The 72,089-nt window shown below is 35.4% G+C and overlaps 1 protein-coding gene across 1 annotated transcript; it reads left to right on the top strand.

Moving 5' to 3' along the window:
- Positions 1–63,371: 63,371 nt before the first annotated feature.
- Positions 63,372–68,713, top strand: LOC110639155 (protease Do-like 9). Its single transcript, XM_021789981.2, has 9 exons — positions 63,372–64,023; positions 65,018–65,217; positions 65,321–65,501; positions 65,735–65,926; positions 66,747–66,979; positions 67,876–67,977; positions 68,224–68,274; positions 68,354–68,458; positions 68,532–68,713. The coding sequence occupies exons 1-9, from the start codon at positions 63,417–63,419 to the stop codon at positions 68,628–68,630; spliced, it is 1,770 nt and encodes a 589-aa protein (XP_021645673.2). The 5' UTR covers positions 63,372–63,416; the 3' UTR covers positions 68,631–68,713.
- The last annotated feature ends 3,376 nt before the right edge of the window (positions 68,714–72,089 follow it).

Here is a 72,089-nt window from a genome sequence, read left to right as displayed (position 1 = left end):
TTTTATGACTTATGATTTTGTTGTGTTGAGAATTTTAACTTATTGAATGAAATTGTATAATTTAAATATAAATTTTCTTATGCATGTAAAGATTTATTGCATGGTTTTGAGGATTGTAAATTCTAAGTTTGATGTGTTGCCAACCTTGAGCATGAATTTATGATGATTCAATATGTTAATGGTCTGTAAACACTTTGTAAATAGAAATTATTTTGCATATGATTTGAAACCATAGTTGACATGGCAAAATATGTTATGAATTCTCATTAGCTTGTCTAGTGAAATATCTCCTCCACTAGATGGGGCGAGTTCCTTCCTCTCTGGCTTGCCAGTTGGGGAAGAGTTTGAATGAGTACTCATATATACTAGCTAGTCTTTGTTCCTCCCTTTTAGCCTCGGTTATTGGGAGAGTGTGAAATGTCGTGGTGTACAACACGACATCTATTTGAATTTTGGGTCATGGGTTCAACTGTGTGAATTGTTGGCAATGCCCTTTAAATTATGCATAGTTTGATAAATTGTGATTGAAATAAATAATTTGTCAGTGATTCAAAATATTTTTGTACTGTTTCGAGATTTAAAAGAAATGTAGACAAATAGTTACTATTTGATCAAAACGTTATTCAAATGAATAATTTGTATGAATGAAAATATTGATTTATGAATGTCATAGATTTTGAAGAATTTAGAAATTTTAAATTTTTATTTGTTATGAATTGTCAAGCATAACTTGTATTAAGTTTTAAATTATTAGTTTGTGCACCACTGAGTTCACCACTCAGCGATAGCTTTGTATGCTGTCGTAGGTGAAAGGAAATATAAAGCAGCTGAGCAAGATTACTGAAAAGACATAGTGAGACTATCTTCGGGTATATCATAGGTATACTGTAACACCCCTATATTCGGTAGTGCGTTCTACTATTCCGGTGACCAGTGTCGGTCCGGACAGCTAGGATGCCTAAAACTACACTTAGATAGGGTGAGGAGACATAAAATAATGAAATACAAGAAAAGAAAATACAAGAAAAACAAAGGAAAAATAATAGCAATGAAATGTAACCAAGTTAAACGAGCCGAGAACCATAGTGATGGGTGACCGCACTGAAAAGTTGCGACGTGGACTGTTGACTAGCTTTGGACCACGGGGAACCCTGGAAAATATTTTTAAGACATAATTAAAGACTTATTGAAGTATAAATATTATTAGAAATATCAAAGAAAAATTAATTAGTTAGTACAAAGAAAAATAAGAAATCGAGAAAATGACAAAACTCGGTGTTACTGAAAAATCAGGAATATAACCTGAATAGGGGCATTTTGGTCATTTGACACCTAGATTTGACTTTTGACCTCAATGTCCATTAAAAATAAGTGGTATTAAATTTTGAAAATGCCATGAAAAATGAAATTCCATGTGTAGAATAATTGAGACAATTAAGGGTAAAACTTAAGATAATTAAAGGTTTAATTATATAAATATTTAAATGACATTAGTGGAGCATTATGGAATATAAAAAAATCACTAAGTGGAAAAAGTGGGTAGCACTTAAAAATTTCATCTTCAACCTCATATCTTAACCATTGCCGAAGTGAAGATTTTCTCCCAAAGAAACTCCATGGCCGCACCATGCATGGAGCTCAAGTTCTCTATGATCAAGCCATGATTTCTTGCAAGAGTCTTCATGAAAAATGATCCTCACACCATGGGCAGTAGATAGGCAGCAAGAAAGGAAAGTTTTGGTGGAGTTTTGAAGAACTTCAAAAGTGGTAAGTGAGTGTTTTCAATTCTTGTTTCATTAAAAGTGTAACCAAGGTTGTGGGTAATTGATTTATGGAAGAATTTTTTAAGTTTGATGAATTAATGGAGATGTACAATTTGGCAACCATGGAACTTCAATATGAACAGCTTATTCTTGCATGTAAATAGTGGTTTGAATGATGATTTAAATGTTTGATTGTATTGTAGTTGAATTCCATGTGTAAGGTTTGATTTGGAAGCTTAAAAAGTGAAAATAAAAATTGATGGGTATGTGTAAATTTGTGGCAGCCTCATGAAGAAGATTGAAGTGTTTGAGTTCATGAAATATTGTTGAATTATGTTGTCATTGATGGCAGCATGTGTGTGTGTTTAATTGTTAGAATTTGGACATGGAAATGAGGTATGTTCATGTGGTTGAATTGTGGTAAATGGGACTTTAATTGTTATAATTGGACTTGGAAAAATTCTGAGTTATAAGGTGTATGTTGAGAGTGGTTACAAGCTACCAAAATGACCAAAAATGTGTTGCTAAATGTGTTAATGTTATGGTACAAACCAGAATTGGCATGGAAGAGTGAACTTGGTAAGCATAGGATGTGTAATTGGTTAAGGATGAACAATGTGTAGTAGGGCAGAGTATGTTTTGGCTTAGAACCTTAAGTGTGTGACTCCAATTGGTATGAGACCAATTGGAGGTGAAACTAGGCACAAAAAGTGCCAACTTTCATGAAGGAAGCTTATCTAAATTCTGCCTAGAAGGTAACTTGAAAGATGACCAAATCTGGATTAGTGAATTGAAAGCCTGAAAATTGACCATTTGGGCAGCAGTTGGTATTTTGACCATAACTTACTCAAAATAGGTTCAATTGACCTAAAAGTTTTACCATGAATAGTTTAGACATATATCTACAATTCTTATGAAGACACCAAAGCCCAGAAATGGCCAGAACCAAGCCAAATAGCTTGCACAATGTCAGGTACCAAAACTGGCCGAACCAAAAGTGACCTAAAAATGACCTAAAGTTACCATTTTGATGCATTCTATCCAGCATTGGTAAATTGACCATAACTTGGTCTACACAACTCAGAATGACCTAAAATTTTGTCCCGCGTGCAATAAGACATAGACCTACAAGTTTGTCGTTTGGACCGAAACCCGAAAACAGAGGAAACTAGGTCATTCGGTTAGGTCAAATTAGTATACCGAAATTCGGCAAATTGCAATAAAATGCAATATACATGAAAATGAATTTGGTAACATGTACCAATACTAAAAGGGCTTTAAAATGTGACATATTGGTAACATTGGAATTGACTCACTTAGAGTGCATTAAGGATCAACATTATAAGTTGACTAATGAAATGAATTGAAGGGAATAGTACCAAGAAAATTTAAATATTGGATTTTATTATTAGAAATAAATTCATTGAGTACTGAAACACTTTAAATTGTGTATTTCAGTTGATAAGGATATTGAGAAGCATAAAGAACATTGAGTCAAGGCCTAGGAGCAACTCAAATCAGGTTTGTGCACAACTAGTTTTTAACTGATTTTGTTCTGAATATTTCATATGATTAAATGACATATTTTTCTTATGTATTATGTTTAACAAGCATTGGATTTAATTCAATAATTATTGAAATTGTTATAGTATGTATGAATTTAGCTTTGTGAAATGGTATTTCCACAAGTATTAAGCATTGTTGTGAATTGAATAAATTATGTTTTGGAAAATTATGATAGAACATGTTTTGAATTGTGATGGGCAATTTGCATGGAAAAATACAAATTTATGATTTGAATTGTGATGAGCATAAAAATTATTGGATATTGGAATTGACTTTCAATTGAATTGTATTGTGATTTATGCTCACTAAAAGGATTGTGATATTGTTTTATATCTCACTATAGATGCTTGACTAGGTTATTACACTTCTCTCTCATTTGTTGAGAAGACAATGGAGTTAGTTGTGTTTTGATTACCATGGTACGTGCACAGGCTTAGATTCTCCTCTTATTAGAGATTAGATCTAAGTTTTATGTTATGGCCCTTTCGGAAGATTCATTATTGTGATGTGTACTGTGCACGATGATTCGACCTCCCCAACCATAGGGAGTTAGAATCCTATTCGACCTCTTCGACCATAGGGAGTTAGAATCACCCCGAAGATGGCCCTTTCGGATTAGTCTTGTATAGTTAGTGAGATAAAGAATGGTTTTTGAGATAAAGAATGGTTTTTGAGATAAAGAATGGCTTTCGAGATAAAGAATGGTCTTTGAATAGTAAAGAATTGTGATTTCAATTATGATTTACGTATAATTGATTTTGTTGGAATTACCTTAAATGGTTAGTTATGAATTGATAAATTGAATTTCGTTATCAAAGTCATTTTATACAAATGATTTATATTATTGGCAATGAATATTTTGAGTTTTGGAATTTGATGAGTATTCAGATTTCCAAATTATTTGCTGTAAATTTTGTCAATGTATATTGTACTATGTTTTAAATTATAGTTATGCACCACTGAGTTCACCACTCAGCGATAGCTTTGTATGCTGTCGCAGGTGAAAAGAGCATAGAGCAATTGAGTAAGCTTCTTTGAAGAGACATTCAGATCAGCTCTAGGTATATCATAGGTATACTCATGTACATAGGTTTTGATGTATGCATGTAATAATATGTATGTAAATTATTTGAGCAGTTGTATAAGAACTCTTGTAAAATATTTTGATATGTAATTAAATGTAAATTATTGTAAATGTAAATTTGAGATTTCATTTACTTGAATAGTTTTGTAATATAAATTTTGAGTCTTATAATCAATGAAATGTTTCTTTATGATGAGATTGGTTTGAAAATGAATTGATTGTTTATTGAGATTTGAATTGCGAGTTGAAATGAAGTTATTAGAGTTGTATTTGAGAAAACATATTGGGAGTATTTTCTTTTACAGGATTGAAGAACTGTTTTCTCAAAACACAGCCGGCACTTTGCCAAAATTTTGAAAAAATTTTTATAACACCAGATTTTAATCGATGATTTAAATTTCATGAAAATTGTTTTAAAATCCCTTGTAGTATATCTAATGGGTTATCAGTAGGCGAAATACGGTAATTCATTAGGTGTACTACGGGATCATGTTACATCTTACGGAGGAGTAGGGTGTGACATATACCCTTGTACATTAGATTTTGATGTAATTCTGTAATTATATGTATGAAATTTCCTTTGAGCAGTTATACCAACTCCTTTGTAATATATACTTGGATTGTAATCAAATACAAATTATTATAAGGTTATCCTGAAATTTTATATATTTATAAAGTTTTGCACTACTAAATTTTTAATAATCCCATGAATGTAAATATTAATTTTGTTACCTTAATGAGAGGTTTCAATGTTTGATTTAATTTAAACTGTGTATTGAGTTGCTTGTGCTGATTTGTGAAATGAAATTGATTAATGGATTTGTGATTGAGAAATATATTGGGAGTGTCTTTATTTTCAGGTTTTGAAGAACTGTTTTCTCAAAATACAGACGGCACTCTGCTGAAATTTTTGTAAAAATTACGGAGATTTTAAATATCTAAAAATTTGATTTATGTTTGGACTTTAAATAAAGGTTTTTAATATCTGAAAAAATTTTACCCATCAATTTAAAAATGAACGAAAATTATTTTAAAATCCCTTGTAGTATATTTAATGGGTTACCAGTAGGCGAAGTACGATAATTCATTAAGTATACTACAGGAGCATGTTACATTTACGAGGAGTAGGGTGTGACAAGTATCTAAAACCCAAGCTGTAGATGAACTATGAGCATCATCAGAATCTAAATAACAAGATATAAACATACCTTCTGAAGGTGTATCTTTCTTGTCCTTCAGAGAAGTAAGATACTCTGGGCAGTTCCTTTTTCAGTACCTATCCTTCTGGCAATGAAAACACTTTCCTTTTCCTCCATCAGCTTTGGTCTTCCCTTTTTGTTTAGTTATCTTCTTAGAAGGACCAGAAATTTGAGGTTTCTTTTTCTTATTGCCCTTCTTCTTGTTGGACTTTCCAGCAGAAGAAGATGCAATCAAAGCTACCTCTTTTCCTTTATTGCCCAGCATATTCTTTTGGGCAATAACTATTATGTTAAGTAAACCAGCCAAGGTGTATTCCTACTTAATCATATGGAAATTTGTCACAAAATTCCCAAATGACTCAGAAAGGGACTGAAGGATCAAATCCGTCTGTAGTTGGAAATCCATGTGAAGGTCAAGATGTTCCAGCTGCTCAATAAGCTGAATCATCTTGTGGACATGATCCCCAATATTCTGTCCCTCAAACATCTTCATGCGGAATAGCTGTGACACCCCTTACCCGTCTACAGTGTAGCCGAGCAAGCTATGCCACACGGTGTATCGGCACACTCTATTTTACCTTGATTAATTTTTGTCAAAGTTTTGAATATAGTTTGTGAAATATAGTTCATTTATTGAAATTATAATTTATTTGAGGTTCCAAAAATTTTATAGAAAATTCGGCAGAGTACCGGCTAAAAATGAAGAAGACAGTTCTTCGGAACCTGTTAAAAACACTTCCAATATTTGTATTCAATCATCTCAAACTCCAATATCCAAAATCTCAACAATATTTCTCAATTTCAGTTCTCAATAACCTTTTCATTTCTCAAACATCCCTTTCTCAGGATTCTCATATATAAACAACAATTAAATACTCAAATTACTTCCATACACAACCATAAATCTTTATTATTTACATGAACCTCAAAATACATTACATAAATCCCAAATACATATGAGAAAATAAAATTTAATTACAAAATGACAAAATGACATCTAGGGTCCTACCAATGCACTGCAGGTGACGAGGTGACACGGACACTGTGCAGAACTGCAGGATGGACTCACCCAGTCTGTGGTCTACTGGGCTCACGATCGGGATCTCCAGTACCTACGTGTGGCAAAAGCAACGCGCTAAGCAATAATGCTTAGTGGTGCAATAATAAAATAACAAGAAATAACAGAAAATAAATATGTATTGCATGTGCATGTTTTGTTTGTCATGTATTTGTATATCCATTCATTTATTTCTTTTACTTTACCCATTTTCATTCATTTGGTTGCCCAAGTAACCTACACTAGACGACTAGACTGGATAACGGGTAAACTGGCACTAGGTATCTAGTACCTCGGGCCGTCATACCATCGGTCACATATGCATCTCCGGCAGGCAAATGTAACAGCTACCAAGTCAGAATAATCTCAGGCACAAGGCCAAGTCTCAATGCGAAGTCAGAATGGCTAAAAGCCATGAAATCACAGAATGGCATATTGCCATGTGCAGTACTGCTAACTGAACCCTATTGGCATGCCAAACTATCCAAACCAATCTTGTTAGGTATACTAGGGCATTTAAAACTTTTAAATTCTTCAATTTGTAAATTTCAAGTTTTTAGTGTCACTATTCATCTTATTGGTCAACAAAGATGTTGACTTTTAGAATAAAAATATGTACATTGACTTTGGCACTCCCAACATACCACATTTGGCATTCCAAACTTGTTAGCATTAAGCATTTATACCATTTCAAAGTTTAAACCAACACAAGCAGAATTTTCAGTTTTTGTGAGTCAAATTCACTGTTCCATTGGACACTGTTACTGTGGGAATTTGAAGAAATGTAAAACATGGAAGTTGTTCCTTATTTTGTCTAGTTGAATTTTTTTTTTTGAATCACTCCATTTGGAGTTTTGTAGCTCCAGATATGGCCCAAAAACCCAAGCTGGCCGGATTGCCAAAACTGCAGAATTACCATATCTACAGTAACATAAACAGTAACTGCCACTACCATTTGGGTTAGGTTCTGGCCATAATTTGGGGTAGGTTCCTTCATGAAAGTTTTTTGTCTATGTCTTAACTTGTTGCTGTAAAAATTTCAGGTCAATTGACCAAATCTACAGTGAGTTATGGCCAAATGAACAGTTACTGTTCATTTGGTCAATTCTGCAGGGGCTGTTGCAGGGTGTCCGGATTGGGGCCAAGTTTTGGTCCTCTTGCTTTGGTCTTTTGGGCATGGTTTCTTCAGCAAAAATGTGCCATTATAAGCCTAGTTTCATGTCCAATTGGCCAAACACCAATTGAACCAACACAGCCCAAGTTATGGCAGTGCAAGTGGACTGAATTTTCAGTCCCTCTGCTGCTGTCCTAGGGCAGCCTGCAACTTCACTTTGCAATCCTATTTTTCAGTCCATTTTATGGTCAACTTACCTAAAATGGTCACTAATTGACCATTAAAATGTTCTCTAATAATTTCCTAAACCATGTTTACATTTTGCTCACAAAACCCTAATTCAAATTCATGTTTTATACAATTTACTTTAGTTAGCTTTTAATTCATTATGCTTGTGTTTATAAACTTCCAACATGATTCTAGCTCACTTCAAGCTCATTAAAAACACTCCCTCCTATTCCATAGCTAGGGCAGCCGAAATTCATGTTTCATACACATGAGTTTTTTGCTCATTTAAATTACAATTTCTCATCCATTACAAGCCTAAATCATGGAATTAAGGAATTTTAACTACATATATGCACTAACCTTGATTAGGGTAGATTTTCCCCACCTCTAAACTTCACTTTCCTTCACTTTCTAGGCTGCCAAAAGGTTGTTTAAGGTGTGGGGACAAGTTTTAGTGAAGAGTGTTTAAGGTTTAGTTGTGAAACAAAGAGAGAAAGGGAGCTTTGGTGGAGCTTTCATGGTGGAATGGTTATGGAAAATGGAGAGCTACGGGTGTGTTTTTGTGGGAGTGGTGGCTGCTGGAATTTTTCTTATTTTGGTCTTCTTTTATCTCTTTTAATAGTTAGTCAAATAATGGCTTAATTGTGATTGGTCAAAATTTTCTTAATGACATCACCATGATGTCATAAATAAGCTTTTTCCTCATTTTCTTTCCTTTCCTCCACTACTCATTTTCAATTTAATTTCTAGTAATGTTTCTTCATATTTTATGTCATATTAATTATTTACTCAACTGGACAAGTCGGCCAAAAATCACCTCTGAAGGCGAAATGACCAAAATGCCCTCCGTTTGGCTTAACGGGTCAAAATTGTCTGTACTGATTGAAAAATTTTTCTAGGTATTTTCTTGGCATTCTAATGCCATAGGAACCTCAATAACCCTTCTCTGGAGTCCCAAAAATTATTTTATAATTTTTTCCCCGGGTCTAGGGCCCCTAGTTGCGAGAACCGCAACTTCCCTCCGGTTACCCATCGCTTGGGCACCGGCTCGTTTGACTTGGTTGTATTTTATTTCTAAAATTTTTACTAAATTTTTCTTATTAATATTTGAGTTAATTATGGTTCCTGACTTTAGTTTAAATATTTTTCCGGACGTTCTAGCTGTCTGACCGACACCGATCACCGAATAACAGAGAATGTACGGAGTTACTACCGGGAGGGTGTTACAACTCTTCCCCTCTAATTTAAATTTCGTCCTCGAAATTTACCTGATGCAAACAGTTGAGGGAACTGTTGCCTCATCGTCTCTTCACTTTCCCAAGTTGCCTCCTCGGTGTTGTTGTGCCTCCAAAGCACTTTCACCAATGGAATCTGCTTGTTCCTCAATTCTTTTACTTCCCGAGCCAGGATCCGTAGAGGTTCTTTTTCATATGTCAAATCCGGTTGTATTTCAATTTCTTCCCTGGAGATGACATGTGAAGGGTCTGAGCGGTATCTTCTGAGCATGGATACATGGAACACATTGTGGATCTTGTCCAGCTCTGGTGGTAAAGCTAGCCTATAGGCCACTGGACCCACATGTTCAATGACTTCATAGGGGCCAATGAACCTAGGGCTTAACTTACCTTTTCTTCCAAACCTCAACACTTTTTTCCATGGTGACACCTTGAGGAACACTTTTTCGCCAACCACATATTCTATTTCTTTTCTCTTCAGGTCGGCATAAGATTTCTGTCTGTCTGAGGCAACCTTCAAGTTAGCTTTGATTAGTTTCACTTTCTCCTCAGTCTGTTTCACAGTGCAGCCCTACCGCTTGTCTTCGCCAATTCAGTCCAGCACACTGGAGTTCTACATTTTCTCCCATACAGTGCTTCATATGGGGCCATTTGAATGCTAGCTTGGTAGCTATTGTTGTATGCAAATTCTGCCAGTGGGAGATATCTATCCCAGCTTCCCTCAAACTCAATGACACAACTCCTCAGCATATCCTCAAGGACCTGACATATATTTCACGTTATTGTTATCATTTCAATTCAATATTTGTATCAATTTCATGGGTTTCAATTGTTTACCTGGATTACTCTTTCTGATTGCCCATCCGTCTGAGGATGGAAAGCTGTGCTGAAATGGAGTTGTGTACCCAAGGATTCATGCAACTTCTTCCAAAATCTCGATGTAAACCTTGGGTCTCGATCAGATATGATGGAAAGTGGGATTCCATGCAGTCTAACTATCTCACTGATATACAATTCTGCTAACTTCTCCAGTGAGTAGTCAGTCCTAACTGGCAGAAAGTGTGCTGACTTGGTCAATCTGTCCACTATCACCCATGCTGCATCATGTTTCTTCTGGGTGAGAGGTAGACCACTTACAAAATCCATGGTGACCCGATCCCATTTCCATTCAGGTATGCGTATAGGCTGTAGCAAACCTGATGGAACTTGATGTTCTGCCTTGACTTGCTGACATGTCAAGCATTTAGTCACATAGTCAGCTATGTCCTTCTTCATACCAGGCCACCAATACTGAAGCTTCAGATCATGATACATCTTTGTACTTCCTGGGTGCATAGCATACACACTGGTGTGTGCCTCTTTTAGAATACTGGTCTTCAATTCCCCATCATCTGGTACACACAGTCTTCCTTTGTAGTACAGACACCCATCTGCTTTCACCTCATAGTCAGTTGCTTTTCCCTCTGAGATCTTGCTCATAATAGCCATTAACTTCTCATCTGCCTTTTGCCCATCCAGTATCTGCTGTAGCAGGTTTGGCCTCACTTGCAACTCAGCCAAAATAGCTCCATCTCGAACCAAAGATAGACGGGCATTCAATGATCTCAAAGCTGTCATGGATTTTCTGCTCAAAGCATCAGCAACTACATTTGCCTTCCTAGGATGGTAGTCAATTACACAGTCATAATCCTTTAGGAACTCAATCTATCGCCTCTGTCTAAGGTTGAGCTCCTTCTGGGTTGGCAAATATTTCAGGCTCTTGTGGTCTGTGTAAATGTAGCACTTTTCACCATACAAGTAATGCCTCCATATCTTCAGTGCGAAGATAATTGCTGCAAGTTCTAGATCATGGGTAGGGTAATTCTGTTCATGTGGCCTTAGCTGCCTGGAAGCATAGGCGACCACCTTCCCCTCTTGCATCAATACACACCCTAACCCATTATGTGAGGCATCACTTTGAGACCACGGTTTTTTCCACGACACTGGCTGTGTTAACACTGGTGCCTCTGTCAACATAGCCTTCAATTTCTCAAAACTGGTTTGACACTTGTCATTCCAGTCAAATCTGACATTCTTGTGTAATAACTTGGTCATTGGAGCAGCTATTAGGGAAAATCCCTTCACAAATCTTCAGGTCAATTGACCATATCTACAGTGAGTTATGGCCAAATGAACAGTTACTGTTCATTTGGTCATTTCTGCAGGTGCTGTTGCAGGGTATCCAGATTGGGGCCAACTTTTGGTCCTCTTACTTTTGTCTTTTGGGCATGGTTTTCTTCAGCAAAAATGTGCCATTATAAGCCTAGTTTCATGTCCAATTGGCCAAACACCAATTGGACCAACACAGCCAAAAATATGGCAGTCCAAGTGGACTGAAATTTCAGCCACTCTGTTGCTGTCCTTAGGCAGCCTACACATTCACTTTGCCATGCTATATTTCAGTCCAAATTGTGGTCAACTTACCTAAAATGGTCACTAATTGACCATTAAAATGTTCTTTAACAATTTCCTAAGCCAAGTCAAACTTTCATTCTTAAAATCCTAGCTCAAATTCAAGGGTTACACCAATTACCTTAGTTAGCATACCAATTCATTATACTTGTGTATATGTACCTTAAACATCACTTCTAATCCACTCTAAGTCCAACAAAACACTCATTTCTATTCCTTCAATAGGGCTGCCGAAATTCATGGCATTCATACACATAATTGTTATTCATTTTAGTTACAATTCCTTACTTATTTCAAGTCCCTTAACATAGAAATAAAGAAATATTTGTAAAAGTAAGCACTAACCTCACTTTAACCACTTCTTGCACTTGTAGAAACTTTGGAATTTCCTCACTTTTTGATAATCAAAATATTCCTCTTGATGTGGGGATAAATTTTAGTAAAGGGGCTTAGGGATTTTGGTGGATAGATAAAGAGAAAATGCAAGCTTAAAGCTTGAAAATTTGATAAAGAAAAATGGCCATGGAGATTCGGTGAAGAAGGTGAAGGTGAGCAGATTGCTTTTTCATATTTTGACTTCTTTTCTCTTATTTAATGTCTTATAAATGCATTTGTTAAGTTTTGATTGGCTAAGGGGTTTTAATTACATCAAGCTTATGTCATAAATGCCTTTTTATTTGATTTTTCTTTCTTCTTTCTTTCACTCATTTCTAATTAAATTTTTACCAATATTTATTCATATTTTAGATCATAATAATTATTTACTTAACTGGACAAGTCAGCCAAAAATCATCTCTAAAGGCGAAATGACCAAAATGCCCTCCGTTTGGCTTAACGGGTCAAAATTGTCTGTACCGATTGAAAAATTTTTCTAAATGTTTTCTTGGCATTCTAATGCCATAGGAACCTCAATGACCCTTCTCTAGAGTCCCAAAAATTATTTTATAATTTTTCCCTCGGGTCTAGGGCTCCTCGTTGCGAGAACCGCAACTTCCCTCGGAGTTACCCCTCGCTAGGGCACCGGCTCGTTTAACTTGGTTGTATTTTATTTCTAAAATTTTTACTAAATTTTTCTTATTAATATTTGAGTTAATTATGGTTCCTGACTTTAGTTTAAATATTTTTCCGGACGTTCTAGCCGTCTGCATCGACACCTCACCGAATAAAGAGAATGTACGGAGTTGCTACCGGGAGGGTGTTACAACTCTTCCCCTCTAATTTAAATTTCGTCCTCGAAATTTACCTGACTTAAGTAATCGGGGAGTTGCTACCTCCTTGTTTCTTCACTTCCTTATATCGCCTCATCGATTGTGCAGGTTTGGCTCTTCCTGAGCTTCCATAGCATATACTTGTGGTGCCACCCTGACTTCGGGCTTTTCAACTGTCTCAGAAACAATCTTCTGTGAAATGTCAGCCGTTTCTACTCTACCCGATCTTTTACCCCCTTTGAACTATAGGGGAAGGTCTATCAACTTGTACCGGAGCTATTGAACCACTCCTCTGAGGGCAATCTCTTATGAAATGATCCGTAGCCCCACACTTAAAACACTCTCCGATTAACGATCGGCACTCCCCTCGTGTCTTCTACCACAATGCATACATTCAGCACCGGGTTAATCCCTTGTTATTGTGCCCGGGGAACTAGCTATAGAGATTCCAATCTGGCCTCTGTGGCCCTGTGTCTGATCTTGTAAACTAGAACCCTTAAACTTCTTACTATCAGTTGGTATACTTGACTGTCCTGGTCCAAATTCCCTCTTACGCTGCCTATCTTTCCTATTTTGTTCATTTATTCTCACTTTCTCCACTTTTAATGCAGCTTCCACTAGCTTGGTGAAGTCAGTGATTCCCAAGGCAGTGATCATGAGCTTTATATTGTCATTTAATCCCTCTTCAAATCTCTTACACCTCTCAGCCTCATTAGGGACTATCTCCCTTCCATAGCGGCTCAATCTTACGAATTCCTTCTCATATTCGGCCACTGACAACTGTCTCTGCCTCAGATTAATAAACTCTCTTCTTCTCTCTTCTAGGTATACAGTACCCACATATTTCTTCTTGAATTCTGAAAGAAAGAAGTCCCATGTTACTATTTCCTGCTGTACTTCACTGGACACAGTATCCCACCATTCATATGCATCGTCTTGCAGCAGAGATACGGCAGCCTCTAGGTTTTGTTCAGGGGTACAGTGGAGTTGTTTTAGAACTCTGCCTGTTCTGTTCAACCAATTTTCGGCTGCAACAGAATCATCTTCTCTCTTACCATAGAAGTCCACTGCTCCAAACTTCCTTAGCCTTTCCAGGTGTGATTTCTGCTGTGGAGCTGGTGGTGGTGGTGGTACTGGCATTACCCCAGCCATTTGTCTGAAGAAGTCGGCCATTTGTTGAAACATGGCCTGTGGAGGCTGAGTAGGCTCTGCTTGAGCTGGCGGAGCAGGTTCTCCCATACCCCCAGTCTCAGCTGCTGCAGGTGGAGCATGACTCTCCACTTCCTCATCAACGGCTCCCTGAGATGAAGGGTCCATATCCTATTCAAAATAAGAAAGATAAATAGATCTGCATTAGTCTCACCTCGACTCTTACAAATGCAATGCATGGTATGGACTCAATCTAGGCCCAGAAACGCCTAAACCGTACTCTGATACCACTAAATGTGACACTCCTTACCCGACTACAGTGTAGCCGAGCAAGCAATGCCACTCAGTGTGCCGGAGTACTCTATTTTATCTTAATTAATTTTTATCATAATTTTGAATATAACTTGTGAAATATAATTCATTTTAAGCCATTTATCGAAATTATTATTTATTTGAGGTTCCGAAAATTTTAAAGAAAATCCGGCAGAATACCGGCTAAAAATGGAGAAAACCGTTCTTCGGAACCTGTGAAAAACACTTCCTATATTCATATTCAATCATCTCAATTCCATTTATCAAAATCTCAACATTTTTCAACCATTCATTTCTCAATCATTCATCACATGTGATAATCATATATAAATTACAGATAAACATTCACTTTTCCATTTATAAACACAATTCTCATTATTTACATGAACATCAAATTACATTTCGTAAGTTCATTTACACATGAGAAAATAAAATCAATTACAAAATACCAAAATGACACCTAGTGTCCTACCAATGCACTGCAGATGGTGAGGTGACACAGACACTATGCAGAACTGTGAACGGCCTTACCCAATCTGTGGTCTACTGGGCCCTCTGTCCAAATCTTCAGTACCTACGCGTTGCAAAAGCGACGCGCTAAGCATAAAGCTTAGTGGTGCCAATAATACAAGAAAATATAATATGCAAATAAAAATCATAATTTCTTAGCCATTGTGTTCATAAGAACTGAATAATTACCAACTTAATGTTTAGTCGAGGGCTAATTACGTTTTATGATATTAACTTCTTCATGCATTTTGTTAATTATTTTCTTCATGATCTTGAGTTTCTTTGTATTCTATCATAATCATTCCTGATATTTAATTTTCGTATTTTCTTTAACAATCAGTTCAATTACAGTTATACTTTTTCATGCCCAAGTAACCTATACTGAACGACTGGACTGGATAACGGGTCGTTGGCACTGGACACCGGGGTTTCTCGGGCCGTCATACGATGAGACGCAGAATGTCAACCATGTATGCAGTCAGTATGGCTAAAAAGCCATGATATCACATAATCGGGCATAAAAGCCATAAATACTGGCATAAATGTAACACCCCAAAGTTCGGTAGTGCGTTCTACTGTTCCGGTGACCAGTGTTGTCCGGACAGCTCAGATGCCTAGAACTACACTTCGATATGAGTGAGAAGACATAAAATAGTGAAATACAAGAAAAGAAAATACAAGAAAAACAAAGGAAAAATAATAGCAAAGAAATGTGATCAAGTTAAGCGGTAGGAAACCTAGCGATGGGTGACATGCAGGAAGTCACGGCGTGGACCGTTGACTAGCTCTCATGCGGGAACCACGGAAAACATTTTAGGACTTAAATAGACCCTTATTGAAGAAATAAATATCATTAGAAAGATCAAAGAAAAATTAAATAATTAGTACAAAGAAAAGTGAGAAATCGAGAAACAGACAAAAACCCGGTGTTACCGAAAAATCGGGAATGCAACCCGAACAGGGGCATTATGGTCATTTGACATCCCGAATTGTCTTTTGACCTAAATGTCCATTAAAAATAAATAATATTACACTTAGAAAATGAAATGAAAAATTAATTTAGTGGTACCTAAAGTAAATAGCCAAAAATGGAGTGGAAATGGTGTAAATGACACATTAAACTTATAATATGATTAAATAATGTGAGTGGGCCACTAAAGGAATAAACTAAAGGCATAATGGGGCAGGTATACACCCATTATCCCATCTGCACTTCATCTTCCTCATTTGAATTCCTTCATGCCGATTTGAGAAAGAAGAAAACCACCATTGCTGTTTGCTCTCAAGCTCATCTAATCCCTCCATTTCACCTTCAATCACTTAGGTTCCTTCATGAAAAATTGTCTACACATCACAAGGAAGAGTTTGATACTAAAATCAAGAAGTTTGGTGAAGGTTTAGAAAGTTCCAACCATAAGGTAAGTTAGCATTTTTGAAGATAGCTTTGTTAAATTTTGTGTGCATGTTATGGGTGTTGGATTTGTGAAGAAAATTTTTGAGTTTGAAGAGTTATTGTTGTGTTCATTTTGGACAGCCATGTAATCATGTATTGATGAAGTATTTGTACATATATTTGATGAGAATTATGTTGGTTATGGTGATTTAATAACCTAGTGAATTACTTCATATGTGTATGGTGATTTTTGCACTTGGATGGGAATTGATGAATTGTAGGACACTTTGGTGTTGAAGAACATTTTCGGCAGCCTTGGGACACTTGAATAAATGTGTGTGTTCATGAAGGTGTTGGCAGAATATTGACATGGAAGTTTGATGGATATGTATATAGATTGATTGTGTAAAGTATATGTAAAAACTAGTAATGTTTATGTGTATGTGTAATTGTATTTGGACTTTGGAAATTAGAATTATATTTGGTGTGTTGAGGATAATTGTAATCTGCCCAAAGTGATGTTAATGTAAAGTGGAATATGTTTTTGGTAATGTACCAAAACAGATTTGGTAGGGAAGTAAACATATTGCAAGGTAAGTGTGTGATTGATGTGTGTTTAAGCAAGGTAACTAAGGGCAGTGTACATTTTAGCCAATAAGTTTAAATGTGTAACCTTAATTGGTATGAGACCAATTGGAGGTGGAACTAGGCACAAAATGTGCCAACTTTCATTGAGAAAGCATACCAAAATTCTGCTTGCAAGGTGACCTAAGAAAATGACCAATTCGGATTAGGTACAATTAGGACCTGAAAAATGACCAATTGGGCAGCAGTGAGTGTTTAGGCCATAACTCACTCAAAACAGGTCCAATTGACCTGAAATTTTAACCATGAATATATAAGACCCATACCTACAAGTCTTATGAAGACACCAAAACCCAGAAATGACCATAAGCAAGTCAAACAACTTGCACAAGTTCAGGTCCAAAAACTGGCCGAACCAAAGTTGACCAAATTGACCTAAAATTGACCTAATTTGATGCCATTTGACCAGCAATAGTGTAATGACCATAACTTGGTCTACTTAACTCGGATTGACCTAAAATTTTGCCCCGTGTGCAATAAGACATAGATCTACAAGTTTGTAGTTTTGACCGAAACCCAAAAACTGAGGAAAATAGGTCGTCCGGCTAGGTTAAACTAGTATCCCGAAATCCAGCAATTTGCAATGAAATGCAAGAAAACGCAATATACATAGAATTGAGTTTGGTAACACGTACCAATCCTAAAACATTATCGAATGTGACATATTAAGGACACCAAAACCTAATTTACCTAAAACATCGAGGGTCGGTATATTAGGTGATTAAGCAAATAAAGGTATTCAGTGAATTGTTTATCGAACATTATCGTTAGAGGCAAATTAATTTAGCACTGAAACACTTCAAATTGTGTTTCTCAGTTAACAAGGACTCGATAAAGGGAAAGAAATCGAGTCAAGACCAGGAGACAAATATCAGAGGTTTGTGCACAACAACTATTTCTTTTGAATTATTTTCAATTGAAATAAATATTGACTATTTGTATATTATTGTTTTAAATTGTGGAAATGTATTTGAATGAATATTTATTGCTTGAAAAGCATTGTAAATGATTTGAAACTGTGAGAAATTGTTTGAATGACATTGATGGATACTTATTGATTTAAAAGCATTGGAAATGGTTTGAAACCACAACTATCATGTATATTGACTGTATTCCTCATTAGCTTGTCTAGTGGGACGAATTGAATTCCCTCTCTGGCTGAAGTGTTGAGGTGTGTGCCTGTTGAGGACGAATTGGATGAGTACTCATATTTTTGCTAGCTAGCTATGTTATTCCTCATTATTCATCGACTTTTGGGACGAATTGAATACCTCATTAGCCATCGGCTTTTGGGACGAATTGAACTATGGATCATGATTAAGCTGTGTGTGATTTATTGATATGTATTGTGAGATTGTGAAATTGATTTAAACTCTCATTGACATATACTGTCTATTGAATTCAACCATGATCTGACTTATTGAAAATTATTGTGATATTGACAAATGGAGTTTAAATTCTTGTTGACAATTATTGTCTTGAATTTAACTATGATTTTAAGTATCCACTATTGATATGATTTATGAATTGTGATTTAAATTGTATTTGGTTAATGTTGTGCACCACTGAGACATTGTCTCAGCGATAGCTTTTTATTGCTGTCGCAGGTAGAGAGACAGACAGGCGTGAGACTAGGCCGCTAGTACATCCATGAGGATTACAGTATAATGAGTATACCAATATTTTGCATTTGTACTGTAATGTATGACACTGTATGTACATTTTGTTTTTGGTTTTGAGCAGTTGTAAATTCAAATTGTACCTTGAAGTTGTAAATTAATTATGAGTTATTTGACTTGTAAAAATTGTATTATATTTCCTTATCTCAGACTTTGAAAAATTTCTATGGAATTGAGTTGATAAATTGTTGTGTTGAGAAATGTATTGGAGTTGAGATTTGGAAAATTATTGAAGTGCTTTTTATAGGTTTTCTGAAGAACTGTTTTGTCCAAAATACAGATGGCACTCTGCCAAAATTTTTACAGAAATTCCAAATAAACCAAATGAGTTAGTTGTTCCACTTCAGTTCACCAAAGTCTTTAACACCTGTAAATAGTGCTCACCATTGTAAAAGAAGTAAGAAAAGTTTTTAAAATCCCTTGTAGTGTACTTAATGGGTTATCAGTAGACGGAGTTGGTAATTCATTAGGTATACTACGGGATCATGTTATGCCTTACAGAGGGGTAGGGTGTGAGATGTTTTAGTGGTATCAGAGCAAAGTTTTTTTTAAATTTTATTTTCACCTGTTATTTGATTATTCTTTTTTCATAGTACAACTGCTCAATATCATTGTTTGATACATACAGTATATTACATTATAAAAATGCACTAATGGGAGGAAATCTCCTTGTGTTATTGGTTCAGGAGATCTAAAATCCTTGAATTGACTATGGAAGAGGGTGATCGTTCAGTCGATCAATCTATTGAGGCTGAGGTGCAAGGGGATGCCCCAGGCCTACATAATGTTAGTGGTTCGTGACACGACCCCTGCAGATCTGCGATTTCTGCTCGATTCGCTCGTGAGATGGCTATAATGTTCCAACAAATGGCTGGTAATGTGCCTACTCAAGTCCCAATACAGACACCAGTGGTACAACCACAGTCTCCTACGAGGCAGTATGATAAATTGATGAAATATGTTTAAGGGGACAGTAGATCCTCTAGAAGCTGAACAATGGTTAGAGAGGATGGATAGGGTGTTCAAGAAGCTACATTGTACAAAAGAGCTTAGATTTGAATACTCAGTGTCCTTACTACAGGGGGATGCTTATGATTGGTGGAAAACCATTCCCCACAGTCTGGTGGAACCTGCAGTGCTAACATGGAATGACTTTCTCAGGGAATTCTGGCAGAAATATGTCCCTGATGCTTATGTAGACCAGAAGCTACAAGAATTCTTAAGTTTGAAACAGGGGAACAGATCAGTGGCTGAGTATGAAAGGGAATTTTCCCGCCTGAGCCATTATGCAGTAAGTTTGCTTACTACCAGCAGGGAAAGATGCAAGAGGTTTGAAACTAGCTTGAAGCCCAGTATCAGAGTATAAGTGATCGGCTTCAAACACACTAACTTCTCTGAACTTGTTTTTCAAGCCCTAAAGTTGGAAAGAGTTGAGTTTGAGACTGCTCCAGAGAAAAAGAGATCAGAGAAGACAGAGAAAGAGGGAAAATCAGTAGAACAGAGTTCCAGTGGTCATACTGAAAAGAGGAAGAACTATGGGGGACATGGCAGAGGTGGCAAGAAATCTGGTAGGGGAAGATATTCAGGACAGAGACCTCCCCTATCTAGTCAGCAGAGTACCAGAGGTTCCTACCCTCCCCGCCAATGTGAAACATGTGGAAAAAATCATGGTGGGATATGCTACAAGGCTATTGGAGCCTGTTATAACTGTGGAGGCACAGGACACTTTGCCAAGGACTGCACGATGGTCGCGAGTTGGACCACCTCCTACTACTGCAGAAGGTCGATTGAGCCACTGTCACGAAGTTCACAACCACCCAGAGAGGTAGAGGCGGGGTAGAGGTAACCCAGACGGCCAAAGCACGATGAAACATTGAGAACAAGGCGATTGCTCGGTCGGAATGTATGCAATGAGACAGAGGAAGAGGCGAGACATCGATGTTGTGGCTGGTACCTTCTCAACTTTTAACCAAAATGTGTTTGTGTTATTTGATCCGGGTTCTACCCATTCTTATGTGAGTGCTAGCATCATTGATTGCATTGCTGTTCCATGTACAAAAATGGACTTTGAGGTGCTAGTAACAAGTCCATTAGGACAGGAAGTCAGGGTTAATAGAATGTATAGAGATTGTCCTTTGGTGATCCAAGGACACACTTTTCTGTCTGATTTCATTGAAATGCCCTTCAGAGATTATGATATCATCTTGGGCATGGATTGGTTAGCTAGGCATCATGCCATGATTGACTGTAGGCTGAAGACAGTGACTTTTGGTCTCCCTCAGTATAATGATGTGGTAATACATGGGAAAAGGCAGTTATTGCCATCAAACATCATTTTGGCTGCACTAGCCAGAAAGATGATCAGAAAGGGGTGTGAAGCCTACTTGGCACATGTGGTAGACACCCAAGTGGGAGTCGGCATTGAAGGACATCCCTACGATACATGACTTTCGGATGTGTTTCTGATGAATTGCGGGATTACCTCGGAAAGAGAAGTGCGATTTGAAATTAATGTTATGCACGGTGTGGATCCAATCTCCATAACGCCATACGAGAATGGCACCAGTGAAATTGAAGGAGTTGAAGATACAATTGCAAGAATTACTTGAAAAGGGCTTCATCCGCCTAGTGTGTCACCTTAGGGTGCACGGTGTTGTTTGTTAAGAAGAAGGATGGTACTCTCGCTTATGCATTGACTACGGCGGTTGAATAAGGTGATAATAAAACGGATATCCATTGCCTCGCATTGATGATCTGTTTGATCGATTGAAGAAGTGCATTGTATTCTCCAAAATTGATTTGTGATCTGGTTATTATCAGTTGAAGGTGCAAGAGCAGAGTATTCCAAAAACTGCCTTAAGAACTCGATATGGCCACTATGAGTTCCTAGTAATGCCATTCGGGTTAACAAATGCTCCAGCTGCTTTTATGGATCTGATGAACACTATCTTCAGACCATATCTTGATCAATTTGTGGTGGTGTTTATTGATGACATTTTGATATATTCAAGGAATGTAGAAGAGCATGACAGACATCTGCGGATTGTACTGCAGACTTTAAGGGAGAAACAGCTATACGCCAAGTTATCGAAATGTGAATTTTGGCTGAAAGAAATCTCCTTTTTGGGACATGTTGTGTCAGCTGAAGGGATCAAGGTAGATTCGGCCAAGGTAGAAGCTATCCTTAATTGGAAGCGCCCGGGAACATCACGAGAAGTGCGATTTTCTAGGTCTAGCTGGATATTACCGTCGGTTTGTGAAGGGTTTTCTATGTTATCTTCTCCATGACCAAAGCTGCCGGAAAGATGTAAAATTTCGGTGGGCGGATAAATGTCGAAAGTTTTGATGAGTTGAAGAGGTGTTTGGTGAAGCTCAGTCCTCACTTTACCTACTCGGGTAAAGAATACACGATTTATAGTGATGCTTCTCACAATGGGTTAGGTGTGTCTTGATGCAAGATCGAATGTCATTGCTTATGCATCACGCCAGCTGAAACCGCATGAGAGGAATTACCCAACACATGACCTGGAGTTAGCAGCTATTGTTTTTGCTCTGAAGATCTGGAGACACTATTTGTATGGGGAGAAATGCTACATTTACACATATCACAAGAGCTTGAAGTACTTAGGCACCCAGAAGGAATTGAATTTGAGGCAGAGGAGATGGTTAGAACTCATCAAGGATTATGATTGCTTAATACACTATCAGCCAGGGAAAGCAAATGTGGTGGCTGACGCCTTAAGTCGCAAGACTATGGCAAGTCTCAGAGTTTCTCCTTTGTCCATGGTATATGAATTGAAAGCCTGACATGCGGTTTAGAGATTGATGATGAGGGCGGTGATAGTTGCTTGGCATGTACAGCCAGTGTTGATTGATCAGACCAGAATGGCTGCTCAGAGTGATGAAAAGTATCAAAAGCTACTGAAAGAAGTCCAGCAGGGCAAGAAACCTTAATTCTCTGTGAGAGATGATGGTTTATTGCTACATCAGGGCAGAGTGTACGTTCCTAGTGATGTGGAATTGAGACAAATCATTATGAAGGAAGCACATGAGTCTCCATTTGCTATGCACCCTGGTGGAACTAAAATGTCTGAGAGAAATTTGAAAGAGCATTCTTGGTGGATGGGCATGAAAAGACATATAGCTGAATTTGTTTCCAAATGCCTAACTTATCGACAAGTAAAGCGAACATCAAGTTCCAAGCGGTTTGTTACATCCTTTGTCGATGCAGTGGAAATGGGAACGAATAACTATGGATTTTGTTACAGGACTTCCAAAGACACAGAGTAGTCATGATGCAGTATGGGTTATAGTTGACAGATTGACCAAGTCTGCTCACTTTTTGCCAGTTCGGATGGACTATAGCCTGGAAAGATTGGCCAGATAGTACATATATGAGATTGTAAAACTGCATGGAGTGCCAGTATCAATTGTGTCTGACAGAGATCCTAGGTTCACTTCTAGATTCTGGGGTAGTCTTCAGAGAGCCCTAGGAACTAGATTGAACTTCAGCACAGCATTCCACCCACAGACAGATGGCCAGTCTGAAAGGGTCATTTAGATATTGGAGGATATGCTACGGGCTTGTGTGATTGAATTTGAAGGTAGTTGGGATACACACTTGCCTTTGATTGAGTTTGCTTATAACAATAGCTACCAATCAAGCATTGGGATGCCTCCATATGAAGCATTGTATGGCAGGAAGTGCAGAACTCCCTTATGTTGGGATGAGGTAGGTGAAAGGAAGATTATTGGGCCAGAAATAGTCCAGCAGACAGAGGAAAAGATCAGATTGATTAGAGATAGACTCAAGGCTGCATCAGAACATCAGAAGTCCTATGTTGATTTGAAAAGAAGAGATATTGAATATGCAGTGGGTGATAAGGTATTCCTCAAAGTTTCTCCATGGAAGAGGATTATGAGATTTGGCAGAGAAAGGAAGCGAGTCCTCGTTTCATCGGACCATATGAAGTTCTGGAAAGAGTGGGTCCTTTGGCATATCGGTTGGCATTACCTCCAGAGCTAGCAAGGATACACAGTGTCTTCCATGTGTCCATGTTAAGGAGGTACAGATCTGACCCATCTCATGTACTATCAGTTGAAGAGATTGAAGTAAATCCAGACCTCTCATATGAGGAAGAACCCATAAAAATTATGGCTTATGAGGTAAAGCAGCTGAGGAATAAACAGATACACCTGGTTAAAGTGCTGTGGAACCATCATTCAGGCCAGGAAGTTACTTGGGAACGTGAAGAGGATATGAGGAGACAGCACCCACAGCTATTCAGAGACTAATACCAGGTAAAATTTCGAGACGAAATTTATTTAAGGGGGGGAGAATTGTAACACCCCAAAGTTCGGTAGTGCGTTCTACTATTCCGGTGACCAGTGTTGTCCGGACAGCTAGGATGCCTAGAACTACACTTCGATATGAGTGAGAAGACATAAAATAGTGAAATACAAGAAAAGAAAATACAAGAAAAACAAAGGAAAAATAATAGCAAAGAAATGTGATCAAGTTAAGCGAGCCGGGAAACCTAGCGATGGGTGACCGCATCGGGAAGTCACGGCGTGGACCATTGACTAGCCTTGGACTGCGGGGAACCCTGGAAAACATTTTTAGAACTTAAATAGACCCTTATTGAAGAAATAAATATCATTAGAAAGATCAAAGAAAAATTAAATAATTAGTACAAAGAAAAGTGAGAAATCGAGAAACAGACAAAAACCCGGTGTTACCGAAAAATCGGGAATGCAACCCGAACAGGGGCATTATGGTCATTTGACATCCCGAATTGTCTTTTGACCTAAATGTCCATTAAAAATAAATAATATTACACTTAAAAAATGAAATGAAAAATTAATTTAGTGGTACCTAAAGTAAATAGCCAAAAATGGAGTGGAAATGGTGTAAATGACACATTAAACTTATAATATGATTAAATAATGTGAGTGGGCCACTAAAGGAATAAACTAAAGGCATAATGGGGCAGGTATACACACATTATCCCATCTGTACTTCATCTTCCTCATTTGAATTCCTTCATGCCGATTTGAGAAAGAAGAAAACCACCATTGCCGTTTGCTCTCAAGCTCATCTAATCCCTCCATTTCACCTTCAATCACTTAGGTTCCTTCATGAAAAATTGTCTACACATCACAAGGAAGAGTTTGATACTAAAATCAAGAAGTTTGGTGAAGTTTTAGAAAGTTCCAACCATAAGGTAAGTTAGCATTTTTGAAGATAGCTTTGTTAAATTTTGTGTGCATGTTATGGGTGTTGGATTTGTGAAGAAAATTTTTGAGTTTGAAGAGTTATTATTGTGTTCATTTTGGACAGCCATGTAATCATGTATTGATGAAGTATTTGTACATATATTTGATGAGAATTATGTTGGTTATGGTGATTTAATAACCTAGTGAATTACTTCATATGTGTATGGTGATTTTTGCACTTGGATGGGAATTGATGAATTGTAGGACACTTTGGTGTTGAAGAACATTTTCGGCAGCCTTGGGACACTTGAATAAATGTGTGTGTTCATGAAGGTGTTGGCAGAATATTGACATGGAAGTTTGATGGATATGTATATAGATTGATTGTGTAAAGTATATGTAAAAACTAGTAATGTTTATGTGTATGTGTAATTGTATTTGGACTTTGGAAATTAGAATTATATTTGGTGTGTTGAGGATAATTGTAATCTGCCCAAAGTGATGTTAATGTAAAGTGGAATATGTTTTTGGTAATGTACCAAAATAGATTTGGTAGGGAAGTAAACATATTGCAAGGTAAGTGTGTGATTGATGTGTGTTTAAGCAAGGTAACTAAGGGCAGTGTACATTTTAGCCAATAAGTTTAAATGTGTAACCTCAATTGGTATGAGACCAATTGGAGGTGGAACTAGGCACAAAATGTGCCAACTTTCATTGAGAAAGCATACCAAAATTCTGCTTGCAAGGTGACCTAAGAAAATGACCAATTCGGATTAGGTACAATTAGGACCTGAAAAATGACCAATTGGGCAGCAATGAGTGTTTAGGCCATAACTCACTCAAAACAGGTCCAATTGACCTGAAATTTTAACCATGAATAGTTAAGACCCATACCTACAAGTATTATGAAGACACCAAAACCCAGAAATGACTATAAGCAAGTCAAACAACTTGCACAAGTTCGGGTCCAAAAACTGGCCGAACCAAAGTTGACCAAATTGATCTAAAATTGACCTAATTTGATGCCATTTGACCAGCAATAGTGTAATGACCATAACTTGGTCTACTTAACTCGGCTTGACCTAAAATTTTGCCCCGCATGCAATAAGACATAGATCTACAAGTTTTTAGTTTTGACTGAAACCCGAAAACCGAGGGAAATAGGTCGTCCGGCTAGGTTAAACTAATATCCCGAAATCCAGCAATTTGCAATGAAATGCAAGAAAACGCAATATACATAGAATTGAGTTTGGTAACACGTACCAATCCTAAAACATTATCGAATGTGACATATTAAGGACACCTAAACCTAATTTACCTAAAACATCGAGGGTCGGTATATTAGGTGATTAAGCAAATAAAGGTATTCAGTGAATTGTTTATCGAACATTATCGTTAGAGGCAAATTAATTTAGCACTGAAACACTTCAAATTGTGTTTCTCAGTTAACAAGGACTCAGCAAAAGGGAAAGAAATACTGAGTCAAGACCAGGAGACAAATATCAGAGGTTTGTGCACAACAACTATTTCTTTTGAATTATTTTCAATTGAAATAAATATTGACTATTTGTATATTATTGTTTTAAATTGTGGAAATGTATTTGAATGAATATTTATTGCTTGAAAACCATTGTAAATGATTTGAAACTGTGAGAAACTGTTTGAATGACATTGATGGATACTTATTGATTTAAAAGCATTGGAAATGGTTTGAAACCATAGCTATCATGTATATTGATTGTATTCCTCATTAGCCTGTCTAGTGGGACGAATTGAATTCCCTCTCTGGCTGAAGTGTTGAGGTGTGTGCCTGTTGAGGACGAATTGGATGAGTACTCATATTTTTGCTAGCTAGCTATGTTATTCCTCATTAGTCATCGACTTTTGGGACGAATTGAATACCTCATTAGCCATCGGCTTTTGGGACGAATTGAACTATGGATCATGATTAAGCTGTGTGTGATTTATTGATATGTATTGTGAGATTGTGAAATTGATTTAAACTCTCATTGACAAATACTGTCTATTGAATTCAACCATGATCTGACTTATTGAAAATTGTTGTGATATTGACAAATGGAGTTTAAATTCTTGTTGACAATTACTGTCTTTAATTTAACTATGATTTTAAGTATCCACTATTGATATGATTTATGAATTGTGATTTAAATTGTATTTGGTTAATGTTGTGCACCACTGAGACATTGTCTCAGCGATAGCTTTCTATTGCTGTCGCAGGTAAAGACACGGACAGAGGCGAGACTAGGTCGCTAGTACATCCAATGAGGATTACAGTATAATGAGTATACCAATATTTTGCATTTGTCTTTGTAATGTATGACATTGTATGTACATTTTGTTTTGATTTTGGCGATTGTAAATTCAAATTGTACCTTGAAGTTGTAAATTAATTATGAGTTATTTGACTTGTAAAAATTGTATTATATTTCCTTATCTCAGACTTTGAAAAATTTCTATGGAATTGAGTTGATAAATTGTTGTGTTGAGAAATGTATTGGAGTTGAGATTTGGAAAATTATTGAAGTGCTTTTACTGGTTTTACAAGAAATGTTTTGTCCAAAATACAGATGGCACTCTGCCAAAATTTTTACAGAAATTCCAAATAAACCAAATGAGTTAGTTGTTCCACTTCAGTTCACCAAAGTCTTTAACACCTGTAAATAGTGCTCACCACTGTAAAAGAAGTAAGAAAAGTTTTTAAAATCCCTTGTAGTGTACTTAATGGGTTATCAGTAGACGGAGTTGGTAATTCATTAGGTATACTACGGGATCATGTTATGCCTTACAGAGGGGTAAGGTGTGACAATAAAAGCCATGAATACGGGCATAAAGCCATGAATACAAGCACAAAGCCTTTCGCAGTACTGCTAAAATAATACCCTATTGGCATGCCAACCTATCCAAACCAATCACATTAGGCCTACTAGGGCATTTTGCACTTTTAAGTTTCACAATTTTTGAATTTCAAGTCTTGGTGTCACTATTCACTTCATTGGTCAACAAAAAGTTTACTTTTGCATAGAAAATAGTTGCATTGGTTTTAACACTTCCAATGTACCACATTTTGCATTTAAAACTTGTTGTCATTAAGCATTAATACCATTTCTAGGCTTAAACCAAGAGAAGCAAAATTTTCAATTTTTGTAACTCAACTTTACTATTCCATTGGGCACTGTTGCAGTAAGAATTTGAGGAAATGGTAAACATGAAAGTTGTTCCTTATTTTGTCTAGTTGAATTTCCTTTTTTGAATCACTCCATTTGGAGTTTTGTAGCTCAAGTTATGGCCAAAATAAGTTTACTGTTCACGTGCAATCGCTCATCTGCTATCTTGGGTTACAGCTCAGCATTTTGATCCAACTTTGGTCAGTAATTTGATCAAGTTAAGTTCCTAATTTGGTCTAACTTTCTTCATATGAAATATTCTACCATGCCTTAGGTTTCCATCGGTTCAAGAATCGCCTAAATCCGAGTTTTCTAGAGAGAGTTATAGTCATCCAAACATTACTGCTCAAATGAAAATCTGCAGAGTTGCAGGTTTGATAACTTAATTTTGCTCAATAATTTGAATGGGTTAATGGCATAATTTGGGGTAGGTTTCTTCATGAAAGTTGTTTGTTTATATCTTATCTTATTTCTGTAAAAATTTCAGGTCAATTGACCATATCTACAGTGAGTTATGGCCAAATGAACAGTTACTGTTCATTTGGTCATTTTTGCAGGTGCTGTTGCAGGGTATCCGGATTGGGGCCAACTTTTGGTCCTCTTACTTTAGTCTTTTGGGTATGGTTTCTTCAGCAAAAATGTTCCATTATAAGCCTAGTTTCATGTCCAATTGGCCAAACACCAATTGGACCAACACAGCCAAAAATATGGCAGTCCAAGTGGACTGAAATTTCAGCCACTCTGCTGCTGTCCTTAGGCAGCCTACACATTCACTTTGCCATGCTATATTTCAGTCCAAATTGTGGTCAACTTACTTAAAATGGTCACTAATTGACCATTAAAATGTTCTCTAACAATTTCCTAAGCCAAGTCAAACTTTCATTCTTAAAACCCTAGCTCAAATTCAAGGGTTACACCAATTACCTTAGTTAGCATACCAATTCATTATACTTGTGTATATGTACCTTAAACATCATTTTTAATCCACTCTAAGTCCAACAAAACACTCATTTCTATTCCTTCAATAGGGCTGCCGAAATTCATGGCATTCATACACATAATTATTATTCATTTTAGTTACAATTCCTTACTTATTTCAAGTCCCTTAACATAGAAATAAAGAAATATTTGTAAAAGTAAGCACTAACCTCACTTTAACCACTTCTTGCACTTGTAGAAACTTTGGAATTTCCTCACTTTTTGATAATCAAAATATTCCTCTTGATGTGGGTGTAACACCCCCGTTTGCATAGCCTGGTAGATTTCACTGTTCCGGTGACCGGTGTCGGTTCTGACAATTAAGGAGATTAGAGCCACATTTAAGACAACAGGAGAAGCCATAAACACAAATAATTAGTAATGTTTAATTAGTTAACTACAAATAAGAAAAACAGAACATAAGAGGTTAAACGAGCCGAGAGTCACAGCGATGAGTGACCTCCTCGGGAACGACTGCGAAGTCATTTTAAACTCAAATTTCGAACCGTAAAAAGTGACGCTGCAGTCCTTAGGACCCTTATGGACACAGTGGAAAAGAGAAAATCACGAAAAAGAACTGTTAAGTCAGTCAAATAATTAGGTCAGGGAGCCGAAATAAATATTGGATTATTTGCAAACCGGGATGAACCGACGAGGGGCAATTTGGTCAATTGACCCCGAGTGACTCTGACCTAATCACAACTAAAATCGGAGAAAAGAAAATTTCGGAATCGAGAATTAAATTAAAAAACTAATAGAAAAAAAAAGAAAAAAAAGAAGAAGAAGATAGAAAAGTTAAAGATGATGACATCATGAATGATGTCAATAAGAAATTAATTAAGTTATTTATTAAATGGGATTTTGTGGTCTTCCATCAACTAAAATAAATTAAGAAAAGAAAAAAATTAACAACAAAAAGTCATCTTCATCTTCTCAAAAACGTCACTCTCTTCTCTCCCTCACAAAACCACCATGAAAGCTCATTTTTTAGCTTGAAAAACTAAAATCCAACCATACAAAATTGTCCTACCATAAGTAGACCTTGTTTGGGCAACTAAGAAAGAAGATTCAAGGAAAAGAAAGAAAAAAAAATTTGAAGAAAAGGAGGAAGAAAATTCTGCTCAAGGTATAGTACTATAAACTTCAATTTTTATTGTTTAATTAGTGTTAGTGTGGCATCAAGAGCTTGTCAATAAACTTGAAATGAAATAAAATCATGGGAGAAGGACTAAACTGAAATTTTGGCTTGGTTGATGGGAGTATGATTGGTATGGTTTGATGTATTTAAAGGGAATTAAAGATGTTAATAAACTTACATTAGTATGGTGTTAAGATGGAAATGCACCAATTGTGATTGAATGAGTGAGTTAGGGTTTCAATGCTAGGGTTTATGAACCAAAATTTGGAGAAATGCATAAATGGCATGTTGGACTTATTGTGAAGTGAAATAATGGTCAATTATGACCAAATAAGTTGTGTGGGAATTGTTGGAATAAAAATCAAATTCGTAGGTCAATGGTCATGCTGCTGGCAGCATGACCAAACCCACTTTGAAGGACCAAAACTCAAATTTTACAAGTCCAATTGATATGCCACCAATTGGAGATGAAAATAGACATAAAAGAGCACAATTTTCATTAAGGAACTATAGCCAAAAACTGACCAAAACTTGGTGAAACAATTGACCAAAGTGAGTTGATAGCAGGCTGCCACTAACTGTTCATTTGGTCATAACTCGAGCTAGGTAGGTCAAATTGACCTGAAATTTTACCAGCAATTAGATATGATATAGATCTAAAACTTTCATGAAGAACACCAACCCAAATTAGGCCATTAACCCTTTCAAAATCATTGAGCAAAATTAAATTACTGTACTGAGATTCTGCAGAATTTTCATTGAGCAGCAATGTTTGGATGGCTATAACTCTCTCTAGAAAACTCGTATTTAGGCGATTCTTGAACCGATGGAAACCTAAGACATAGTACAACATTTCATATGAAGAAAGTGAGACCAAATTATGAACTTAACTTGATCAAATTATTAACCAAAGTTGGACCAAAAATCTGCCAGCATCAAAATCTCAAGATGAATAAAGACACATGAACAGAAACTTATTTTGGCCATAACTTGAGCTACAAAACTCCGATTGAGGTGATCCAAAAATGAGAATACATTTAAGACAATAAGGAACATTTTCTATGAAGGAAGTTTTGTCAAATTCCAACAGTAGATCGACCAATGGAACAGTGCAACTTCGGAGAACTAAAACCGAAAATTGGCAATTTTGCCAAAATGACCTAAGCTTTAAACAAATGACCAAAACCAACAAGTTTGGTGACCAAAATGTGGTATGTGGGTGAAGTTGGAGTTCCCATACCCATTAAGCCTTAGAAAGTCAATAATTTGACTTGAATAGTGCAGTGAATAGTAACCCAAAACACAAAATTTCGAGAACATCGAATTTAACACGTTAGAGCTAGGTAAATGTGAAGTTAAGTTTATTTTGGATTTATTTTAAGTTTTAGTACTGAAACATTGGAAAATTTCGTGTTTCGTGGAAAAGAATACCGATGTAACTCGAGGAGTCGAGTCAAGGCCAACAGCGACTCGTTTGAGGTTTGTGCACAACATATACTTTTATAATCATCTTTTGCATAATGTTTTGAATAATGTAAAATATTGGATTATAGCATTTTATGATGTTTGATTTAAATTGTGAAAGTTATTGTGTATATTTGAAATGACAATGTTTAGCAAATTGTTAAGATAAGTTTTGAAACCACAGTGTCATGACCATATATTTGAACACCTCACTAGCACGACTAGTGGGGGTAATTAGTTTCGAATTTTGATTCCTTCTCTGGAGAAGTGTTGAGGTGTGCCAGTAGAAGAGGATGTGAATGGATATCCATATATTTGAGCTAGCTAGCCTTGTGATATGATTTCTCTTTAGCCTCTGGCTATTGAGATTCATGTGATTTCTCTTTAGCCTCGGCTATTGAGATTCTATTTGTTTCAATGGCGTGATCTAACTGTGGGTTTTATGAAATGTGTTTTGATACTTTGAAATGAACTTGGTTTACATGTAAAATCTCACAATGCATGATTGTATTTAATTTTCATGTTTAGCCAAATTTTTGAATGAATGTGCTTTAAGTTTTGCATAAAGATTATTTTAGTATATTGTGCACCATCGAGTCCTAGTACTCAATGATAGCTTTATTGTCATGCAGATACAGAGACTAGAGGAGTAGCAGATCATGAGGTGTGTGAAGTCATCACTTGAAGCCTTGGGTATAATTTATACCCTAACGTAAATACTTCTTTTGATGTATATATTGCACATAAATGTATGGACATGTAAAATGGGTCTTGAGCAGCTTGTACACAAATTTGTATGAAGTTTGTAATAAAGTTTAGTTTGTGTTTCTTTTGATATAAATTTGTAAGGTTGTGTACAAATTGTTTTGTTTTTAATGAAATATGAATGATATTGATTGACAGTATTTTGAGAATTATTGAACTTGTGAATCTTGAGAAATTGATTGAGTTTGATTGTGAAATCAAGTAGTGGTTGAGAAAACTTTTAGAAGTGCTTTTACAGTATTCAAGAACAGTTTTCTCAAAATACAGAGGAAACTCACAAAATTTTTATAAAATTTGCGGAAAACTAAAATGGCCAAAAATATTAATTAGTTTTAATTTCAACTAAATATTTTAAATACTTATTAGAAATGCTCACCACTTGTCAAAGATAAGAAAATTGTTTTAAAATCCCTTGTAGGGTACTTAATGAGTTATCGGTAGGTGAAGTTCGGTAGTTCATTAGGTATTCTACGGGATCATGTTATGCCTTACAGAGGGGTAAGGTGTGACATGTTTTAGTGGTATCAGAGCAAGTTTTTGAATTATGTTTTCAATTGTGAATTTGTGTCTTTTCTTTGTTAAGTACAACTGCTCAATGTCCATAATTGTTACATACAGTGCATTACATCATGAATATGAACTAACGGAGGGAAATCTCCTTGTGTTACTTGTTCAGGAGATACCCTACTCCAGACTGTTATGGAAGAAGGGGATCGCTCAGTTGAGCAGTCTGTTGAAGCTGAGGCAAAAGGGGAAGCCCCAGCTTTACCGAATGTCAGTGGGTCAAGCACCAGCCCCACAAATGCCGCAGTTTCCTGACACCGCACAAACAGATGGTCGCGATGTTTCAAAGAAATGGTGGGGTATGCCTGCTCAAGCTCCACCCCAACCACCTGTGGCACAACCACTGCCTCCAGCCAGACAGTATGACAAGTTATTGAAGTATGGGGCTGCAGAATTTAAGGGTACAGTAGACCCACTTGAGGCAGAGCAATGGCTTGAAAGAATGGACAGAGTATTTAAGAAGCTACACTGCCAAGATGAATTGAAGCTTGAGTATTCTGTGTCTCTATTGCAAGGGGATGCGTATGACTGGTGGAAGACCATCCCCCACAGCTTGGCTGAACCACGATGCTAACTCAGGATGACTTCATCGAGAGTTCGCATGTAAATACATCCTAGACGCATATGTTGATCAGAAATTGCAAGAATTTTTGAGTTTGAAACAAGGGAACCGATCAGTGGCGGAGTATGAGAGGGAGTTCTCCCGCCTGAGTCACTATGCGGAGAGTCTCCTTACTACCAGTAAGGCAAGATGCAAGAGATTTGAGACAGGTTTGAAGCCCAGCATAAGGATGCAAGTTGTGGGATTTAGACACAGCAACTTCTCAGAACTTATGTCTCAAGCACTTGAACTGGAGAGAGTTGAAGCAGAAGCAAACCCAGTGAAGGAAAAAGTCGAGAAATTAGAAAAAGACAAGGGGGAAAAATCAGTTGAACAGAGTTCTGGTGCTACCTCTGGAAAGAAAAAGAAGTTTAGTGGACCCAGCAGGGGTCGAGGTGGCAGATTTGGCAGAGGCAGATTTTCTGGTCAGAGACCCCCTAGGTCTAGTCAGCAGTCAAGCAGGGGTTCACATTCTGCCCGCCCCTGTGAGACTTGTGGCAAGATTCATGGGGGGGAATGCTATTGGGCCACTGGAGCCTGTTTTAACTGTGGAGGCAAGGGCCATATAGCTAAAGACTGTACTAGTGCTCCGAGATATGGTCCAGCTCCTACTACTGTCGAGGGATCTATTCAGAGTCCTGCTCCCGCAGGTTCACGATCGGTTGGTAGAGGAAGAGGCAGGTAGAGGCACTACTTGCAGCCAGGCACGATTGGTCGGGCCAGACAAGGAAGTGCTTCACGAGAATCTACGCAATGAAACAAATGAGAAGAGGTGAGACTTCTCGATGTGGTAGCCGTACATTCTCTATCTCTGGTCAAGATGTATTTGTATTGTTTGATCCGGGTTCAACCCATTCATATGTTAGTGCTAGCATAGTCAGTTCACTTGCTGTCCCATGTGTGCAAATGGGTTTTGAAGTGCTAGTAACTAGTCCGTTAGGACAAGAGGTCCGGGTCAACAGAATTTATAGAGACTGTCCTTTGGTGATCCAAGGACATGTTTTCCTGTCAGACTTGATTGAGATTCCCTTCAGAGAGTATGATATTATCTTATGCATGTATTGGTTAGCCAGGCATCATGCTATGATTGATCAGAGATCAAGACAGTCATTTTTGGTCTCCCTTTGTACGGTGATGTGGTCATATACGGGGAGAGGCATTTACTGCCATCAAACATCATTTCGGCTGCACTAGCCAGAAAGATGATCAGAAAGGGGTGTGAAGCATACTTGGCACATGTGATAGACACCCAAGTGGGGAGTCCAGCACTAAGGGACATCCCTACTGTATGTGATTTTCCGGATGTATTTCCTGATGAATTGCCAGGATTACCTCAAGAAAGAGAGGTGCAGTTTGAAATTGATGTTATGCCTGGTGTGGATCCAATCTCCATAACGCCATATAGAATGGCACCTGCAGAATTGAAAGAGTTGAAAGTGCAGTTGCAAGAATTGCTTGACAAGGGCTTTATCCGCCCTAGTGTGTCACCTTGGGGAGCGCCAGTGTTGTTTGTAAAGAAGAAAGATGGCACTCTCCGCTTGTGTATTGATTATCGACAGTTGAATAAGGTGACAATAAAGAATAGATATCCATTACCCCGCATTGATGACTTGTTTGATCAGTTGAGGGGTGCAGCTGTGTTCTCCAAAATTGACCTGAGATCAGGTTATTATCAGCTGAAGGTACAAGAGCAGAGTATTTCTAAAACTGCCTTTAGAACCCGCTATGGCCATTATGAGTTTTTGGTTATGCCATTCGGGTTAACTAATGCTCCGACTGCTTTTATGGATCTGATGAACACTATCTTCAGACCGTACCTCAACCAGTTTGTTGTGGTATTCATTGATGATATATTGGTCTATTCGAGGAATGCAGAAGAGCATGATAGACATCTGCGGATTGTACTGCAGACTTTGAGGGAGAAACAGCTATATGCCAAATTGTCGAAATGTGAATTTTGGCTGAAGGAGATATCTTTCTTGGGGCATGTAGTATCAGAAGAGGGCATTAAGGTAGATCCAAGTAAGATTGAAGTCGCCCCACTGGAGGCCACCGAAATGTCACGTAGATTCGCAGCTGGTTTAGCGGATACTACCGTAGATTTGTGAATGGATTCTACATGTTGGCATCTACATTGACCAAGCTTCTTAGAAAAGATTTGATATTTCATTGGACTGATAAATGCCTGCAGAGTTTTGATGAATTAAAGAGATGTTTGATCAAGCTCAGTCTAACTTTACCCACACCGTTTATAGAATATACAGTTTACAGCGATGCTTCTCACAATGTGTTAGGTGGTGTGTTGATGCAATATCGAAATGTCATTTCCTATGCATTACGCCAGATAAAACCTCATGAGAGTAATTATCCGACACATGATTTGGAGCTTGCGACCAGTGAGTTTGCTCTTAAGATCTGGAGACATAATTTGGATAGGGAGAAGTTCTACATCTACAAATATCCTAAGAGTTGGAAGTATATGGGCAACCAAAAAGAGCTGAATTTGAGACATAGGAGATGGTTATAGTAGATAAAAGACTATGATTGTCCGATAGACTATCACCGTGAAAGCTAATGTTGTGGTCGATGCCTTAAGTCGCAAGACTATGGCAAGTCTACGAAGTTACTCCTTTGTCTTTGGTACATAAGTTGAGATCATTACATGCCGCTTTAGAGATTAATGATGAGGGGCGATAGCGGCTGCATGGCATGTACAGCCAGTGTTGATTGATCAGATAAGAATGGCTGCTCAGAATGATCAGAAGTATCAGAAGTTGATGGAAGAAGTCCGACAGGGCAAGAAACCAGAATTCTCAATCAGAGATGATGGTTTACTGTTACACCAGGGCAGAATATGTGTTCCTAATGATGTTGATTTGAGGCAGATCATTTTGAAGGAAGCACATGAGTCTCCTTTTGCCATGCACCCTGGTGGCACAAAAATGTATAGGGGGCTAAAGGAGCATTACTGGTGGATGGGTATGAAGAGAGATGTGGCAGAGTTTGTGCCCAAATGCCTAACTTGTCAGCAAGTAAAGGCAGAGCATCAAGTACCCACTGGGTTGTTACATCCACTACCAATACCAGAGTGGAAATGGGAGAGAATAACGATGGATTTTGTGATGGGACTTCCGAGGACACAGAAAAGTCATGATGCAGTTTGGGTCATTGTTGACAGACTGACTAAATCTGCTCATTTTCTGCTAGTCCGGATGGACTACAGTTTAGAAAGATTGGCCAAGTTATACATCGATGAGATTGTGAGATTGCATGGAGTGCCAGTATCTATCGTGTCAGACAGAGATCCTAGGTTCACTTTTAGATTCTGGGGTAGTCTTCAGAGAGCCCTAGGAACTAGATTGAACTTTAGTACTGCATTCCACCCACAGACAGATGGCCAGTCTGAGAGGGTAATTCAGATTTTGGAGGACATGCTACGGGCTTGTGTGATTGAGTTTGAGGGTAGTTGGGATACCCACTTGCCTTTGATTGAGTTTGCTTACAACAACAGCTACCAATCAAGCATTGGGATGCCTCCATATGAAGCTTTGTATGGCAGAAAATGTCGAACCCCGTTGTGTTGGGATGACGTGGGTGAAAGAAAGATGATCGGACCCGAAATTGTCCAACAGACTGAAGAGAAAATTAGGGTGATCAGAGATCGACTTAAAGCTGCATCAGACCGTCAGAAGTCCTATGTTGATTTGAAAAGAAGAGATATTGAGTATGTAGTGGGTGAGAAAGTTTTCCTCAAGGTTTCTCCTTGGAAGAGGATTATGAGATTCGGCAGAAAGGGGAAACTGAGTCCTCGTTTCATTGGGCCATATGAGGTTCTGGAAAGAGTGGGTCCTTTGGCATATCGGTTGGCACTACCTCCAGAGTTGGAAAAGATACATAATGTCTTCCATGTGTCTATGTTGAGGAGGTATCGATCAGACCCATCTCATGTACTACCGAGATGAAATTGAAGTGAATCCAGACCACATATGAGGAAGAACCCATAGTGATTACGGCTTATAAGGTGAAGCTACTTTAACAAGCAAATACCGTTGGTAAAAGTGCTGTGGAGCCATCATTCGGGCCAGGAGGCTACTTGGGAACGAGAAGAGGACATGAGGAGACAGCACCCACAGCTATTCAGAGATTAGTACCAGGTAAAATTTCGAGACGAAATTTATTTTAAGGGGGGGAGAATTGTAACACCCCGTTTGCATAACTGGTAGATTTCACTGTCGGTGACCGTGCCTGCTTCGACAATTAAGGAGATTAGAGCCACATTTAAGACAACAGGAGAAGCCATAAACACAAATAATTAGTAATGTTTAATTAGTTAACTACAAATAAGAAAAACAGAACATAAGAGGTTAAACGAGCCGAGAGTCATAGCGATGAGTGACCTCTCGAACGATCACAAGTCATTTTAAACTCAAATTTCAACCGTAAAAGTGACGCCAGTCCTTAGGACCCTTATGGACACAAAGGGAAAAGAGAAAATCACGAAAAAGAATCATTAAGTCACCAAATAATTAGGTCGTGGAGCCAAATAAATATTGGATTTTTTGCAAACCGGGATGAACTGACTTGGGGGAATTTGGTCAATTGACCCCGAGAGTCGACTCGACCTAATCACAAATAAAATCGGAGAAAAGAAAATTTCGAATCGAGAATTAAATTAAAAACTAATAGAAAAAAAAAGAAAAAAAAGAAGAAGAAGAGAGAAAATTTAAATATGATGACATCATTAATTATGTCAATAAGAAATTAATTAAGTTATTTATTAAATGGGATTTTGTGGTCTTCCATCAACTAAAATAAATTAAGAAAAGAAAAAAATTAACAACAAAAAGTCATCTTCATCTTCTCAAAAACGTCACTCTCTTCTCTCTCCTCACAAAACCACCATGAAAGCTCATTATTTAGCTTGAAAAAACTAAAATCCAACCATACAAAATTGTCCTACCATAAGTAGACCTTGTTTGGGCAAATAAGAAAGAAGATTCAAGGAAAAGAAAGAAAAAAAAATTTGAAGAAAATGAGGAAGAAAATTGCTCAAGGTATAGTACTATAAACTTCAATTTTTATTGTTTAATTAGTGTTAGTGTGGCATCAAGAGCTTGTCAATAAACTTGAAATGAAATAAAATCATGGGAGAAGGACTAAACTGAAATTTTGGCTTGGTTGATGGGAGTATGATTGGTATGGTTTGATGTATTTAAAGGGAATTAAAGATGTTAATAAACTTACATTAGTATGGTGTTAAGATGGAAATGCACCAATTGTGATTGAATGAGTGAGTTAGGGTTTCAATGCTAGGGTTTATGAACCAAAATTTGGAGAAATGCATAAATGGCATGTTGGACTTATTGTGAAGTGAAATAATGGTCAATTATGACCAAATAAGTTGTGTGGGAATTGTTGGAATAAAAATCAAATTCGTAGGTCAATGGTCATGCTGCTGGCAGCATGACCAAACCCACTTTGAAGGACCAAAACTCAAATTTTACAAGTCCAATTGATATGCCACCAATTGGAGATGAAAATAGACATAAAAGAGCACAATTTTCATTAAGGAACTATAGCCAAAAACTGACCAAAACTTGGTGAAACAATTGACCAAAGTGAGTTGATAGCAGGCTGCCACTAACTGTTCATTTGGTCATAACTCGAGCTAGGTAGGTCAAATTGACCTGAAATTTTACCAGCAATTAGATATGATATAGATCTAAAACTTTCATGAAGAACACCAACCCAAATTAGGCCATTAACCCTTTCAAAATCATTGAGCAAAATTAAATTACTGTACTGAGATTCTGCAGAATTTTCATTGAGCAGCAATGTTTGGATGGCTATAACTCTCTCTAGAAAACTCGTATTTAGGCGATTCTTGAACCGATGGAAACCTAAGACATAGTACAACATTTCATATGAAGAAAGTGAGACCAAATTATGAACTTAACTTGATCAAATTATTAACCAAAGTTGGACCAAAAAACTGCCAAAGACCAAAATCTCAAGGTATGAACAGACACATGAACAAGAAACTTATTTTGGCCATAACTTGAGCTACAAAACTCCGATTGAGGTGATCCAAAAATGAGAATACATTTAAGACAATAAGGAACATTTTCTATGAAGGAAGTTTTGTCAAATTCTAACAGTAGATCGACCAATGGAACAGTGCAACTTCGGAGAACCAAAACCAAAAATTGGCAATTTTGCCAAAATGACCTAAGCTTTAAACAAATGACCAAAACCAACAAGTTTGGTGACCAAAATGTGGTATGTGGGTGAAGTTGGAGTTCCCATACCCATTAAGCCTTAGAAAGTCAATAATTTGACTTGAATAGTGCAGTGAATAGTAACCCAAAACACAAAATTTTGAGAACATCGAATTTAACACGTTAGAGCTAGGTAAATGTGAAGTTAAGTTTATTTTGGATTTATTTTAAGTTTTAGTACTGAAACATTGGAAAATTTCGTGTTTCAGTGGAAAAGAATACCGGGACAGAACCCGAGGAGTCGAGTCAAGGCCAACAGGCGACTCGTTTGAGGTTTGTGCACAACATATACTTTTATAATCATCTTTTGCATAATGTTTTGAATAATGTAAAATATTGGATTATAGCATTTTTATGATGTTTGATTTAAATTGTGAAAGTTATTGTGTATATTTGAAATGACAATGTTTAGCAAATTGTTAAGATAAGTTTTGAAACCACAGTGTCATGACCATATATTTGAACACCTCACTAGCACGACTAGTGGGGTAATTAGTTTCGAATTTTGATTCCTTCTCTGGAGAAGTGTTGAGGTGTGCCAGTAGAAGAGGATGTGAATGGATATCCATATATTTGAGCTAGCTAGCCTTGTGATATGATTTCTCTTTAGCCTCTGGCTATTGAGATTCATGTGATTTCTCTTTAGCCTCTGGCTATTGAGATTCTATTTGTTTCGAATGGCGTGATCTAACTGTGGGTTTTATGAAATGTGTTTTGATACTTTGAAATGAACTTGGTTTACATGTAAAATCTCACAATGCATGATTGTATTTAATTTTCATGTTTAGCCAAATTTTTGAATGAATGTGCTTTAAGTTTTGCATAAAGATTATTTTAGTATATTGTGCACCACTGAGTCCTAGTACTCGTGATAGCTTTATTCTTGCCGCAGATACAGAGACTAGAGGAGTAGCAGACTGAGCTGCTGAGGTGTGTGAAGTCATCAGCTTGAAGCCTTCGGGTATAATTTATACCCTAACTGTAAATACTTCTTTTGATGTATATATTGCACATAAATGTATGGACATGTAAAAATGGGTCTTGAGCAGCTTGTACACAAATTTGTATGAAGTTTGTAATAAAGTTTAGTTTGTGTTTCTTTTGATATAAATTTGTAAGGTTGTGTACAAATTGTTTTGTTTTTAATGAAATATGAATGATATTGATTGACAGTATTTTGAGAATTATTGAACTTGTGAATCTTGAGAAATTGATTGAGTTTGATTGTGAAACTGAAGTAGTGGTTGAGAAAAACTTTTAGAAGTGCTTTTACAGTATTCAAGAACAGTTTTCTCAAAAAACAGAGGAAACTCTGTCAAAATTTTTATAAAATTTGCGGAAAACTAAAATGGCCAAAAATATTAATTAGTTTTAATTTCAACTAAATATTTTAAATACTTATTAGAAATGCTCACCACTTGTCAAAGATAAGAAAATTGTTTTAAAATCCCTTGTAGGGTACTTAATGAGTTATCGGTAGGTGAAGTTCGGTAGTTCATTAGGTATTCTACGGGATCATGTTATGCCTTACAGAGGGGTAAGGTGTGACAGTGGGGATAAATTTTAGTAAAGGGGCTTAGGGATTTTGGTGGATAGATAAAGAGAAAATGCAAGCTTAAAGCTTGAAAATTTGATGAAGAAAAATGGCCATGGAGATTCGGTGAAGAAGGTGAAGGTGAGCAGATTGCTTTTTCATATTTTGACTTCTTTTCTCTTATTTAATGTCTTATAAATGCATTTGTTAAGTTTTGATTGGCTAAGGGGTTTTAATTACATCAAGCTTATGTCATAAATGCCTTTTTATTTGATTTTTCTTTCTTCTTTCTTTAACTCATTTCTAATTAAATTTTTACCAATATTTATTCATATTTTAGATCATAATAATTATTTACTTAACTGGACAAGTTGGCCAAAAATCACCTCTGAAGGCGAAATGACCAAAATGCCCTCCGTTTGGCTTAACGGGTCAAAATTGTCTGTACCGATTGAAAAATTTTTATAAATATTTTCTTAGCATTTTAATGCCATAGGAACCTCAATGACCCTTCTCTAAAGTCCCAAAAATTATTTTATAATTTTTCCCTCGGGTCTAGGGCTCCTCATTGCGAGAACCGCAACTTCCCTCTGAGTTACCCCTCGATAGGGCACCGGCTCGTTTAACTTGGTTGTATTTTATTTCTAAAATTTTTACTAAATTTTTCTTATTAATATTTGAGTTCATTATGGTTCCTGACTTTAGTTTAAATATTTTTCCGGACGTTCTAGCTGTCCGGACCGACACCGGTCACCGGAACAGTAGAATGTATGGAGTTGCTACCGGGAGGGTGTTACAGATTAGGTCCTGTCAACCTATTATGATTAAGTATGCTCACTAAGATATTGGATGGTGGTGGTTGTTGTGTGCTCATTATTATCAAGAAATTAACTGCAAAAAATAACTAGATTAATTAGTAAATGTATCATGTAATTAACCAAAATGATTATGGTCTTTTAATCAAATTGGTCCTGCCACAAACTTAGCGAATCCTACACTTCCAAAGTAGGAAACGGAAATCCTAGTTGAATAGATTTCTAGTGGGTGATTGAATTCTTTTAGTCTTATTGATCATCCTCAAGTACATCCATTATTGGAATTACAACAAACTGTAATTGAGCATCTCCTTGCCCATCACATCTCATGTGAGGTTTAATCATTTACCCAGCCTCTAATGCTCAAAATCTCAGGCACATCCATTATTGACTTCTCTTGCATTAGTTAAGTTGATCCTATTGAGTCAGTAAACATGTAAATAATTTTAATGTCCTCAGGTACATCCATTATTGGCCACCAAACCATTTACATATTTACAACATCTCATGCTTAACAATTATCCTTAAAAAAATCTCTTAAATTAATTACATCATATGCAAGTATTTAAAATTTCTTAAAATAATTACCTCAATGGAGGGCCCATGATATAATTACATTAATTACATCATTTTTAACTTAATTATTTGTTTGGAAGATTTAGTGGTCGGCTTAATTACTATTATGGTCTCACTCTGCACATTATCCAATTAGCATGCATATATCATATACTTGTATACATTCTCATACATCTCATGCATTCATAGATAAACATATAATATGGTATGATCTTGGACTTTCTAAGGGATTCAATTCTGAGCCACTAAGAATTGAATCAGGGCATTCCTAGGTATATTTCATTCATTCATATTACAAGAGTTGCTGAAGGAGTACATAATCAACACTTGATATTGAATTCCTCCCACCAATGCTCTTGACCTCCTTGATCTTCTTGCAATCCAATTACATTGTAATCCTTGGCATACCAAGGCGAATTTACAAGAATATGGACTTTAAAGTCCTCAAATAAATGAAATTATAACCCAAAAATATTACAACAATTATAATACAATGCCACCAAAATAAAATTAATTATTTTACAACCCAGAGAAAAATAAAAGAAATAAATCTAATCACATTGGTCTTTTATTGTCCATGATCATCCATCATGCATATTAAAATTTAACAACTAAAAAAAATATACATTCTAAGAAATTGAATATCTCATATTCAACTAAAAAATTCATATTTGAATCTCATTCAACCAAATTTAAAATTCAAATTTGAATCTCATTCAAACAAATTTAAAAATTCAGATTTGAATCTTACTCAAAACAAATTTAAAAATTCATATTTAAATCTCATTCAAACAAATTAAAATTAGAAACTCTTTCCAAATTTAACACCTTGAAAACAATTTTCAACATTTAATTGTATGATTAAGATACCTAATTAAACAATTTAATTAGATGTAGGCCTTAAAAATGTACAACAATTGTACATTTGATGCCCAACAACATGCGCACCATGATGGTGCTAAATTATGTCACACCCTACCCCTCTGTAAGGCATAACATGATCCCGTAGTATACCTAATGAATTACCAACTCCGTCTACTGATAACCCATTAAATACACTACAAGGGATTTTCAAAACTTTTCTTACTTCTTTTACAGTGGTGAGCACTATTTACAGGTGTTAAAACCTTTTGGAACTGAAGTGATAGAATTGACACATTTGAATTATTTGGAATTTCTGTAAAAATTTTGGCAGAGTGCCCTCTGTATTTTGGATAAAACAGTTCTTGAAAACTCAAAAAGCACTTCAATATGTATTTGCAAATCTCAACTCCAACATATTTCTCAACACAACATTTTTCTCAACTCAAATCCGCAGTGATTTTTCAAAGACTGAGATACAAGAAATATAATACAAAACTATTCAAGTAAATGAAATCTCAAATTTACATTTACAATAATTTACATTTAATTACATACCAAAATATTTTACAAGAGTTTCTATACAACTGCTCAAATAATTTACATACATATTATTACATGCTTACATCAAAACCTATGTACATGGGTATATCTATGATATACCCGAGCCGATCTGAATGTATCCTCAAGCAACTTAATCAACGCTCTATGCTCTTCTTACTGCGACAAGATGCAAAGCTATCGCTGAGTGGTGAACTCAGTGGTGCACAACTATAATTTAAAACATAATACAATATACATTGACAAATTTTACAGTAAATAATTTGGGAATCTGAATACTCATCAAATTTCACAACTCAAAATATTCATTGCCACTAATGTAAATCATTTGTATAAATGACTTGGAGCACAAAATTCAATTTGTCAAATCTTGACTATCCATTTAAGTAATTCCAACAAAATCAATTATACATAAACCATAATTGAAATCACCATTCCTTACCATTCAAAAGCCATTCTGTATCTCAAAAATCATTATGTATCTCAAAAATCATACTGTATCTCAAAAATCATACTGTATCTCAAAAATCATGTTGTATCTCAAAAATCAATCTTTATCTCACTAACTATGCAAGACTAATCCGAAAGGGCCATATTCGATGTGATTCTAACTCCCTATGGTCGGGGAGGTCGAATCTGATTCTAACTCCCTATGGTCGGGGAGGTCGAATCATCGTGCACAGTACCATCACAATAATGAATCTTCCGTAAGGGCCATAACGATAAAATAAACTTAGATCTAACCTCAAATCAGAGGAAAATCTAAGCTTGTGCATGTACCATGGTAATCAAAACACAACTAACTCCATTGTCTTCTCAACAGATGAGAGAGACGGGTAATAACCTAGTCAAGCATCTATAGTGAGATATAAAACAATATTACAATTCATTTAGTGAGCATAAATCACAATATAATTCGATTCAAAGTCAATTCTAATATCCAATAATTTTTATGCTCATCACAATTCAAATCATAAATTTGCATTTTTCCATGAAAATTACCTTCACAATTCAAAACATGTTCTATCACAATTTTCCAAAACATAATTTGTTCAATCCATAACAATGCTTAATACTTGTGGAAATACCATTTCACAAAGCTAAATTCATACATACTATAACAATTTTCAATAATCATTGAATTAAATCCAATGCTTGTTAAACATAATACATAAGAAAAATATGTCATTTAATCATATGAAATATTCAAAGCAAAATCAGTTGAAAACTAGTTGTGCACAAACACAATTTAAAACAATAATGTACAATAGTCATAATTCATTTCAATTGAAAAATTCAAAAGAAATAGCCGTTGTGCACAAACCTCTGATGACTGTCTCCCTGATCTAGGCTCAGTGTTTCCTTCCCTTTTGCTGAGTCCTTGTTAACTGAGAAACACAATTTGAAGTGTTTCAGTACTAAATTAAACTGTCTCTATCGATGGTGTTTGGTAAATAATGCACTGAACTCAATTATTCACTTAATCACCTAATATACTGACCCTCATTGCGTTTTAGGTAAATTAGGTTTTAGTGTCGTTAATATGTCACATTCGATAGGGTTTTAGGTTTGGTACGTTTTACCAAAGTCATTTCCTTGTTTAGTGCATTTTAGTGCAAATTGCTGGATTCCGGGATACTGATTTGACCTAACCGGACGATCTAGTTCCTCGGTTTCGGGTCTCGAAACTACAAACTTGTAGATTTAGGTCTTATTGCACGCGGTGCAAAATTTCAGGTCAATCCGAGTTAAGTAGACCAAGTTATGGTCATTACACTATTGCTGGTCAAGTGGTACCATTTTAGGTCAATTTTAGGTCAAATTGGTCAATTCTGGTTCGGCCGCTTTTGGACCCGAACTTGTGCAAGTTGTTTGACTTGCTTATGGTCATTTCTGGGCTTTGGTGTCTTCATAAGACTTGTAGGTATGGGTCTTAACTATTCTTGGTCAAATTTCAGGTCAATTGGACCTGGTTTGAGTGAGTTATGGCCTAAACACTCACTGCTGCCCAATTGGTCATTTTTCAGGTCCTAATTGCACCTAATCCGAATTGGTCATTTTTTTAGGTCACCTTGCAAGCAGAATTTTGGCATGGTTTCTCAATGAAAGTTGGCACATTTTGTGCCTAGTTTCACCTCAAATTGGTCTCATACCAATTGAGGTTACACATTCAAGGTTATAGGCTAAAATATACACTGCCCTCAATATGCATTTCACACCCCAACTTCAAACACATACTCACCTTGCAAGGTTTACTTCCATACCCTACCAAACTGTTTTGGCACATTACCAAAAACATTTTCTATATTACATTAGCATTATTTTGGGCAGATTCCAATCACCCTCAACACACCAAATATCATTCACAATTACAATTTCTAAATACCATTACAACCACACCTAAACATTACAAACTTTACATACACTTTACAACATTCATTCACATACATATCATCCATCCTTCTAGGTCAATATTCTGCCCACTCTTCCTTCAATATACACCATTTCTCAAGTGTCCACAAGCTGCCACAAATCATTCATCAACATCACATTGCCGTACCATATGCCAATTCCCATCAAAGTGCATAATTCACCATATAAACATGCAATAACTCACTAAGTTACTAAATCACCATGATTAACATTATTTCTCATCAATTATATGCACAAATACCTCATCAAAAACGTGACTCATGGCTGTCCAAAATGAAAACAACAATAACCCTTCAAACTCAAAATTTTCCTTCACCAAACTAACACCCATAACATGAACATAAACTTTAACAAAGAAATTCTCAAAAAATGTAAACTTACCTTTAATTGTAAATTGCTAAACCTTCACCAAACTTCTCAAAATTGGTATCAATATCTTCCTTGTGGTGTGTAGACCATTTTTCATGAAAGAACCTAAGTGAATGGAGTTGAAATGGAGGATGGATCAAGCTTTACCCAAAATGGCCATGGAGGTTTTTGTGTTCTTCAATTCGGCATTCTTGAGAGAATATGAGGAAGATGATATTTCAGCTGGTTAGTGGACTTACTTCAGCCATATTTATGTTAAATTAATCCTATAGTGGTCCACTAAGAAGAATTAAATCATATATTAAGTTAACTTTCCCATAATCCACATTTAACCCATGATTTCCACTATTTATTTTAGGTACCACCAAATTAATTTTTCATTTCATTTTCTAAGTGTAATACTATTTATTTTTAGTGGACATTTAGGTCAAAAGACACTTCGGGATGTCAAATGACCATAATGCCCCTGTTCGGGTTACGTTCCCGATTTTTCGGTAACACCGTATTTTGTCTGTTTTTCGATTTCTCACTTTTCTTTGTACTAATTATTTAATTTTTCTTTGATATTTCTAATGATATTTATACTTCAATAAGGGTTTATTTATGTCCTAAAAATGTTTTCCAGGGTTCCCCGCAGTCCAGGGCTAGTCAACGGTCCACGCCGTGACTTCCCGGTGCGGTCACCCATCGCTAGGTTTCCCGGCTCGCTTAACTTGATCACATTTCTTTGCTATTATTTTTCCTTTGTTTTTCTTGTATTTTCTTTTCTTGTATTTCATTATTTTATGTCTCCTCCCTCGTGTCAAAGTGTAGTTCTAGGCATCCTAGCTGTCCGGACAGCACTGGTCACCGGAACAGCAGAACGCACTACCGAACTTTGGGGTGTTACAAATTATGCGCACCAGTTGTGAGGATATCAAGCATGCCGCCACACCTCTCTATGCAATCAGCAATGAATCAATCAACTTTTCATTAAATCACACAATTAAATCTCATCATAAATAATCTAAATGGCAAATATAGTGGCTCTAATACCAATTAAAGGAGCGGAAGCATGTAAATTGTTAGATTAAAACATTGAATTCAAAAATATTCTTCTAGGGTTTCATGCATCATGCCACATCCATTATGTGTCTAATTGATTTCAATGTTCAATTGCATATTAAAACACTTTTATTATGTATTAGGATCTATGTTTGTCATTTAAAATTTTTGAATTAACAAATTAATTCAATTGAACCCTAGTTTGAAAGAAGAATATGTGCACTAACTTTTTGATGCACTGTAGATGTTATTGGTACCTTTAGGAAGCACCTAGGACCCCAAGAGTTATCCCTCTAGCTTGTCCACACCAAGATTACCAATGGGCAGCCCCTAAACCAGCTTCTCAAGCCTTGCCCACCAATTATAAATTAGGGATTTGCCTTTAGAGGTGTTGTAGATGTATATAGGACACTAGAAACAATTTCTAGCAATTTTAATTCAAAGGAATATGGGCAATTCTCTTTGAATTGACGAGAGAAGATGAAGTGAGGAGAGAGAGCTATAGGTGGTGGCACACTTGAAGGAATAAGAAGAGTGTGTTTATTTTTCTTTCTTTTCCATTTTATAATTAGGTCATCACTTAAAACCTTTGCCACATGTCATCACCTAATTGCATCTTAATTTTAATTGACTTAATCACATTAAGCCAAGTGTCAAAACTAGAGTTAATCTTGGCTTTGATCATCTTACATTATTAGAAGATAAATGGCAAGCTTATGTGGTGCCATGTGTCATCATCTCATGGTGCCACATGTTACCCTGTGAAATGACCAAATTACCCTTATGTTTTAATTTTGAGTTCTCAACTCAAAATCATTATTTCTCCTCTTCTAATTAATTTATATCAAATATAAATTAATTAATTAATCTCTATTGATTAATTTCTCATAATTAAATTTATATTTAAACACTTTAAATATAAATTTAACTTATACTATACATCTAACAACCTAGATTTGGCTTCAAGTCATGCTAGGGACTTTACAATCTTATTACAAACCAAACCTATTTAATTAATTAATTAAACTCTTTAATTAATCAATTAAATCACATTTTACTTGGTGATTATCTTGTGTATGTATATGACTTACTAGGCTTATCACTAATTGGCAATGAGATATGATATTAACTCTTAATATCATCAGAACTCTTTTTTACTATAAATAATTTCTCTAAATCATTTTAGGAACCTCATAGACCATGGTTAACACCTAGCATAGCATGCCATGGTCACCCAATCAGTAATAAGGAATACCTTAAATGAACCTATAATCATATGTTACCATGCACTAGAATCTCTCTGTTACAAAATCTCAATTTGAGCTGGAGTCATGGTTTATGTCAAACCCTATTTGCTATGAATGTTATGTTCTCTTTTAATTCTAGTTCATAATTAATTAGATTTTCTTGTCAGAAACTCCTTTCTGACTAAATCTGTTTGTCCTAGCTAGGAACTTGAAACATCAAGAACAATTAAATGAGCATAGGATTTTATCCCTATTTACTTAGGGTAACAAATTCCATCTTGATCAACACCTACCTTTATATATAACTAGTAAGAGCCAACATATGCTCATATACCCATTCACAGTACAAGTATGAAAGCAGTATCAAACTGAATCCATCTATATACAAGATAACTGTGTTATCTCAGGTCTAAAGATTATATGCACTGATATGATATATGACAATGCATTGACAAGAGTAAACTTTATGTGCTTGTCATATGCGTTACTGGTTCTGCCTACTTATCATGTATAAGTGCCTATCATGTTTGTTATATGGCATGAGACTCACCATTCCATCTTATTTATATCTCATATAAATACCTTGGGAATAAACATGAATACAATCTTTCTGGATAAGTCATGTCCTTATTGTGAAGTATCCTCAATTGTGAACCAATTTATGATACTTTGTGCTAGAAATATTGTCACTCATACTCTTAACAACTTAAGAATAGAAATTCTAACAAAATATCAATGGACCTTTTCTATTACACATAAATACATTTTGTAAACGGAAAAGTGAAATTGCCTTTTATTAATAAAATATGTACAAGATACATACTAAATGATATGCTCTAGGGCATACTACTAACACTAAGGTAGGCAAATTGAGTTTCTCAACTAAGGTAGTAAAAGCAACATTAGTATAACTTCCACCATCAATTATTACGCTACATACCTTATTGAGAATAGTGCACCTTGTATGGATGATGTTCTCTCTTCTTTTTTCCTATATTATGGCATGCACACTCAAGGTCTTTCTGACCGCCAACATCCCCCTAAATTTAACATACTCTACTTTTTTCTCCTTATCATGCGCCTCATCATGCTCTTCCTCTTCATAAGTTTTATCTTCACTTTCTAGCTCCCATTGGGCTTCCGTCAATACCATTACTTTCTTATTGGGACATTAAAAAGCAATGTGCCTATGGCTAAGGCACTTGAAGCATTTTGTATCTCTATTTCTTTTGGAAGGGGTTGAATCTACTTCCTTCTCCTTGCTCTCGCTCATGCCAATTGCTGCTTTGGTGGAGCTTTCCCTTTTGTCCTATTTCTTTACACCACCCTTATCACTAGTAAGAGGTGTATATTGTTAGAAGGCTTTATGAATGTTTTGGTAGTAGCACCCTTATAGCCTTCCTTTGCCTTTCAATTTTAATTGTAAGTTTGATCACATCTTGCAAGAACACATATGCTTGCAATTTAATAGTGTTAGCAATTTCATAGTTCAAACCACTAAGAAAACATGAAATGGTTTATTTTTGTGGCTCTCTCACATCACATCTCATTATAAAACATCTCAAATTCTTTCACATAATCCTTAACACACATACTACCTTAACACAAACTTTAGAGTTTAATGTATAATTCCTGTTTGTAATATTCAGGCAAAAACCTCCTCTCCATGAGTCTCTTCATTTCGCTCTAAGTTTGGACATCAACAAGGCCATCTCTTCTTCTTTGATCCCACCATAAGTTTGCATAATCTACAAACTCAATGACAACAACCTTGCACTTCTTTGCCTCTAGATACTCTTCAGGTGAGCTAGTACCTCGAAAGGTTGGAATTTTCATCTTGATATTGTCTCTTTGGCCATGTGGATGCCTAGGCATGTGTTCATCATTAGTACCTTCTTCAACTCTAGGTTCTTCATACTTATCATCATCACGATGCCCTTGTTGTCAAGGGTTATTGCGCCCTCTTTGTGTTTGAGGTGCAATGAGCCTTGCTAAAGATTGTGTGATTTGAGCCAGTTGCTCTTGCATTGCATTTTGTTATCTTTCAAGTCTCAACATATGTGCTTGATCCAATGTGAGACCTCTTGGAACTAGTGGAGGCATCTCTTCTTCCTCAGACATGGTACAACCACACACACTCTGTAACACCCTTAAGTTCGGTAGTGCGTTCTGCTGTTCCAGTGACCAGTGCTGTCCGGACAGCTAGGATGCCTAGAACTACACTTCAATGTGAGTGAGGAGACATAAAATAATGAAATACAAGAAAAGAAAATGCAAGAAAAACAAAGGAAAAATCATAGCAAAGAAATGTAACCAAGTTAAGCGAGCCGGGAAACCTAGCGATGGGTGACCGCACCGGGAAGTCACGGCGTGGACCGTTGACTGCCCTCGGATCATGGGAACCCTGAAAAACATTTTTAGGACTTAAATAGAACCTTATTTGAAGAATAAATATCATTAGAAAGATCAAAGAAAAATTAAATAATTAGTACAAAGAAAAGTGAGAAATCGAAAAACAGACAAAACCCGGTAATACCGAAAAATCGGGAATGCCACCTGAACAGGGGCATTATGGTCATTTGACATCCCGAATTGTCTTTTGACCTAAATTTCCATTAAAAATAAATAATATTACACTTAGAAAATGAAATGAAAAATTTGTTTAGTGGTACCTAAAATAAATAGCCAAAAATGGAGTGGAAATGGTGTAAATAACACATTAAACTTATAATATGGTTAAATAATGTGAGTGGGCCACTAAGGGAATAAACTAAAGACATAATGGGGCAGGTGTACACCCATTATCACATCTGTACTTCACCTTCTTCATTTGAGTTCCTTCATGCTGATTTGAGAAAGAAAAGAACCACCATTGACGTTTCTCTCAAGCTTCACTTAACTCTCCATTTTCAACTCCAACCTCTTAGGTTTCTTCATTAATCTTTGTCTACACATCACAAGGAAGATATTGATACCAAATTTGAGAAGTTTGGTGAAGGTTTAGCAAGTTACAATCAAAGATAAGTTTACATTTTGAGAATTCCTTTGTTAAACTTTATGTTCATGTTATGGGTATTAGTTTTGTGAAGGAAATTTTAAAGTTTAAAAAGTTATTGAGATAGCCATTTTGGACAGCCATGGGGTCATGCATTTAATGATTTATTATGCATATAATTGATGAGAAATAATGTTGATCATGGTGATTTAATGTCCTAGTGAATTATTTCACATTTATATGGTGATTTTGGCACTTGGATGAGTATGGATGAATTGTAGGACAATGTGGTGTTGAAGGACAATTTTCGGCAGCTTGGGAACCCTTGAATAATTGTATGTATTGATGGAAGTATAGGCAGAATATTGACCTAGAAGGATTGATGGATATGTATGTAGATTGATATTGTAAAGTGTATGTAAGAATTGTAATGGTTAGGTGTGTATGTAATGGTATTTAGAACTTGTAAATGTGAATTATATTTGGTGTGTTGAGGGTAATTGTAATCTGCCCAAAGTAATGTTAATGTAAAGTAGAAAATGCTTTTGGTAATGTACCAAAACAGATTGGTAGGGAAGTGAACCAAATTGCAAGGTATATGTGTGTTTGAATTGGGGTTTGAAAGACATATAGAGGACAGTGTGCAAATAGACCTATAACTTTAAATGTGTAACCTTAATTGGTATGAGACCAATTGGAGGTGGAACTAGGCACAAAATGTGCCAACTTTCATTGAGAAAACATACCAAAATTCTGCTTGCAAGGTGACCTAAGAAAATGACCAATTCGGATTAGGTGCAATTAGGACCTGAAAAATGACCAATTGGGCAGCAGTGAGTATTTAGGCCATAACTCACTCAAACCAGGTCCAATTGACCTGAAATTTTAACCATGAATAGTTAAGACCCATACCTACAAGTCTTATGAAGACACCAAAGCCCAGAAATGACCATAAGCAAGTCAAAAAGCCTGCACAAGTTCGGGTCCAAAAACTAGCCGAACCAGAGTTGACCAAATTGACCTAAAATTGACCTAAATTGGTACCATTTGACCAGCAATAGTATAATGACCATAACTTGGTCTACTTAACTCGGATTGACCTGAAATTTTGCCCCGCATGCAATAAGACCTAGATCTACAAGTTTGTAGTTTTGACCGAAACCCGAAAACTGAGGGAACTAGGCCGTCCGGCTAGGTCAAACCAGTATCCCGGAATCCAGCAAGTTGCATTAAAATGCACTAAACAAGGAAACGAGTTTGGCAAAACGTACCAAACCTAAAACCCTATCGAATGTGACATATTAGCGACACTAAAACCTAATTTACCTAAAACGCAACGAGGGTCGGTATATTAGGTGATTAAGTGAATAATTGAGTTCAGTGCATTATTTACCAAACACCATCGATAGAGACAATTTAATTTGATCAAACACTTGAATTGTGTTTCTCGATTAACAAGGACTCAAAGAAAAGGGAAAGAAATACTGAGTCAGGACCAGGAGACAAATATCAGAGGTTTGTGCACAACAACTGTTTCTTTTGAATTATTTTCAATTGAAATAAATATTGACTATTGTATATTATTGTTTTAAATTGTGGAAATGTGTTTGGTGGTCACTTATTGATTGAAAAACATTGTGAATGGTTTGAAACTGTCAAAAATTGTTTGAATGATATTGATAGATACTTATTGATTGAAAAGCACTGTAAATGGTTTTTGTGGAAATTGAAGTGAATTACGAATTGTGTTGCCATTTTGTGAATGAAATTATAACTTTGGAAATTTATTGGATTCTTACGGATCATTTGAATAAAATGTTTGGAATTGTTTTGACTCACAATTGGCATGACACTGATAATATGTTCCTCCTCCATTAATGGGGTGAGTGTGATTATTCCTCCCTCTTTGACTTATCACAGGGTGAGTATGATTATGTTCCTCCCTCTTTGACTTCCCAGTCTGAGGTGAGTATGGATGAGTACTCATTAGATAGCTAGCTTCCTCCCTCATTGATTTCGATTATTGGGGTGAGTATGTCTTGTCGTGGTGTACAACACGGCATATATGGAAAAATGTGTGTCATGACCTAAATTGTGTTATTGATTGGCAACATTGTATTGTTCAATTATTTGATCGAGTTGTGTTATTGATTTGCAAAACGATATTATTCAATTATTTGATCGAATTGTGTTATTGATTTGCAAAACGATATTATTCAATTATTTGATCGAATTGTGTTATTGATTTGCAAAACGATATTATTCAGTTATTTGATCAATTGTGTTATTGATTTGCAAAAAGGTATTATTCAGTTATTTGATCAAATTGTGCATGAATTGGCAATACGGTATTCTTAAACTATTTGACTAAATTGTGTTATTATGAATTTTGATAATTTGTGAATTGGAGTTTAAATTCCTTATGACATTCATTGTCTTGAATTTAACTATGGTTTTAAGTATCCATTATTGATATGATTTATGAATTGTGATTTAAAATTTGTATTTGGTTAATGTTGTGCACCACTGAGACATTGTCTCAGTGATAGCTTTTTATTGCTGTCACAGGTAGACAGACAGATAGGGCAGCAGACTAGGCTACTAGTACCGCCAGCGAGAGATTTTTGGGTATAGTGAGTATACCGCATTTTGTATTTTGTAATGTAATGTATATTCACTGTATGTATATTTTGTTTTTGGTTTTGAGCAGTTGCAAATTCAAATTGTACCTTGAAGTTGTAAATTAATTATGAGCTATTTGACTTGTAAAAACTGTATTATATTTCCTTATCTCAGACTTTGAAAAATTTCTATGGATTTGACTTGAGAAATGTGTTGTGTTGATAAAAATGTTGGAGTTGAGATTTGAAAATATATTGAAGTGCTTTTTACAGGTTTTCTGAAGAACTGTTTTGTCCAAAATACAAATGGCACCTTGCCAAAATTTTTACAGATACTCCAAATAAATCAAATGAGTTAGTTGTTTCACTTGATTCACCAAAGTCTTTCACACTGTAAATAGTGCTCACCACTGTAAAAGAAGTAAGAAAAGTTTTTAAAATCCCTTGTAGTGTATTTAATGGATTATCGATGAAGCGGAGTTGGTAATTCATTAGGTATACTACTGGGATCATGTTATGCCTTACAGAGGGTAGGGTCTGACATGTTTTAGTGGTATACGAGCAAAGTTTTTAAATTATGTTTTCACATGTTATTTGAATATTCTTTCTTCACAGTACAACTGCTCAATATCATTGTTTGATACATACAGTACATTACATTATAAATATGCACTAACGGGAGGAAATCTCCTTGTATTATTGTACAGGAGGTCTAGAATCCTCGCATTGACTATGGAAGAGGGTGATCGTTTAGTCGATCAATCTATAGAGGCTGAGGTGCAAAGGGATGCCCCAGCCGTACATAATGTTAGTGGTTCAAAGAAGACCACCCTGCGATCGCAGATTCTCGCTCGATTCGCTCGTGACGGCGCAATGTTCCAACAAATGGATGGTAATGTGCCTACTCAAGCCCCAATACGCACTCGGTGGTACAACCACAGTCTTCTGCTAGACAATATGACAAATTGATGAAGTATGGGGCTACAGAGTTTGAGGGGACAGTAGATCCTCTAGAAGCTGAACAATGGTTAGAGAGGATGGATAGGGTATTCAAGAAACTGCATTGCACAGAGGAGCTCAGATTTGAGTACTCAGTATCTTTGCTACAGGGGGATGCTTATGATTGGTGGAAAACCATTCCCCACAGTCTGGTAGAACCTACAGTGCTAACATGGAATGACTTCCTCAGGGAATTCAGGCACAAAAATGTCCCCGATGCTTATGTAGACCGTGTCGCAAGAATTCCTAAGTCTCAAACAGGGGCATCGGTGGTCGAGTATGAAAGGGAATTTTCCCGCCTAAGCCATTATGCAGTAAGTCTACTTTCTACCAGTAGGGAGAGATGTAAGAGGTTTGAAACCGGCTTGAAGCCTAGTATCAGATTACAAGTGGTCGGATTCAAACATAACAACTTCTCTGAACTTATTTCTCAAGCACTAGAATTAGAAAGAATTGAATCAAGTGGCCCCGAGAAAAAGAAATCGAGAGGGCGTAAAAGAGGAAAAGTCACAGTGACGAGTTCTAGTGGTCCTACAGGAAAGAGGAAAAACTTTGGGGGATACGACAGAGATAGTAAGAAGTCCGGTAGAGATGGATCTTTTGACAGAAACCACCTAGATCCGATCAAAGAACTCAACAGAAACCCAGAAATGCGCTGTCAGATCGACTTTGTGAAACTTGTGGTAAACCACATAGTGGGCTATGTTATAGAGCCGTAGGAGCATGCTTTAACTGTGGAGAGACTGGTCATTTTGCTAGGGATTGTGTAAATCCAGGTCGTTCTGGATCATTTACTACACCAAAGGGATCAACCCAAGTTTCTACGCCAAATAGTTCACCATCAATTAGTAGAGGCAAAGGTAGAGGTAGGGGTAGTACACCTAGAAGTCAGACTACTGTGAATCAGCCAAAACAGGGTGATGCTTCAACTAGAGTATACGCTATACGACAGAAAAGAGACTGAGACTTTTGACATCATTGCTGGTACTTTCTCAATTAGCAACTAAGATATATATATGCTGACATCATTGCATATTTTTACATTAGTGTTAGAACTATATGTTCTGTTGTTATTCCTTTACAGGGGAATAAATTTTGACGCATTAGTGATTAGCCCTTAAGATAAGGATTGTGATAATAAGTGAAATTAGTTTTGAAAGAGTTTATCGGCGAAAAGTATTTTCTAACACACCATAAATTATAAAGCTAATTGGCGAGCCTACTTAATGTAAGGCAAGAGGACGTAAAAGTAAGATGCAGTAATGGAATTGCTCTAGATGAGGGCAAGGAGGTTACTGTTAGAAATTGCTAATGGATATTGTAATCAGAATAAGATTCGAATATCGGTGAATTCAAAAAGAATAAAAGATAACAAAGTTTGATCTATTGGGATGTATCATAGTAACTATGCAATGTACTTGATGTTTATACTGTAAGCTGCAGATTACAGTACTGACTTGAGATTATTGTGTAGAGCTACGTACTACCCGATAGTACACCTAGCTGAGAATAGTTGCCAACGGCATCTGTTTTGGTATAGTTATGCCAGGACAGAATTTTATTGTTGGAATTAAGTTGAAAATCCTACTTAGGGATCTAAAACTCCAAAAGTTAGAATATTGAAAGGTTATAGTTCAGTACAAAAGGAAGTAAGTTATAGAATATTGACAGATAAAAAGAGTTATGAAAGTAGAGAATTGAACAGTTGATTCATATATAACAAAGAAGTATTACAAATGTGAGGAAAACTATGGATTAGAATGGTCAAAGGACCAATGACTGAGGAATGATTCTAACATGACCTCAAGGGTCATTCAAGAAGGAACATGAACCGAAATATTAGACAGCACAATAGTAAGAGGAGATTGGTGTTATACAAACAAATTAAACATTGTATTAGATTATTAAAAGTCTTACGATCATATAGAAAGGAGAAATAAACGTATGACTATTGTAAGATGGCTACTGGATAAAAATTTCGTAGACGAAATTTATTTAAGGGGGGGAGAATTGTAACACCCCTAAGTTCGGTAGTGCGCTCATTGCTCCAGTGACCAAGTCTTTGTCCGGACAGCTAGGATGCCTAGAACTACACTTCAATGTGAGTGAGGAGACATAAAATAATGAAATACAAGAAAAGAAAATGCAAGAAAAACAAAGGAAAAATCATAGCAAAGAAATGTAACCAAGTTAAGCGAGCCGGGAAACCTAGCGATGGGTGATCATGACTGAAGTCACTGCGTGGACCGTTGATCGCCCTGATCACAGGGAAACCTTGAAAACATTTTTATGACTTAAATAGAAACTTATTTGAAGAATAAATATCATTATAAAGATCAAAGAAAAAATAAATAATTAGTACAATGTAAAGTGAGAAATCGAAAAAGCATAAAACCCAGAATACCGAAAAATCGGGAATGCCACCTGAACAGGGGCATTAAGGTCATTTGACATCCCGAATTGTCTTTTGACCTAAATGTCCATTAAAAATAAATAATATTACACTTAGAAAACGAAATGAAAAATTTGTTTAGTGGTACCTAAAATAAATAGCCAAAAATAGAGTGGAAATGGTGTAAATAACACATTAAACTTATAATATGGTTAAATAATGTGAGTGGGCCACTAAGGGAATAAACTAAAGACATAATGGGGCAGGTGTACACCCATTATCACATCTGTACTTCACCTTCTTCATTTGAGTTCCTTCATGCCGATTTGAGAAAGAAAAGAACCACCATTGACGTTTCTCTCAAGCTTCACTTAACTCTCCATTTTCAACTCCAACCTCTTAGGTTTCTTCATTAAACTTTATCTACACATCACAAGGAAGATATTGATACCAAATTTGAGAAATTTGGTGAAGGTTTAGCAAGTTACAATCAAAGGTAAGTTTATATTTTGAGAATTCCTTTGTTAAACTTTATGTTCATGTTATGGGTATTAGTTTTGTGAAGGAAATTTTAAAGTTTAAATAGTTATTGAGATAGCCATTTTGGACAACCATGGGGTCATGCATTTAATGATTTATTATGCATATAATTGATGAGAAATAATGTTGATCATGGTGATTTAATGTCCTAGTGAATTATTTCACATTTATATGGTGATTTTGGCACTTGGATGAGTATGGATGAATTGTAGGGCAATGTGGTGTTGAAGGACAATTTTCGGCAGCTTGGGAACCCTTGAATAATTGTATGTATTGATGGAAGTATAGGCAGAATATTGACCTAGAAGGATTGATGGATATGTATGTAGATTGATATTGTAAAGTGTATGTAAGAATTGTAATGGTTAGGTGTGTATGTAATGGTATTTAGAACTTGTAAATGTGAATTATATTTGGTGTGTTGAGGGTAATTGTAATCTGCCCAAAGTAATGTTAATGTAAAGTAGAAAATGCTTTTGGTAATGTACCAAAACAGATTGGTAGGGAAGTGAACCAAATTGCAAGGTATATGTGTGTTTGAATTGGGGTTTGAAAGACATATAGAGGACAGTGTGCAAATAGACCTATAACTTTAAATGTGTAACCTCAATTGGTATGAGACCAATTGGAGGTGGAACTAGGCACAAAATGTGCCAACTTTCATTGAGAAAACATACCAAAATTCTGCTTGCAAGGTGACCTAAGAAAATGACCAATTCGGATTAGGTGCAATTAGGACCTGAAAAATGATCAATTGGGCAGCAGTGAGTGTTTAGGCCATAACTCACTCAAACCAGGTCCAATTGACCTGAAATTTTAACCATGAATATTTAAGACCCATACCTACAAGTCTTATGAAGACACCAAAGCCCAGAAATGACCATAAGCAAGTCAAAAAGCTTGTACAAGTTCGGGTCCAAAAACTGGCCGAACCAGAGTTGACCAAATTGACCTAAAATTGACCTAAATTGGTACCATTTGACCAGCAATAGTATAATGACCATAACTTGGTCTACTTAACTCGGATTGACCTGAAATTTTGCTCCGCGTGCAATAAGACCTAGATCTACAAGTTTGTAGTTTTGACCGAAACCCGAAAACTGAGGGAACTAGGCCGTCTGGCTAGGTCAAACCAGTATCCCGAAATCCAGCAAGTTGCATTAAAATGCACTAAACAAGGAAACGAGTTTGGCAAAACGTACCAAACCTAAAACCCTATCGAATGTGACATATTAGCGACACTAAAACCTAATTTACCTAAAACGCAACGAGGGTCGGTATATTAGGTGATTAAGTGAATAATTGAGTTCAGTGCATTATTTACCAAACACCATCGATAGAGACAATTTAATTTGAATCAAACACTTCAATTGTGTTTCTCGCTTAACAAGGACTCAAAGAAAAGGGAAAGAAATCGAGTCAGACCAGGAGACAAATATCAGAGGTTTGTGCACAACAACTGTTTCTTTTGAATTATTTTCAATTGAAATAAATATTGACTATTGTATATTATTATTTTAAATTGTGGAAATGTGTTTGGTGGTCACTTATTGATTGAAAAACATTGTGAATGGTTTGAAACTGTCAAAAATTGTTTGAATGATATTGATAGATACTTATTGATTGAAAAACACTGTAAATGGTTTTTGTGGAAATTGAAGTGAATTACGAATTGTGTTGCCATTTTGTGAATGAAATTATAACTTTGGAAATTTATTGGATTCTTACGGATCATTTGAATAAAATGTTTGGAATTGTTTTGACTCACAATTGGCATGACACTGATAATATGTTCCTCATCCATTAATGGGGTGAGTTTGATTATTCCTCCCTCTATGACTTATCGATGCAGGGTGAGTATGATTATGTTCCTCCTCTTTGACTTCCCACGAGGTGAGTATGGATGAGTACTCATTAGATAGCTAGCTTCCTCCCTCATTGATTTCGATTATTGGGGTGAGTATGTCTTGTCGTGGTGTACAACACGGCATATATGGAAAAATGTGTGTCATGACCTAAATTGTGTTATTGATTGGCAACATTGTATTGTTCAATTATTTAATCGAATTGTGTTATTGATTTGCAAAACGATATTATTCAATTATTTGATCGAATTGTGTTATTGATTTGCAAAACGATATAATTCAATTATTTGATCGAATTGTGTTATTGATTTGCAAAACGATATTATTCAGTTATTTGATCAATTGTGTTATTGATTTGCAAAAAGGTATTATTCAGTTATTTGATCAAATTGTGCATGAATTGGCAATACGGTATTCTTAAACTATTTGACTAAATTGTGTTATTATGAATTTTGATAATTTGTGAATTGGAGTTTAAATTCCTTATGACATTCATTGTCTTGAATTTAACTATGGTTTTAAGTATCCATTATTGATATGATTTATGAATTGTGATTTAAAATTTGTATTTGGTTAATGTTGTGTACCACTGAGACATTGTCTCAGCGATAGCTTTTTATTGCTGTCGCAGGTAGACAGACAGATAGGGCAGCAGACTAGGCTGCTAGTACCGCCAGCGAGAGATTTTTGGGTATAGTGAGTATACCGCATTTTGTATTTTGTAATGTAATGTATATTCACTGTATGTATATTTTATTTTTGGTTTTGAGCAGTTGCAAATTCAAATTGTACCTTGAAGTTGTAAATTAATTATGAGCTATTTGACTTGTAAAAACTGTATTATATTTCCTTATCTCAGACTTTGAAAAATTTCTATGGATTTGACTTGAGAAATGTGTTGTGTTGATAAAAATGTTGGAGTTGAGATTTGAAAATATATTGAAGTGCTTTTTACAGGTTTTCTGAAGAACTGTTTTGTCCAAAATACAAATGGCACCTTGCCAAAATTTTTACAGATACTCCAAATAAATCAAATGAGTTAGTTGTTTCACTTCAGTTCACCAAAGTCTTTCACACCTGTAAATAGTGCTCACCACTGTAAAAGAAGTAAGAAAAGTTTTTAAAATCCCTTGTAGTGTATTTAATGGATTATCAGTAGACGGAGTTAGTAATTCATTAGGTATACTACGGGATCATGTTATGCCTTACAGAGGGGTAGGGTGTGACACACTCACTAAGTGTTTAACTCGATTAAAGGTAGGTAAGTAGGTCACTCCCTCACGTGTTTGCACTTTTAAAGGGTTCAAAGTGCTACCAAACCAAGGCTTTGATACCAAATTGACGTGTCTTGTAAGGGATTAACAAGAATTAGATAAGTTAATTAGTATGCAAAATTTGGCTATAGGTTTCTAAAGGATGAATTGAAATTACAGCAAGCAAATTTAAGTGAAAGAACTTAGAAACTCAAGCCAAACTCCAAAGTAACGGTTCAACCAACAAGTATTTTTGGTCTTTTTTGATTTATAAGTTGCATAACATAAAATTGCAGTTCATTGATAAGTTAAAAACACCACAAAGAAGAACAATGCCCAAGATAAATGCCAAACACTGATACATGTGATCAGTTTGAAGTTTTTACCACAACCAAAGGTTTGACAAGAAAATTTAGTAGCACTTTGCTATATTAGTTCTCAAAAATTATAGAAAGGTTACAAAATGTGGCCTATTTATAGGCAAATTACATATACTACTTAGGAAAGAAAATAAGCAATTAATTAGAAACTTTAGTAATCCTAATACAAGTAGCAATAGTAAAAACAAGAAAAGAAATGATCTTGTTGCTTCTTTAAAGGTGGCTGCCAAAATATTGAAGAGTGAGAGAGGTGAGATCTTGACTTGAACAAAAAGGAAATCCATTGAACATAAGGCAATTTTCTTGAGTGATTCTCTCTTTGAAAAAGAACTTCAGTATTCTTTCTAATCTAATTTATTCAAAAGCGCTTTTGACTTTGTCAACTCCATGCAACATAAAGAAAATCCATTGAAGAGTGAGAGAGGTGAGATCTTGACTTGAACAAAAAGGAATCCATTGACCATAAGGCAATTTTCTTGGCCAAATTGAAAGAGAGTGATTCTCTCTTTGAAAAAGTCAAATCTTGCAAAAAGGAACTTATGTATTCTCTCCAATGTAATTTATTCAAAAGTGCTTTTGACTTTGTCAACTCCATGCAATATAAAGAAAAAGAAAGAGAGAGAGAGAGAGAGAGAAAGAGAGAGAGAGTGTACACTCTACTTTTAAAAAGCCAAGCTCATATATGACTTAATCCACATTAACTTAAGTCCACACACTTCTTTATTTAACCCAATACGTGCCTTATGTCAATCAACAAGTTCAACCCAAAATTGCCTTTACCCTTGACATGAGCAAGTAATAAGCCTACTTTTGAACTTAGTTATTAGCCCATCTCCATGATGTGATATATTATTATTAAACTTTCTATCAAATTTATCACAGTCTCTCACTGTATTACCATTGCCATCAACCACAACCACCTTAAACTGTTCCATTCCTATTAATGACTGATTGAAATGTCAATTATGGGCCTTAATTTTGACATAGGCCCATCTAAAGTCATAATGGGCTCGGACTCTTACATCCGTTTTCTAACTGTGCCCAAAATTTGGAACTAAGGTCCAAATCACGGAATCTAGAATCAGAATAACGTTACAAAAGCCCTAAAAGCACAAAACAGGCGCCCGAAGCACACAGCCAAGAAAAATTATGGAGAACAAACCCAGAAAACGCGGCCGAAAACCCAAGAAAATCCCGGCTACAGAAACCATGGACTTTCAATTCACCACCAATGTGCCCCAAAACGACAACGTTTCCCTCCCCTCCATCGCCACCACCACCACCGCTGCTACAGAAACCCCTAGCACTGGCGCTAGTCCTTCTCCTGGTCGTGGCCGCGGAAGACCAAGAAAAACTGGAAAACACACGGAAAAATCGGAACCGAAGTCCCCAGAACGGAGGCTGACGCGCCACGGAGAGCAGAACGGAGAATTCTATGTGCCCGCTGCGGAGATTAGGCATAATAATATGATGGGGGTGGTTGCAGCGGCGGAGTGGGAGAGCGTGGTGAAAGTGGTGCCGGCAATGGATGCGGTGGTGAAGGTGTTCTGCGTTCACACTGAACCTAATTTTTCATTGCCATGGCAGCGGAAAAGGCAGTATAGTTCGAGTAGTAGTGGGTTTATTATTGGGGGAAGGAGAGTGTTGACAAATGCGCATTCGGTCGAGCATCACACTCAGGTTAAGCTGAAAAAACGAGGGTCTGATACGAAGTATCTGGCTACTGTGTTGGCTATTGGCACCGAGTGCGATATTGGTACGAAAATTCAATAACTTTGATATCTATGTCTATATACACTAGCTTTAGCTTGTTTTTAAAGAAATGGCTACTGTACATTTCTCTCTTTAGGAACCTATTGAAAAGAATTTTGGATTCTTAAGTTAGAATTGAAATGCTAGTCTTGTTTATTGCAACATATGGAGTGAGTTTTACTGGGTTGGGTTGGATAGTTGGATAACTGTAATGTAAAAATGTACAGTATGAACTTATTGGTTTTCATTATGTAAGAGGAGATGAATGTAAGAGAAGCTGATCTTTTTGGCTTTGTTCTATTTTGAACGAGGTTTTTAACATGTTGAGTGAGATATTGATATACTTTTATTGTATTTTAAAATTTGTTAAAAGAAAAAGGTTGGGGGGGGGGGGGGGGGGGGGTTGTTTGGGTTTTTTGGTGTTAGGGAACAAATGATAACTTGTGTGAATTTATTGGGTTATTGAATAGAATTGTAATGATTAAAACCTATTAAGCCTGATGATTTTGCTATGTTTATTCAGAGAATATTAGCAGTTTATTTAAATTATGGATTTGTAATGTTTGTGATAACGTTGATAGTAGAATGTGTATTATATAATTTCCTTTAAAACAAAACAGGGACTGAATGTCACTTGTTGTAATATTATGAAATTTAACAATAAAAAAACTGATACTTTTTTCAAGTTTATTCCTTATATTTGTGCATATTGGAATGGTTAAAGACTTGAGCAGTATCATATAATTTCCTTTGCTTTATTTATCTGTTTAATTGGGTGATGACAAATGCATAAAAAGAATAAAGAGCAATTAAGATTTGTTAAAATATATAGTTTTAATTTTACTTTCAAGTTGCTTGCCAACGCTGCATGATCTTTTATTCATCTTTGTAATGCTATCATCTTATTAAATTAAGCAATATCATGGTATGCTAATGAATGTCTTTATCTGTGAAACAGTTTATGGTTATAACAAATCTCTTTTTTCCTGATGCTACAGCATTATTGACAGTTAATGATGATGAATTTTGGGAGGGAGTTACTCCTGTTGAGTTTGGAGATCTGCCTGCCCTTCAAGATGCTGTTACTGTTGTGGGTTACCCAATTGGGGGCGATACAATCTCTGTGACAAGTGGTGTTGTCTCACGAATAGAGATACTATCTTATGCCCATGGATCAACTGAACTTTTGGGGTTGCAGGTTATAGAATACACATTCTACTTACTAATGTTTAATCAGGCTTCCTTGGTAATTGACTGTTGATATATCCAATGGATATCTTCTTTATGGAATTCTAATGCAGATAGATGCAGCCATAAACTCTGGAAATTCTGGGGGCCCTGCCTTTAATGAGAAGGGCAAATGTGTTGGTATTGCATTTCAATCTCTGAAACATGAAGATGTGGAGAATATTGGCTATGTTATACCCACACCAGTTATAGCACATTTTATTTGTGATTATGAGAAGCATGGGGCCTATACAGGTATCTTTTGCATTTCTCCTATTTTGCTTGTGTCCCTTCCCCCACTCCTCAAGATATTTCTTTAACTCCAGATACAATGATGGACACAGAATACAATTGTTTTCTCTTCTTGCTTGATTGAGTTAGAACTGGAAACTGGAGATAAACTTATTTATTCATAATTTTTGTGATGTTGTAGTTGTAAATATTATTCTCTTTTTAACTTAATCCGGTCTGATTTTGCACTGCATTAGGCTTTCCAGTTCTTGGAGTTGAGTGGCAGAAGATGGAAAATCCTGATTTGCGTATGTCAATGGGGATGGGGCCTGATATGAAGGGTGTACGCATTAGAAGAATTGAACCAACAGCGCCAGAATCCCATGTTTTGAGGCCCTCTGATGTTATCCTGAGTTTTGACGGGGTTAAAATTGCTAATGATGGAACAAGTAAGCATTGTTCTGTATAACGCATCTGCTGCGTCTGCAGCCTAAAACTTTTGTTTCTTCTTTTTCCCCCCCTTCTTTTAAACTTTTTAATTTTACTCTTTCTTGCATATTCATTTTACCACATAAGTATTGTGTCATTTTAAATAATTGTGTCTTGTAAGACCGTATTGCACTAAATACAGTTAGATGAGCTGAAACATCATATGCATGGATGACATTATCATTGAATCTTTTTTTTTTTTTTTTTTTTTTTTTTAAGAAAGGTTTCATTGAAGTAGAGTTAATGATTTTGAAATTCTTGTCAACTAAGTTGATGGGCTTGAATTCTTCCTTTTATATGTTAACAGAATTTATTGAATGTGATTATATAAATATTAATCACATTTTCATTTTCTAATAACTTCAATACATTTTTTTTTAAATTCAAATTTGTGATTTAAACCTAGAAATTAGCATGATAATTATTACAGAACTACTTATCCTAAAGTTCCAAGGCGTCCAATAAACAACTTAAAAAATTGCTATGAGCAATAGATTTGAAAACATGGCTGATTGATCTAACTCTGTTAGAACAGTTTTCTAAAAATTAGTGTAAATTCAGAAAATACGACAGATTGTGTATGTAATTGAAAAAAAAATCAAAGTATAGGCTCTAAAATGCAAATTGGAACAAAGCGTTGGATTTTTTGGTTAACCTTTGAAAATACTGTTATATTCATTATTTTTAGCCTGAAAGCCTTTCTTGTATCAGTTTCATCAATACTGTTGTGAAATATGTGTGCAAACATTATCCTAATCCTTTCTTTTGGGATTGTTTCAGTCCCATTCAGGCATGGAGAGCGAATTAGTTTCAGTTACCTTGTTTCTCAAAAGTACACTGGGGACAAAGCTGTGGTGAAAGTTCTCCGCAATTCAGAGATACTTGAATTCAACATAAAACTTGCAACTCACAAACGGTTGATCCCAGCACATATCAAGGGCAAACCTCCTTCTTATTATATTATTGCTGGATTTGTTTTTACTGCTGTATCTGTTCCATATCTGCGTTCTGAGGTGTGTGCTAAACTTTTAACAGTTTCATTGTTGTTCTTGTTCTTGTGGTTTGTTCCTTCTCTTCTGAAATTTTGCTCTATTCTTTACTTTTCAATTTATTTTTCTAAGAGCATTATTTAATCAAGTATGCCAATCCTGTACATGCATAAACCATTAGAATGTGTTTGTCATTCATGTGTGCTCAATGGTACTTTCATTTTGATGGGTTCCTAAGTTTTGTTCTTCACTGCTTGAAAGATATTGTTAATTACTTGCAGATCAAATATGCTGCTTAAACTCTGAACTATTGCTACTGTATGTGATAGAAAATGTTATCTAATTGTTAACATTGTTTCTGTGCTGGCTTTAACAAAACTAATTGTGGTCTGCCGCCCTAAGTATAATCTTTCCCTAAGTATAATCTTTCCGTTACATTTTTCTCTGTCTTCTACCATGCCATATATCAACTAGAGGATATAATCTGCAGTGGCTAAATTAGCCTTATTAACAGTTTATCCTTTAGGAAAATTTCAAACATTCACTGTGGATGTTAGGCATCTGGTGCAAACATGTCAAAGCAAAAAAAGCTTTTGCACCCTTCTCTTTCTCTTTTATATTTGTATCATGTCAAGTTTAGAACACATTTCACGCAAGTCACGAGGGCCTTTTTGTTCAAGTTTGAGGTTCCCATCACTCAGCTGATGCACATGCATCCCCCCACTTTTAGTGGGTTAAGATCAGCATACTGCCTGCAAATGAAAGAAAATGTTTTGAATTCTTTATGAAATTTAACACTGGTATTGTTTGCTGGTGTTGGGATATATTCATATAGGATTGCAACCTATATCTAGTTATATTTATTGGTATGGTAGCTTAGTGCAACAAGTGGTAACTGTTTAAATTGTGTTTGGCTGCAGTATGGAAAGGACTATGAATTTGATGCTCCAGTCAAACTATTGGACAAGCATTTACATGCAATGGCACAATCTGTAGATGAACAGGTGGTTGTTGTTTCACAGGTCAGTCTCTCCTCCCTCCGCCAACCAAACCCACCATAACACCACACCCAACCCCCCCTTCTCTGCAAAAATAAATACTAATATTAATAATAATAATAATAATAAAAGCTCCACACTTGAAAGAAAAATATTGTTCTATGTCTACAGCCAGAGGTAGCCTTTTTTTTTCCATTTTAAACAAAAAAAAAAAAGAAAAAAGAAAAAGAGACAATTCACTTCATATATGTGTTTTTGAAACGGTTATAGGTTCTTGTGGCTGACATTAATATTGGATATGAAGAAATTGTCAACACTCAGGTATATCACTCAATCGAAGATGTAACATTGTCTAAGATGCCTTAAAAATTACATTGTTACTAATCTGTCTGCCATGCAGGTTCTGGCTTTCAATGGCCAGCCTGTGAAGAATCTGAAGAACTTGGCTGACATGGTGGAGAGCTGTGATGATGAATTTTTGAAGTTTGACCTAGAATACCAGCAGGTTTTTTTCTCTCTACCTCTTCTCCCTCTCTCTTATTGATTAAGAATTTTGAGTTCAAAATTTCTCTCTGCAGATAGTGGTCCTACACACCAAAAATGCCAACGCAGCAACTTTAGATATCCTTGCAACACATTGTATACCTTCTGCAATGTCTCATGATCTTAAGACTTGAGAAAAAAATAAGTCCGTAGGCGGCAAATATTCCAATTTTGAAACACGACAGTACATGATATTCAGTAATTTCTCGCTTTCATATATCTGCTTTTGTTTGGGGGGGTGGGGGTGGGGGTGGGGGTGGGGTGCGGGGGTGGGTTGTGGGGTTGGGGGGTTGTCGGCGGGGGTGTTAAACTACTTTGTTACAGTTTGATGGTCTCAATGGTGGTTGTGGTGTGTATTTTTCTTATATTTGTATCCGCGCACTCTCACACACACATGCACGTCTATCTATTTATCTATATACATAAAGCGGCAAAGTTTTACTTAAAACTGCCACGTGGCTCAAGGAAAACTTGACATGTTTATTATTAATTATTATTTTTTTCTTGAATGATATTATATTAATATTTTATTTTTTAATCATTTAAATTTTATTTATAATTAATACATATTATAGCGTCTGTAATTAATTAATAAAAAATAATTATTTTTGTTATAAAACTGATTGTCAATATTAGTATTATTATTATTTTTTTTTAAAATAACAATATAATTTAGTAAGCTTGGCTTGCTAAATTATTAATTATTACATTTTTCTTTAATGTTATTATTTTAATATTTTATTTTTAATAATTGAATGTATGTTTAAGACTAATATATATTGTAGCCTATGTAATTAAACAATAAAAAGTAATTGATTTTGTCATTCAATTATCATAACAATAATTATATTTAAGTGTAATTAATTAATAAGAGTTAACTGTTTTTGTTATAATAGTGATTGGCAATGTTATCATAATGATTATTATTATTATTATTATTTAGAATAAAAATATAATTTAGTAAGTTTGGCATGCTAATTATTAATTATTATATATTTTTTAATATTATTCTATTAATATTTTATTTTAGTAATTTAAAGTATTTTTAAGATTAATATATATTATAGCTTAAATCGATTTTATTCTTCAATTATCATAATAATTATTATTTAAAATAAAAATAATTAAGTTTAATACTATAATTTAATTAATTTAATTTAAATAATTATTATCTTTTTTAATAGATTCTTTTTTAGATATAACTAGCTAATTAATCTGGGCCTAATTAATAAAAATTAACTTATTCAATTCTTTTTATACTTCTGAATCACTATATTTAGCTTTGTAAAATTGTTTTCTTTGTTTAAAATTAATATTCTTAAAATTTATACATATTATAATCTATATAATTAATTAATAAAAAAAGTTATTATTTTTGTCATAATATTATTGTCATTCAATTATTATAATTAATATTATTATTTAAAATAAAAAATAATTTAGTTTAATATTAAAATTATAGCTAAAATTTATAAAATATGTAATTATATTTGTTTAATTAAATTTAAATATTTTCAAAATTATTTATCAATTGAATGACATTTTTGTATTTATTTATTTTTCATTTATTTTCATGTGGTTAATCATTATAATTGTAATTTTGTGGAATATATATATATATATATATATATATGTAAAATCTGCGCACTCAGAACGACTAATATGTATCCCTATGCATAGGAGATTTTTGTTGGCTTCTCCGGCTGATAGAATTCTGTTAGTAAAATATTTAATTTAGTCTTGTCATTATGGAGAAAGTTTAATTTAGTTAATTTTTAATTTTTTATCTAAGTTCAACGGTTTTAATTTGAACTCAATTTAGGCAAAAAAAATAAAATTTAGGCATTTAATTTTTTGATTTCTTGATTTAAATAAAAAAAATCAAGAAGTTTAATTTTTTAATTTTGAGACCAAATTTCTTGATTACTTGATTTAAATCCAAAAATCAAGAAATTTATTTTTTTTTTATTTTTAATTTTCGGATTAAATTTAACTTAAATTGAAACTTTTGAACTGAATGGAATAAAAAGTTAAAAATAAACTAAATTAAAATTTTCTAATAAGTACAGAAATATAATTAATCTTTTAAGCCAAATTCTGTCAAATACCATCATATTTTTCTTTTTAATGATAAACAAAATAAGTCATTAACATTTGGTTAAAATTATAATTTAATCCTTATAATTTTTAAACCAAGAATTTTCGTTCTTAATATTTTAATGAATATGTAATTTAGTCTTTATCATTAGAATTACCACTAATTTTATGTTAACTTTAACAAAAATATCAAAATATGCTTAGTTATATTTTCAATATGAAAACAATTTAGTTCTTAATATTTTATTTTATCTCAAATTTGTGTCCAAATTCATATTTCATTCATATAATAAAATTATTTTCAGATAAAAAATAAAATTAAGGACATTTTAATTATTTTTATTAGAATTAACAATAATTTAATAGAAATTTAACTGACAGAGACTAATTTAAATGATTATTAAAATATCTAGGATTAAATTATTATAACTACAAATACTAAATTATAAGTTAATTAAATCTTAGAAATTAAATTATAATTTATCACTTTTTTTAAATTTATACTTTCATAGTAAGATATTGTCACTGAATTTTATAGTTTTACTGCATGCAATTTTTTATTTAGTTCCAAAATCTTATTGGGAAATGCATGACTATTGCACATGATGAAATATTTTGTCTTCTTTTGCAATTCATTAATAACTAGTTAAATCTCCGTGCCTTTGTACTATTCATGATTTTCGACACCAAGGGCCCTTTTTCTTCCCTTAATTGCCGATTCTCTCAAGATGTTTATATTCAGCTTTTAAATTTCTGGTATACTTTATAGATCCATTGAATTACAATACTTGAGTTTGTTAGTAGTCTATTATAGAGCATATTATTTTATATGTATCTCGTATATATTTCATTAATAAAATATAATTATACTTTTTTATTTACATAATCTATTTATGTGTAATTGAAAATGTCCATTGATAATTTTATTAGAAATTCTATTCTTAAATTGTTAAGAATATGAGTGACAGTATTTTTAGTATAAATTATCATGAATTGATTCACAATCGAAGATACTTCACAAAGGACATGACTTATCCAGAAAAATTGTAATCATATTTATTCCCAAAGTATTAAAATGAGATATTAATAAGTTAGAGTGGTGAGTCTCCTGCCACATACCAAACATGATTGTAACACCCCCATACTAAGTAGTTTATATATTTTACTATTCTGATAACTAATGTCCGTCCGGACAGTCATGATGTTTAGAACTATATTTATGCCATCTAGAAAAGTTATAAATAAAAATTAATAGAAATTATATGAAGGAGAAATGGAAATAAGAAAAATAAAGTATAATCAGTTAAATGAGCTGAGGTCCTAGCGATGGGTGACCGAACCGGGAAGTGACTGCTAGCTCAGTTACTACTCTAATTTCATGTGAGACCCTATGACACCCCAGGCCTAAGAATAATTGTGAAGCTAACGGTATTATGAAAACCATAAAAAAGAATAGAGAACAAGCTTAAATAATTGAATTAGAGTTCAGGAAGTAA

This window comes from Hevea brasiliensis, chromosome 15, assembly GCF_030052815.1.
Source record: "Hevea brasiliensis isolate MT/VB/25A 57/8 chromosome 15, ASM3005281v1, whole genome shotgun sequence".
Taxonomy (NCBI): domain Eukaryota; kingdom Viridiplantae; phylum Streptophyta; class Magnoliopsida; order Malpighiales; family Euphorbiaceae; genus Hevea; species Hevea brasiliensis.
This window is presented reverse-complemented; position numbering and strand designations above follow the sequence as displayed.

Coding starts and splice junctions, on each gene's coding strand:
- LOC110639155 (XM_021789981.2), top strand. CDS start 63,417: ATGGAGAACAAACCCAGAAAACGCGGCCGAAAACCCAAGAAAATCCCG. Junction 64,024..65,017: donor TGGCACCGAGTGCGATATTG/GTACGAAAATTC, acceptor CTGATGCTACAG/CATTATTGACAGTTAATGAT. Junction 67,978..68,223: donor AGGTGGTTGTTGTTTCACAG/GTCAGTCTCTCC, acceptor AAACGGTTATAG/GTTCTTGTGGCTGACATTAA.